Source organism: Condylura cristata, unplaced genomic scaffold (assembly GCF_000260355.1).
Source record: "Condylura cristata isolate star-nosed mole 26May11 unplaced genomic scaffold, ConCri1.0 scaffold00025, whole genome shotgun sequence".
Taxonomy (NCBI): Eukaryota; Metazoa; Chordata; class Mammalia; order Eulipotyphla; family Talpidae; genus Condylura; species Condylura cristata.
The window spans coordinates 14,179,731-14,250,755 of record NW_004567126.1 but is presented as its reverse complement, the minus strand read 5'-3'; the positions used below and the strand labels follow the sequence as shown (position 1 = coordinate 14,250,755).

Below are 71,025 nucleotides of genomic sequence, written 5' to 3'. Positions count from 1 at the left end.
AGGAACATGAGTAGACTTGATACTAATTTTGAACAGTTACCCATTTTCCTTGGTGTGACTTCAGCTCACTGAAATTAAAGGGCTTGGGAGTTACGGAGTTGATGGGGTTGTCTACGTGGAAGTCTACGAAGGGACGGAACTGGTTGCTGAAACTCAGCCCCCTTTCCGGCCCACAACAGCAATTGTGTGTGTGTGATAGCCAGAGGGAGAAGAGAGGAAAGAAGAGGCAGCTTTCGCTGGCAGGTATCTTACAAAGGGTGAGCTGCCCAAGTACAGCAAGGTCGCATGCCGGTTTTCGCGAAGAAGCTTGGGAGGAAAAGCTCTGTGCAGCAGTGGTTGTCTCTGGGTAGCAGGGCTGTTAAGGTTCTTCCATTTGATCCCAGCGATCCGGTTGGCGTAGGCATGCTCAGTGAAGAGGTCAGGGGCTCGAGACAGGGAAATCTGTAGGGTTCTCCTGTCCCTCGAAGTTTACGAGAGCATTGTCCAAAACAGCTCTTGAGCGAAATTTGTCAGACAAAATCCGGTACAGATGAGTTTGGACCAGAAGCATTACATTTTCATTGTGAATAGATACAAAAATCTGCCCTCCTGTCCTCTCTTTAACCTTATATTAGGTAGCTGTCAATTTCTATCTTCAAAAAAAAAGCCCCCAAAAATCTCAGCGGTAATTTTTTTGGGATTTCTATCTTCGGTCTAGTTCTGTGGCTAGTTTCCGCTTCCGGTCACATGGCCAGGGGAAACCTGCGCCCTCCGCATCCCGGCCCTTGGTTCCCCCTTTACCCCTGCGACTCCTTTGCTATCCTCAGACCGACACGTCACTTCTCGGCGCTCAACCAAACTGCTCGGAACACGTTCTTTCCGCGCTCTCGCTCTCGCGAGCCGACCTATCACAACTCGACGGGAGCAGGCAGTCCCGCCTCTCCGGGACTAAGTGATAGCAGTATTACCCAGTCAGGAAGTAAGAGCGCAGCTCTGTCCACGCCTCTGGATGTGATAGACATTTCTGCAGCCCTATCGCCTTCTGAAGGTGTCGTATCGGCCCTGTTCCAGCCAATAGGGAGCGTTCCGGGAGGCCGACGGCCACTACCAGGCTTGGATGCGCCGCTGAACGGATGGCAGAAGGAGCCCAGCGGATTGCCGAGGAACGCCGTCCAGGTGAGAAGGCCTTAGGCTATAACTTGAGCTTTAGTGGCAGGTGCTGTCCGGAGTGTTAGTGGGACTGAACGAAGTGCTGGAGGTGGGGTTCTCGAGGGGAAGGGGCAGAGCCTCGGGTCTCGTAAAGCAGGGGGCGTGGGGCGTGGTGTGGGGACATCCTGGAAAAGGAGGATGTGAAGGTTTGGGATGGGGCGTGCGCCTAGGCCAGAGGGCTTGGGAGAGATTGGGTCCTTCGACTGGCCTTGGAGGGGAAGGCGTTTAGGTGTGGTGAGGTGTCCTGCGGTGGGTTGTGGTGGAGGTGTTGAGTTATGGGAAGGTGGGAGACGGAGGTGGGAACGACTGGTACAGCAGAAGCGAGGGGAGGGGGTGAGTGCAGGAGAGTAAAGAATGTGAGTGGCTGTGGGAAAGTGTGTAGGTAAATTGGGGTAGGGAAGTTGCAGTCTCGGAAACTAAGACTAAGGTGGGACTAGGCACCGGTTTGCAGGCTGAGGTGAGGTGTTCAGAAGCTGAGTGCTTTCAGGAAAGTGCCTGCCTTTATGTACTCAAGTGTTGAGCGAATGGGATCGGCGAACACACCATGAAACCTGTCTTGAGGTCTTGCCTTAAGTTACTAGTTCCTTTACTCGGTTTTCAGGTAGAGGTTCTAGCACTCTAATTTTCTCTTGCTTGCTCTCCCTAGTGTGTGGCTCATGTCACCTTAGTGGTGTTGTTAAGTTTTTCTCTTTCAGACGTTCCAGAAAACAAGTAGAAACCTGAAGGATGTGGCAGGACTGTTGACTTCCTGGGCTTAGGTGTTTATTTTTGATTGTAGGATAAGATTTTCCTTTGGGATTATAATTAAAAACACGTTAAGTTGCTCTCTTGGGACAGTTAATTATGGAAAAGATGCTTGACTCAGAGTTGGAGCTAGGGAAGTATAATTCTTCATGCATTCCACTAGTCGAGCACTAACTTCTCCCCTTTTTTAACCCCTCGAGTAATAGTGGGGAAAAAATCAGGAGGAGTGAAGCTTCCTTCCCCCCTCCTGCAATCTTGAACACTGCTGCATATACCTTATTACTTGGTTCTTGACCAGGAAATGGCTTAAGAAGAAAGTACTATATTATATTGAAAAGCTAACCTCCCTAGGGGAAGAGTTAATACATCTTAGCTTAGAGCTAATAAATCTTGCCATCAAGTGATCTCCATTTTGAGTGGTCCACAGACAGCTTCCCTTAACATCATTTTAGATCTTTTTCACCCTTAAATTTTTCCCTCCCAATTGTCATCTGATTCCATGTGCTGTCTCTGGGATCCGGGACTTACACCAGCAGTGTCAATTACAGAGATTCCTTGGGATAACTGATTGGAAGTGGCTGTAGATTGAAAGTGCAATGGCATATGTTTGCTTGTGAATCTCTGTACCTGCATTAGTGATCAGTCTCACTTTTTAGGTGACCTGCAATCCTTTTAAGATCTGGAACAAGAAAAATATTGTAGGCAGTTGAAGTTGAAAATTAGGGCTGTAAATTGTGCTGATTAAGTCCTGACTTCTATTTCTCTTCTTTCTACTTTCACTTCTGTACTCAATATTCACTCCTTGCTTTCTTTCAAAATTGCTGCCCTTTCTTGAATGCTTTCTCTATTTCATTATTTTTTTCTTTCCAGCCTTTCCCATTTTCTTTGTATATTCCCAGCCAAACCTACTCCCTCCTACCCCGCCACTTTATATAGCCCTGTTTGCCCTCTATACTATCACCAGTTGTGCTTGTGTACTTGTTAGCTTGGAGAGAGTGGGAAATAGAATTATGGTGATATAGTATAATTTTAGTCTTGATACATAGACCTGACTTGTGCCTATAATTTCCTTGTCTGGAGATCATATTTAATACTTGATCCTTAACCATGACGCTCTCGGTTGTTTGCTAGCCACTCATGTTTCCTTTGTGGTTCTGTTTTATAAAATATGAATGTGAATTAGGCACACTGCAGGTGTTCAATATCCTATGGTCTTGACTTTTCCGCTTTAGCTATTTGTGTGTCATCTGTTGCCACCCATTGATGTCAAGATGACGAAGCTGGGATTTTTGCGTTTGTCCTATGAGAAGCAGGACACACTTCTGAAACTGCTCATTCTGTCAATGGCTGCTGTGTTATGTGAGTATACATGTGGACCACTCGTTCTTTGGGAATATGAAGGAGAAAATCTTGAAAATACTCAAGAATGGCTTATGTTGTCATGGTTTTTTCTCCCAAAGTGAGGTTATCAGAAGGGAAGGTCAGCCACTATAAATATGTTCTGTCTTAGTGGGGAATGCAGTTGTCATTGTCAAGGAATAGTGAATTTCTTTCGTTTCTTCTGTTTGGGAAGGATGGAGAAATACTTTTTCTTGGCATATTTTTTATTTCCTTTGACCTCTGTGCTGGATAATACTAGTATTTCTATAGTATTGCTAGCTGTCTACTGTTGGTTTTTGTGGCATATTATCACTAATAAAGCTCCTTGGTTTTTGCAGCTTTTTCTACTCGTCTGTTTGCTGTCCTGAGATTTGAAAGTGTCATCCATGAATTTGATCCGTGAGTGCTTGGTTTGGATTTCCTTTGGGAAGCCTTCTGGGTTTCAGATTTAAATTCTTACCACCTCTCAGTACTGGGAACATACATTCTGTACATTTTCGAGGAAAAACCCTCAAGTTTTCTAAAGTAGATAATTATCTCCCTTGATCTGTTGGAATTAACCAAGAGAATTTCTCAAGTTATAGAAAATATGAGAGGCACTCTTGGTGTACCTGCCTACCACTTAAGCTCTGGTCATGCTAAGAGAAGTATGGCTTCTCCCCCTGGATAAGAGTTAGGGCCACAGACTGAGGGAACCAGGCCAAGCGGTTGTTTGCGAAAACGCATACCCCAAAGAAAAGTTCAAATCCTAAGTTTGAGGTTGATGACATCTTACCCTCATTTAACACTGTATGTGATAGAAAATAGGTTTACCAGTATAGTCTGAAAACATTGAGGAAATCATAAAACTGTGATTAAGAATTTTATTTATTAGATAATAGGTATCTCAGTAAAGACATTTACTCAATATTTGTTTTGTTCCAAGAACTGTTTGGCAAATTATCTCTAAAAACTTCCAAGAACATAGTGAGATGGTGGTATTATCTTCTTTTTACAGAGGAGTATAGGTTATGCAAGATTGTACATTTAGTGAGGGAAGGAACCAAGATTTGAATCTAAGTTTGACTCAAGACACTGGAGTCATTGTTAAATTTCCTACAGTTAAGGCTTGTGAAAAATATGGAGAGCCAGAATCATGAGTTCTTGAAATATCACTGATAACTTAAAAATAGCATAGGTGGCTAACGGAGCAGTGAATCAAAAGTTTAATACCTGCGCAGGGTTGCAACTTTGTCGTTTTGTTTTGTGCAGATAGTTGTAAGCATGTTGGAAACCAACAAATACTTTCTTTGGGGTCTCCCAAATTATATTTTTTTCTCAGGAATCAGGAAATGTACATCCTTTTCTCTCTTTGATTGCTGATCACGCAGGGCATCTAGATGAGCAGTGAGGTGAGATGGTCAAGGCAAGTGAGGATATTTGCTTTGTACTCACACTACTGTGGAAAGACTGAAGAGAGTGATTTGACATTTACTTTTGCAGCTTTAGGAAACTAAGGCCCAGGTGGTCACCCCAGGCCAGACCTACTTCCACAGACTTAGACCTCTTCCATCTCTGCCTCTCCTATTAAGAACACCATTCTGACATATGTTGACTTCCTGCTACTCTCCTCCCTTCTGTCTTTGACAGTTACCAAAATAACTTCCATCAGTGACAAACAGGACAGAAATTTCTACCATCTGTTACTTCTACCTCATTAGCTGCAAAAACTTGACTGACCAAGGAAGAAGTAGGGTTAGAGGGGTGGGCAGGAAAGATGACTAGTAATGATTATCTTTGATAATTAAATAGTTGATTTTATTTGATTAACTCATTTTTTTACATATTTATGTATAATATATATGTATTTTATATAGGTATATTACTCTTTTTGCCTTCTTTTTAAACAAGAAGCTTAAAAGTTTACATAGCTTGGACCGAAAGAACTGTCTTTTCATGTATAACATATCCGTTATTTTTTATATAATCTAGTTTTGTGCTACTACATAGGTGGCATTCAGAATTATTTTAAATAATGATGTGAGCAGACCTTACTATAAATTTAAATAGTAATAAATTTGTTATAGAATGAGTTAAAATTTTCATTCATTGTATGTGCTAGAAATGCTCATCACTTGATGTTATCCATGTGTCCTTGTGTGTAGTATAGAAATACTCTACATATCTGTCACTTTGAAAAACCCAATGTTTATTTATTTATTTTTTTAAAGATTATTTATGCATATAGAACTGCGGTACAGGCCAGAGGTGCAGGGTTGGTGAGAGGATCCACCAGAGACAGAGTGGGGAGCAGAACAGGCAGATTGATGAAGTACACTGCTGAGGGGAGCAGTGGGCGAGACTGGAGAGGTCTGCTGCACCTCTGGTGCCAGGGATTGAAGAGGCTGTGGCTGGCTTGCAGTGCTGTGTTTTAAACCGCCTTGCCACCAGGGAGGGCCCAGACCCAACATTTATAACATTTCCCCTCCTGCCTTAGATACTAGAATTTTCTTACTTTTAGTAAATGACTACTGCATACCTACTTGTGTGCTTTATTATACTGTTAGGCATTTCTTTATAAAGGAAACAGTGCTTTCATTGAGACAAGCATGGAACTAGAGATGAAGAGATTTATGTTAATAAAAAATTATTTCCAAGCTTGGAATAATAATTTTTGACAGCAAACTGATATTTACTGGAACAATAAGTTCCATAGTGGTATATAACCTGAGGCACAAAGTTCATTGCAAATTGGTATAAGTATTTGAGAATACAGAGGAAGAGATACAGATATTTTTTCTGTCTTGCTATAGGTATTTTAATTATCGGACCACCCGGTTCCTGGCTGAGGAGGGTTTTTATAAATTCCATAATTGGTTTGATGACCGGGCCTGGTACCCCTTGGGGCGAATCATTGGAGGAACAATTTACCCAGGTAGGATGAATAAGATTTTTTTTTTCTGTAGAACTAAGGTGTTTCTATATTATGAAAGAGTTTTTTTTTCTAATTACCTTCATTTTGTGACATTTATAATTTCATTCTCATGACAGATTCCTAAAAGTGGGTCTCACATAGATAGGAGAACATGTGGGATTGGGTGGTATTTATAAAATCTGGACTCTGATTGAATCCTTTCAGGGAATTGATAGTCCTGCTTCAGTTGTTACAGTGTTAGTATTCAAGTTAAGATCTAGTAGCTTGTCCAAGACCACTTTTGTCACCATATTGGTATCTGGGTTACCCTTTTTCCTTCTTTCCATTTCTTTGTGCTGCTGGGAAACCTAATGGGGTTTCTTCTTCCTCTTGCAGGCTTGATGATCACCTCTGCTGCAATCTACCATGTCCTCCATTTTTTCCACATCACCATCGACATTCGGAATGTCTGTGTGTTCCTGGCCCCTCTCTTCTCTTCCTTCACCACCATCGTCACGTACCACCTTACCAAAGAGCTCAAGGTGAAGGATTTTGGGTGACAGGAAGCTTGGGAATGAATGTTGTTGAACCTCTCCACTAAATACGGGTGGGCAGATGGAGCTTTGGAAGGACAGAGGGGGAGACAGAGGCTAAAGATAGCTTTTATTGGGTGGAATTATTGGGTTCATCCAGCTTGCCCCTAGAATATGTGGTTTCTTAGAATTCACAGTATTTGTACTTTAGAGAATGTGAAGTTCAAATTTGAATTGCTATGTAAGGAAGGAAAAAAAAACATTGAAAATGTAGAATGCGAGGTTCAGATTTTGAAGTTCGAACAATTTGAGGGAGAGGAAAAGTGACTGCAGTCAGGGTTTCAAATTGGTTAGTTCTCCCTCTAGAAATGGTCACTTAGCAATTATTTATTCATTTGTTTTTTTAAATATATACTTTAAAATTCTTAAACTCTTGGCTTTTGTAGTGGTCTCCGTAATAATGACTCCCCGGGTTTCCGCATAGCTGATGCTAGCCCCCTGATGTTATTCTTAGTTTGTGGCTGTGCTATCAGGGAGACAGCTGAGAGTTGGTAAACTAGTAGGAGGGCTTGGGAAACTTGAGTTTAGTTTGGAAACCTTTTCATCCTTCTCCTTGTTGCCCTTGATCCAAATTTGACTCTCAACAACAGACAAGCCTTACTCTTTTGGAACATGGGTTATGTCTTGTTATTCCTTTCTCTTGAGCTCGCAGATTTCCTGTGTGGGTAGTCCAACTTTATTATTAAAATTTCTGGCATCTTCTATCTTTGTCAGTGTTTTAGCTTAAATAATAATTTTCCTCCATTGACTGTCCTTACATAGCTTTTGAAGGTGTGACTGGTGTTCCTGTAGTATGCAAATATAGTCAGGGATCGGGACTCATAAGCCTGGGAGTTCTCCAGGCTAACAGTCCATTTTGGAGGAGTGTCTGGTGTCTGACAGCGCACATGATTTGTCTATCCTTAGCATATATGTGCATAATCAGTTTCAGACATGGTATCATCTTGGGGAATTGGCTGTGAAGTTACTAGATTTCTTGTGCTGTGAGCAACTCTAGCCTTTCTCGCATCACATCTACCTTGGAAAGTGTTGGACTGTGCTCTTGGTGCATTATAAACAGAATGACAGAATGGACTAGTGGCTCCTGTCTTCTCCCTCATACATGTATTGCTGTTAACTTCCAATCCCCCCTCTTTGCCTACAGGATGCTGGGGCTGGGCTTCTTGCTGCTGCCATGATTGCTGTAGTTCCCGGATATATCTCCCGATCTGTGGCTGGGTCTTATGATAATGAAGGTAAGACTTATAAAATGCTGAAAAGAATCTATTTATCTTATTACCCAGCAGAGTTTCAAAAAGTGCAGCGAAATCTGCGTTCAAATCTGTTTGCAGTTGCAAAAATGGTAATGAGTAAGAAGATTAGAAAGGGGCCAGAAGGATCTCAGACAGGCTTATATTCTTTTCTGTTTATAACAGAGAAGTAATTGCTAATTTTCCTCACTTGCCTTTAGCAGATCGCTCAACCCCAAAACAGTTAATTTTTAGCGTTAAATGGTACTGCTTTAACAGTAATCACTTTCTTTATTTTCCTGGCTAGGAGGAATAGACTTAACTATAATAAAATTGTAATGATTTTTTATTTTTCAATCAGTTTATATTTGTTGAAAGTTATTGGGAATGACTGTTAGATGTTGTTAGTACTGAATAAGATTTTGGCTCATAATTTAGGAATTAGAGATAGATAATAAATAAAATTATGGAGGCCTATAATCTATTAAGAGAATCAAACCTACAAAAGTAACTAATAATAGGCAGCTAGTATTATGTACTGTGAGAGAAGTATGAACAGTGTACTTTGGGAATGTAGTAAAGAGAGTGATTGATTCAGATTTGGGGATCAAGGAAGGCTTTCTGAAAATACTTGAGTTGAACTGGGCCCTGAAGTTGGGGCAACATTAGAAGTATGGAGGAATGGAGCAATTGGGCATATGATCCAACTGTTGTAAGATGTTGTGTGGTGAGCAGAATATCTTTAGGACAATACTAGCAGGGCGTTCAATGCCTGCAGAGTAGTAATAATAATAGTCAACACTTAAGGATTGATTGCTGTTTCAGCTGCAGTAATTAAATTTTTCTTTACCACACTTGAAGTAAATGCTACTTCTTTTTACAGAAACAGGCACATTAATTTGCCTAAAAGAACACTATTCCTTAGGTAGTAAATCTGAGCCACTCACAACACTATCCTTAGGTATGCCAGCACAGCCTTTCATTGAACGCTTGTTCTTCCTGCAGGCATTGCCATCTTTTGTATGCTGCTTACCTACTACATGTGGATCAAAGCAGTAAAGACTGGCTCCATCTACTGGGCAGCCAAGTGTGCCCTTGCTTACTTCTACATGGTAACTTTGCACTCCTTTCTTCCAGGAAAACCATCTGGGGTTGATTGATATAAACTGAAAGTAATTCTTGGGCTTCGATACCATGTATGGGAGGTTAGAAATCTTTGTTGTCTCTTGGCTCCATGCAAAGCCCAATCCAAGGCAGGCATGCCCACTGTATAATAGCCACATAGAAGTAATGGCTTTGGTTTTTAAAGTTCTGCATATTCTCTGAGGATTATATTAGCTGGCTAACTCTCTTTTCCAGCCTTTTTCCCATTGTATTTTTTTCTTCTTAATTTTAGTATATACTTAGATGACTTCCCTCAACTGTTACATGAGGTACTATTTCCCATGTACCCCTAAGTTTCCCATGGAATCTTATACTTGATTGTATGTAGATTAACTCTGACGGTTGAGAGCCTCTCATTTTTGGATCTTGATGGCAGTAGTCACTGGTGAACCAGGGATTGATTGAATTACAGTAATAGTTGCACTTTTCTTCCTTAAAGAAATCAGTTGTTTAAATTTTTAAAATCATTCACCATAAAGTTTATAGTTATTACAAAGAAATACTGTCCTAGGTGTGATGTCGGTAGAAGTGCTTAGAGAAACTGGTTTGTACAATCCTCTCTTAGGTCTCTTCCTGGGGAGGTTATGTGTTCCTGATCAACTTGATTCCCCTCCACGTATTGGTGCTGATGCTCACAGGACGTTTCTCCCACCGCATCTATGTGGCCTACTGTACTGTTTATTGCCTGGGCACCATTCTTTCCATGCAGATCTCCTTTGTGGGTTTCCAGGTGAGCCCTAGTCCCATTGGGGCTTTCATTTCCTTTCACTTTTTCTGAGCACTCCAGGTAGATTCATTCATTTAACTTGGATTTTGATGCAGAGACATATTCACAGATCTGACCTTAGACTGCTTGTGTAAATGAAGCCACAGAATCCTTGTTCATTGAAGTCTGCTCCTATGAGTGTGTTAATATTTCCTCCAAGGAATTTACATTTAATGATTTACTTTGGCTTAGGCTTGTGGGAGAAGGAGAGGTAATTTGGTTGAGTTGATGTGAGTGATCACAAAGTTTTTATTTCTTGTCCTTTTTTTTCTTGTTAATGATGCCATTTCATTGCAGTGACCCCTGAACTAGGCTAGTCCTAATTCCTTGGTGACCTTGGAACTTTTTTGACCCTTCGGCCTGAATTAGGTCAGGAGAAGTCACGTCTAGGCTAGACCCATTCATTTCTCTAACATTGTTGTCATTTCCATGCTTTCACCTACAGCCCGTGCTTTCATCAGAGCACATGGCAGCTTTTGGGGTCTTTGGTCTCTGCCAGATCCATGCCTTTGTGGATTATCTGCGCAGCAAGTTGAATCCACAGCAGTTTGAAGTGTTATTCCGAAGTGTCATTTCCCTGGTAGGCTTTGTCCTTCTCACGGTGGGAGCGCTCCTCATGCTCACAGGTAGGGCGTGCAACTCTTGAGTATTAAATACAAGCGGATATGGGTAGAGAATGAGCTCTAGAAATACGGGTATTTTCTGACTCGAGAAAAACATTCTTTTCTTCTGTTTCTCTTTACTTTTCAAGCATAGAAAGTCCACTTGTCAGCCCAGTGTTTGGATACAGCATAGCAAAAAATGTCTTGTTAAAGCGGCTTTTAACACCAAAAATAATCACACCTGGTAGAAGAACTGTATCTTGCTAATTTTTCTCTTCTCCCCATCTATGTCCTGGCAGTAGGGTGGGAGAAATCCTTTCCATAACCTACAACCTGGCCTCATCTAATCCCATATACATGTAACCATAACTGGCTAGTGTGATTGGATGTCACATTTTCCTAACACCACTGTTCAGAGGCTGATGTGATTTTGCCCATGTTTCTGTATTGGCTAGTTCAAAGCAGCACTGAACATAGTTGTTTCATTTATAGAATTGAGTTTGACCAGATTTGATTTAAAACCCTTCTGGACTGCGCTGTGGACGCCCTTCTTCCTCTTCTCTGATTTTAGATAGGGCCTGATATTATTCTGCTGTCTGTGCTGACAAAAGTAGTATCAGGTTTGAAAGAAAGAAAGGAGGGAAATTTTTAAAGAAATTAATAGCATTTGAATAAAAATCTAATCTCTCTTTCTCAGCTTATTACATTGGGAGCTTACGATCTTAGGATCAGTTGTTAACTTTGTTTTAGGAATGATTGAAATGTTTGTTGCCTCTTTTCTGTCAGGAAAAATATCTCCCTGGACTGGGCGTTTCTACTCACTGCTGGACCCTTCTTATGCTAAGAACAACATCCCCATCATTGCCTCTGTGTCTGAGCATCAGCCTACTACCTGGTCCTCGTACTATTTTGACCTGCAGCTTCTTGTCTTTATGTTTCCAGGTCAGTATGCTTTGTGTTCTCAAGTGACCATACTTGTAAGAATCGTCATTTGATTCAAAGAGAATGAACTACCCTCATCAATATGTTATTGTTTGTTTGTTTTTGCTTACTCACCCTGTGTGGTACAGAAGATGGCTAAGCACATTTTTGTAATATTTGAAGCAGAGTAGAAGTCAGAAGTTAAACAGTACCACATCGAGCCTCACAGTTTTCTATTCATTTGTGTTGTAAGTTAAAATTCCATGCCAATTTGTATTCAGGATATTTTTTTTTCGAGTACTGCTAGTGTCTTTTCCCCACCTCTCCCACACCATTCTGGACTTCTTCCCACTTGGCAGCCCTGAAGTTTGAGGATAGGCATGACTGAAAAACCTCTTCATCTAACTTACCTCTAGCTAATCCAGATGTTTTAGAATGTATCAGTGGGCTTACCACAGAGGCTTTCTTCCATTTTTTTTTTCTTTTAAATTAAGGTTATTTTTCTTATGAAACATTGTCTATTATGAAAAATAGAGACAAGTAAAATTTCAGGAACTCTACTATCTCTTGCTACTGTTAACATTTTGAGGTATAGTCATCCAACTGTTTTTTAAATAAAATAAGATCAAACAGTTTATTCCCTCTATTTTTTCCATTTCATTAAGAATCATAATTTCTGTTATTTAGTACAATTTTAGAGAGAGAATACATAAAGCTGTATCATTTTAAGAACAGAGATGTGTAAGGAAAAAGACATGGTCCATTATTGCCTGCAACAGAATCTTAATGGATATACATTCTATTTTATATAATAACTATGCTGTAACTACTTCCTTAACGTAGAACGTTTAGGTGGTTTCGGTTTTTTTTTTTTTAAGATTTATTTATTTATGTATACAGAACTGGGGTGCACGCCAGAGGTGCAAGGGCAGTAAGAATTCACCAGAAACATAATGGGGAGCAGAACAGGCAGACTGATGAAGTACACTGCTGAGGGGAGCAGCAGGCAGGCCAGGAGAGGTGTGCCGCCCCATGTGGGTCACCTCCGGGGCACGGGATCAAATTCGCACAGAAACAGCTGCTGGCTGCAGCTGGCTTGCAGTGCTGTGCTTGAACCCAGTGTGCCACCAGGGAGGGTCATTTTCTGATGTTTTATCCTTTTAAAGAGTGCTAGTGTAAACACCTTTGAATATATTTATGATTATGTTTTCAAGATAAACTGGAAGTGGAATTGCTGGGTTCATGTGTGGAATCATTCAAATAATGATAGGACTTTCCCTTTTAGGGTTCTGCCTACAGTTCAGGTATTTATTTCTTTCTCCTTTTGCTTTGTAGTTGGTCTCTATTACTGCTTTAGCAACCTGTCTGATGCCCGGATTTTCATCATCATGTATGGTGTGACCAGCATGTACTTTTCAGCTGTAATGGTGAGGAATGCCCTTGGTCCTTGCAAACCTTTCCATCCCTAGTTATGAGGTGTTTTCCTGTTCCCCCTTCCTCTTCCCCTCCCTGTGTGGCAGAAATAGCACAATGATGCTGGTGCTCATGCTTCCTTCTGGCATTGAGGGGCTGGCTTAGGTAAAGTTGCTCACTGTTGATTCCTCTCAGGTGTGCTTGGAGCACTTACTTGTCCATTCTAATTGTGACCCTGGGCAGGTCTGTTCTCCTTCCTGTATGTATTAGAAAGGGTAGTGAATTTTTGTCTGAGGGATCTGGGATAAGTGCCATGTGCTGGGTTTTTAAAAGAAAGGAAAGATTTTACATATTGTAGTAATAGTGTTTCTGACACCTTCTTGATCCCAAACCACCACTAAGAAATGCATTTTAGGAGTTAAGATGGAGCAGGGTGGGAGGAAGGGCTAAAAACCGTTATATTGAAAAATGCATTTTATATTGTTACTCAAGATACACATACATAAGTACATGTATGTAACTGAAATGTTTACGAAATACCTACTTATACTGTAGATATATCAAGTTTTGAGTTTTTTGATAAGAGAAAAGGCCACAAAGTGGCTTAATAATAACATGTACTTCCTGTATGTATATATTGGAAAGACTCATCATGACTGTATAACTTCTCAAATATCTTCTGCTTAGTTTTGTTTTGTTCAGTGAAAAATTGTATTTGTTGAATACCCCTAAATTGATGTCATAATAGACTAATAGGATGACCCTGTCATTAGTAAAATGATTAGAATGTCATCATACCCTGTCTCTTTTAGGTCCGTCTAATGCTAGTATTGGCACCTGTTATGTGTATTCTTTCTGGCATTGGAGTTTCCCAGGTGCTATCCACATACATGAAGAATCTGGATATAAGTCGCCCAGACAAGAAGAGCAAGAAGCAACAGGATTCTACCTATCCTATTAAGAATGAAGTAAGAATTCAGTATCACTGAGAACAGACTTAGGAAACTGTGTGTGTGTGTGTGCACATGTGCATGCATGAGTGAATACTTGTGTGGTACTTGTGTGGTTTTTTGGAGCAAGGGAGTGAAGTTGAATGCTGGTCGGAATGGCCTCAGCCCCTGATTTAGTTGATTCTTCGGATTAATATTATTGACTAAGACACTTCTGTTGTATAAATTTAATTTGCTTTAGAATACCATTCTTCTTTTGTGTTTAGGTAGCAAGTGGGATGATATTGGTCATGGCTTTCTTTCTCATCACGTACACCTTCCATTCCACTTGGGTGACCAGCGAGGCCTACTCTTCTCCTTCCATTGTGCTGTCTGCCCGTGGTGGGGATGGCAGTAGGATCATTTTTGATGACTTCCGAGAAGCATACTATTGGCTGCGTCACAATACTCCAGAGGTGAAGATCTGGGAGAATGGCACTGGGGGAGAGAATCTGGAAGGCCAAGACATTAGAGGTTATAGCTTTTAGATGGGTGGGAAAAGTTTGGGAAATTGGGACTATACAACCTTGGTACTGAATGAACTTTAAGGACTAACCTCTCAATTTAGGATTTTTTCTGTAGTGACCCTTACTGGAGATTGTCTAGACTTTGCTTAGACACTTGTATTGACATCATGATTTTATTGTGTGGTAGACTATCCCAATTATAAGAGAAGAAAAAGTTACAAATAAATAATAAAGGTTTGTTGTAGAAAAACCAGATATTAATTACAAGTAGAAACAAGGAAAACAATGCAGCTCTTTCATACGCTAACTACCTCTTATTACATCTGAAGTAATTTCCTTTGCAATAGCTATTGGGAACATCACTTCTGAGTTACATTCTTAAGGAGTAAAGACTAAGAATTTGTTAATCTGTACCTGTCATACTATGTGATTTCTGTTTTCCCCTCATCTTTATACCAGATTTTTGTCATCATCAAGTGTTATTTACTTAATAAAATTCTATTAGATAATTATCTAACAGCACCAGGCTGTTTCTTTAGAAACAGTGTACAGTTCCCTGCACCTCACCCTGTTGTGCTTGTTCAGGTAAGACAATTTGGCATGAAAGTATGGGGAATGTCAGACTGTATACTTTGCACTGAGACATACATATAGGGCCAGATGCCACGATTTATTTTCCAGTTAGGCATGCTTTTGTGAAGAGGTTGATCAGTTCGCCACCTCATTACCTGTCAGATGCCTTTCTCCTTCTCTAGAGTTTCATTTTTGGAGGCAGTGAATAGCTTACCCATTCTTTCTCATTTCCCATTCTCTTTTCAGGATGCAAAGGTCATGTCATGGTGGGATTATGGCTACCAGATTACAGCTATGGCAAATCGGACGATTTTAGTGGACAATAACACATGGAATAATACCCATATTTCTCGAGTAGGACAGGTGAGGTGAAGGCATCATTTGAGTGTTTGGTGCAGTGTCTAATAGGAAATATTTTTTCATAAGGGATCATATGACTTAGAATTGTTCTGAGAAATGCCTATGTATGTATTTTTCTAGGCAATGGCATCCACAGAAGAAAAAGCCTATGAGATCATGAGGGAGCTTGATGTCAGTTACGTGCTGGTCATTTTTGGAGGCCTTACAGGTTATTCCTCTGATGGTAATATACTTGTTTCTGTTTTCATTTCCTTTTTTCTCTAGTATCAGCCTCTTTTCTTACTTGGTCAAATTCCTAAGTGATTTGCAATTTTAGATTTGGTTATTTTATTTTTTGGCAACAAGTAGCATTAACATGTAAATAATTTCAAACAGGTGTGGCAGTCTGTGGTTGTCTGAAGACAAAGTGTAATTCTACAACCAGTAAGATAAATAATCTAAGGCTTCTATAAATGAAATTGCGATTCAATGTTTTTCAATTTAGAATCATAGGTCAACTTAAAAGTTTTTTTAAAGTTTTACTTATTTATGCACACAAGAATTGGGATACAAGCCAGAGGTGCAGGGAGGTGAAAGGATTCACCAGAGACAGAGTGGATTAACTGAAGTACCCTGCTGAGAAAAGCAGGTGAGACAGGAGAGGTCTGCTGTGCCATGTGGGTCACCTCCCGGGCTGGGGATTGAAATCGTGCTGTAGTATCTGCACATAGCTTCATAGTGCTGCACTTTAACCCTTTGTACCACCAGGGAGGGCCAACTTAAGAGAATTTTTTGTACATTTATATGTGAATATGAGACATGTGTTTCCATGTTCTGTATGATTAGAAAAATCATGTTTTTAGAAGAATTGTATAAATTTAGTTCTTTGCCTTAAAAATCTTTTAAAAATTAAAACCTGCTTATACTTTAAAAAGTTAAATAGTTCTGCAGATTTAGAATAATAAGTGGTCGTCCCATTATAATGTCAGTTCTCAAAGGCTGTTTTTCCTTCAGTTGTTTTCTTCATACTCACATTCATATTTCTAAATAATATGATACTTGGTTGCTCATTGTAAATATACTCTATCACTTCTTATTATAGATAAGGAATTTAGTTCTTTCTGGCATATTCCCCCCTACCCACCTTCCCTTTTACATCTTCTTCCTAGCACAGTTACTTTCCAGTTTTTGGTTAAATTCAAATACCATTTTCAAATTCATGGTTATGTAAATATTATTTGCCACTGAGTCTGACAGTACACTGGGGTTAAATTCTTACCTACTATAACTTGTTTTCCTTAGTTAATATTTAACCCCATTTTTACTTAAATTTTCTTTGATATATAGCTCCTTCTTAAAGATAGTCATACATTAGATTATCTCTGGCTTCTCTCTACATATGAAGTGTAAAATAACAACACTACTTTTCATGTGTGTTGACAAAGCAGAGAAAAATGATGATGGGGTGGAGGGTGCATGTGCCACACACTTGAACTTCCACAAACAATTGTGCCAGTACTATTTGGTTGTGTATAATAATGTATAGAATTTCTCTCTCGTTAGTATATTCAAGTACTATAGAACATATTTGTGTATGTGTGCATATGTCTGTGTGTATTTTTGTATACGTGTATGTGTATGAGGGAGAGGAATAGAGCAGGATAGTTGGCTTGAGGTAGCGCAGCAGAGCTCTCCTGACTTGCCAGCTGCTCCCCTCAGCAGTGTACTTCATCTGTCTGCCTGTGCTGCTCCCCACTCCATCTCTGGTGAATCCTCTCACCGCTCCTGCACCTCTGGCCTGTATCCTACCTCTGTATGCATAAATAAATAAATCTTAAAAAAAAAAAGAGAGAGAAATATTGGCATTTACCACTGCTGGTGATCATTGAGTCAGCCTATTACTACCCGCTAGAGTCAATATGAGTGTCTTTATAAGGGAAATTAGAATGTGAGATACTTGAGAAAGTAACTGAGCCTGAAAAGAAATTGTTTTATGAGATCTTAATTATGCAGATTTTTTTTCTAGCTGAGGCACCATTGATTATCTCTTATAAATCATGTGACACAGAGGCATGGGATCACACCTCAGATGCACGTCACCACACTACCACCAAGTGCATTGTACCCCCTCTTCTGCCCCTTCCCTATTCTGGTAGCCTCAAGTCGATAGTCAGATTTCTAAGTTTATCATTGCTTGGTTTTATCCGGCCTTTGTCTATATTCTGTGTATAAGTGATTATGTAGTTTTTTTTTTTTTTTTAAGATTTATTTATTTATGCCTACAGAGGTGGGGTACAGGCCAGAGGTGTGGTGGGTAAGAAGATTCACCAGGGACAGAGTGGGGAGCAGAAATATACTAAAATACTAAGAGGAGCAGCAGGCTGGTCAGGAGAGGTCTGCCATGCCATGTGGGTCAGCTCCCTGGCAGGGGATGGAACTCGTGCTGCATCAGCTTTGGAGAGCCTCACAATGTGGTGCTTTAACCCGTTCTGCCACCAGGGGGAGAGTCCAATTATGTAGATTTTTAAAGTTAACTTTGCCTTAATGCTTAACAGAAAATGCAGATATTATACAAAATTGTTGGAGTATTTCAGGAATGACCACTATCTTAGTGTCTAATGGCATGTTTTGTTTGCTAAACAGATTTATTGATGCATAATTGACTGCCCATATTGAAAATTGATAACCTGAAAAGTTTTGATATATATATGCACATACCTGTGATATTTTACCTGTTTTTGATCTTACACAAATGGCGCAATACAGTATATGCCCTTGTTTCATGCTCTTTTGGTCAGTACTTTGTTTGAAAGAGTCATTCATGTTGTGAATAGTTGCCATTCTTCATTATCTTTTTTGTATAGTGACTCCATTGTGTGAATACTACACAGTGCATGTATTTTAGTGTTAGCTGTTTTTGTGTGCTCTGTTCAGTATATGGCTATTAGAAATATTCTTTTTTTTTTTTTTTAAAGATTTATTTATTTATGCATATTAAGAATTGGGGTGCTGGGGCATGGTGGTGAAAGGATTCACCAGAGACAGAGTGGGAAGCAGAGCAGGCAGACTGACGGAGTTAACACTGCCGAAGGGAGCAGTGGTTGAGACAGAGAGGTCTGCTGCACCATGTAGTTTGGCTCCCAGGCCAGGGATGGAACTCGTGCTGCAGTGGTTGCAGAGAACTTCATAATGCTGAGACTTAATCCCTTGTACCACCACAGTGGCCCCAGAAATATTCTTATATATGTTTCCTGGAGAATATATAGACCAAATAGTAGAGTTGCTAGTTAAGAAAGAATGTATTTACTCAGCTTTAATAGATACTGGCAGAGTCTTCAAGTGGTAGTACCAGTTTACCTTGTACCAGCAGTGCCTGCAATTCTCTACCCCCTTGTTACTTGTAAGTAAAATCTTTTCATTTATACGTGAATGCAGTGTTAATTCATTTGTTTAATGAAGATGGAGTCTGCATCTTCGTTATAAATTAGTTGTGTAGGACTGTAAAAACCTTGTGAAAACCAGAGATTTATCAGGTCAAATTAATGCATACACCCAGCTTGGTTACATATTCTGAAGTATTATGTTTAGGACTGTTTTCTTAGAGCCTTGTTTTAAAATTCTCATTAACTGACCTAGAATTTCAACATAGTCACTAGAAAAGAAGTACAAGGTCCACACACCTGTGTTTGTAGTTTGTAACCAGTATTCTTGTTGTACACAGAATTTTAGGACAGCTCTGTTCTCTTTCACACTGAGCTGAATTGGGTATTAATAAGAATATAATACATCAATGTAAATACATGATCCACAGTCCTCAAAACACTCTTTCACAGAAACTCCAGATACTGAAGGATCTAACACCTCTAGCACTGTAAAAGCAGTGTTGCAGTGACATATTACATAAGTGTCACAGATTTTCACTGTTTGGATTCTGTCATGTGGCTAGCTCTGACTTTGACATTTGTTAATAAAAAGAAAATACATGAACCACACAGTGCTTCCCAGAGACATCTCTGTGTGAAAGCAGCTCCACTCCTAGCTTGTTCAAGCATAGAGTTTAAACATGTGTCTGTGGCATGACCCAGTGATGTACAAATGAGAGCACACAGTATTGTCTTTCTCTGATTTCACTCAGCACAATACCTTAATGCCTTATTTGACTTAGCAGATGTGATGGATGGACAGACAGACTGACAGGTAGATATACCATACCACATTTTCTTTCTCCATTCATTTATTAATATTAAAGTTGTTTCCACTGGATGTTGTAAGTAATCCTGCAATGAACACAGGGATGCAGGCATGTCTTTGGGATAGTGCTTTCAAACATAGACCCAGAAGTGGAATAACTGGATTAAAAGATAGTTCTAATTTTATTTTTTCAGAGGCTGTACTATTTTCTGTCATGACGTACCAATTTGTAGTCCCACCAACAATGTTCAAGGGTTTCCTTTTCTCCATTTTCCAGACAGCGTTTGTATCTCAACTTTCTTGGTGATACGCATTAGGCAGTATCTTACTGTGGCTTTGGTTTGCATTTTTCTGAACGTCAGTGATGTTGAACAGTATGTATTTGTTGGCCATTTGCAGGTCCAATCCTTTGCCTATTTTTAGTTGTTTTTTGTTTCTTATATTTATGAGTTCCTTATATAATTTGGATGTTAACTCTTAGTCAGATGTGTGATTTGCAAATCCTTTCTTCCACTCCATTGTTGCCTTTTCATATTAGGGTTTTTCCTTTTGCTGTGCACTCTTTCATCCGTAAAGCTTGCCAGGTTTTGCTTTAGGCACATCTGACAGAAAGTTGCAATGCCAGTCCTTTTATGGGGTTTTGTGTTTGGTTCTGCTTCTGGTTATGGTATCTAAGCAAATGTCTGTGCCTCAGATTTTCCATTTGTAAGATGAAGATAATAATGTAGACAGTACTTGAGGATTATAGTATTTCATCAATGCATGCTATGTGGCAAAAGATACAGTAAATGCTTTACATTGTGTTATGCGATAGCAGCCCTATTGTAGAGATTGGCAGCTTTTTCATTTGACCGATGAGGAAACTAAAGCAGAGGTTAGTAAGCTCTAGGTCACCCACCTCAAATTGGCAGTCAAACCCAGGCAGTTTAGAGCCTGAGTCTATGTTCCTAACCACTGTGATAACCTCTGGCTGGAACCCTTCGTGGTAAGTGCAGTTGGGGTCATGGGTACTTTTTAGAGTAAACATCCATTTCCTGAAAGCCTGTGGAGGAAATACAGAAAGGAACATATTCTGAGAGATGGATAACCTAAGTGGGTGGCTGTATCAGTATTTGTAGAGAGTGGCAGGTGTGTTTGACATGGAAATGTTTACTTCTTAGATAAATGCTTTGAAGGTATATATCTTGGCCACCCAAGAGTGAATATACTTCTCTACCTTTCTGGTAAAACTGCTACTCCCTGGTACTCATTGCTGCCCAATTAAAAATATAATGGAAATCACATGTGAATTTAAATTTTCTATGAGCTACATCAAAATAAAAAGAAATGCGAAATGAATTTTAATAATTTTATTTAACAGAACCTATCTAAAATAGCATTTAATATATAACCAAGATATTTTTTTCACTTTTTGAACTGTCTTGTCAATGCAGTTCAAAACAGCACATCTTAATTTGGACCAGCCACATTTCCAGTTTCAGTAGTTACTGTGCTTAACAACACAGTGCCAGCCAGTAGCTGAGACTAATCTCAACTGTTTTAAATGTGGGGCATAGGGTTTGAGGAGTCCAGCAGCCTATAGGAAAAGCTACTTTTTTTTTGAGGAAAAAGTTTTGTTCACATATTGTTTTTCCTATTTTTATAATGGTACCACTCTCCATGAAAAATACTTTGGGGGATTTCTTTAGAAACAGTGACCTTTATTCGGCCATTTAGCTGTCGCAGCCTTTGGAATGCAGCACTCTTTCTTGTCCTTTTTCTCCCAGATATCAACAAATTTTTGTGGATGGTTCGGATTGGAGGAAGCACAGACACCGGCAAGCATATCAAGGAGCATGATTATTATACTCCAACTGGGGAATTCCGTGTGGACCGTGAGGGCTCTCCGGTGCTACTCAACTGCCTCATGTATAAGATGTGTTACTACCGCTTTGGACAGGTCTACACAGAAGCTAGTGAGTGATTCCTGATGACATTAGTGACAAAAGTAAGAACAGGGATAGCCCACATACAGTTTTACATATTTCAGGTACTAATCATAAGTGCTTATTTAATTCTCACCCCAAGAGGTAGATACTAATTAATACTAATCATATTTTACATATGAGAAAATCGAGGCACAGGTAGGTTACTTACCTGTGCAAAGTCGCATAACTAGAGGCTGAGTCAGATTAAACTCAAGCAGTCTGCTTTGAACCATTACTCTATTGCCTCTCATTAGAAGGTACGGCAGTAGAGAAGGCAGGGAGGGGAGTAGAGTGAGGTAAATGATATTCTGATTATTTGAGAATAATTTAATTAGGGTAAATCTTTCCTTCTGATTTCAGTCTTGGTTCTGTACTGAAGACCATTTCTGAAATGGATACTGGTCTTTGGCTTCTGATATGTTCTGCTTTGATTCATGGAAATGTTACCTAGCATATTGCAGAGACATCTGGGGGACTCTTTTCAGAGGAGGGGCTTGGAAGTCAGCCCCCATCTCTTAGAAAAGTAGCTCCTCTGCCAGTCATCTTACAGGGGACTTTTGGGGAACACTGGACTTGCCCTTATGTCCTTTTTTGTACTTCTTGCTGTCTAAAGAAACTCGTTAGTGGAGTAACATTCCAATTAGATGATTTACCAGATTGTCGTACTATTTCCTTAGGACATCAGCACTGTACAAAGAAACATGTTTCTCTTTTCCTCCTGTTTTAGAACGTCCACCAGGCTTTGACCGTGTTCGGAATGCTGAGATTGGGAACAAAGACTTTGAGCTTGATGTTCTAGAGGAAGCATACACCACAGAGCATTGGCTAGTGAGGATATACAAGGTGAGCAGATGCTGCACTGTCGGGAAGCAACTTTCGTGTCTGTGTTGCTGTTCTCATGGTTAAAAATAAGTTGTATATTTCTAAAATAGGGACATTTGAAAAGTAGCTTGCAGCTCACTCAGAATTTTATTCCTTTTTAGATTGTTAAGAGAGTAGATACCCCCATCTGTTGTCATGATTCGTAGTGACTCTAGTGATAGTTTCCCATTTGGGCTGGATTTGATTTCTTTTTTTTTTTTTAATTTTTTTTTTTTTTAAGATTTATTTATTTGTACATACAGAACTGGGGTACAGGCCAGAGGCTCAGGGGCGGCGAGAGGCTTCACCAGAGACAGAGTGGGGAGCAGAACAGGCAGATCTACAAAGTACACTGCTGAGGGGAGCAGCGGGTGGGCCAAGAGAGGTCTGCCACGCCATGTGGTCACCTCTGGGGCAGGCAGGAATCGAACTCATGCGGAAGTGGCTTTAGCTTCTCAGTGCAGTGCTTTAACCCGCTGCGCCACCAGGGAGGGCCAGGATTTGATTTCTTTTAATGACACTAAGCTTGAGATAGGATTGGGGGAAAGGAAAGGAGAAGAGAAATAAGTGTGTTTTCAAACATTTTCTTCTCTCCCACTGAAGAGAGAAGTCACGTAGGAGTGTGTTGTATCTCTTATGTAAGAAATGACTGAGAATCCTTGATATATTTAGAGGATAGATCATTTATACTGTTCCCTACAGAATATTTTTTAACATATATATTTTTTTATTATATTAGTTTATTTTTATATATTTTTGTGCATTTTTCCATCTCAGTTGCAACCCCCTTGGGTTTCCCATCACCAAATCACCCATGTGCCGTCACTAAAGTCCAGTGCATTTCCCTCCCCCCCTACAGAATATTTCTAAAGGCTAAACAGGTAGCTAATCTACCCAGTGCTCATTTAGTCAGAGTCAATACCAGGCATGACCTTATAGTCAAATAAAACTATATTCACAAACCAGGCAGAATCAGCATGATCTTTCTCCATATGGGGGAACTCAGCTTAGAGCAGCTCTCCAAAGTTGACCTGATTATTAACTGACATCTTTACGTTGCAGGTAAAGGACCTGGATAACCGAGGCTTGTCAAGGACATAAATATTACATCCATTTATATGCTTCGCACTGAGCGCGTCACATTTAGGACGCTGAAGACTTTTTTAAATATGCAGTTTATAAGAACAGCACGATGGGATTAGAATTGTCTGGAAGTTTTGCTCTGGGCATTATGGGCTGGGCCAAATGGAATGATTTTTATAATTCTGAGCAGGTTACCAAATGAAATGTCATGGCTTTACTTTGGTCAATTAAAGGGGGGAATTTTTTTTTTTAAATGTGCCTTATTTGTTTTATCTTGTCAGTAATTTGAGGAAGGCAAAAGTTTTGCCATGCTGTAGGGGACAGAAAGCAGACCATGTCATTCTCTTAACTTTTGAAACAAACCATGTAGGGGCATTTTTTTCTTTCTCAAATCAGGAAAATTATCAAGAACTAACTCAGCTCCTACATATCCAAACCTGTCATTTCAAAATTTGCAGCACCTAGCACAATGCCTTGCACACAGTGGGTGCTCAATAAACTTCTATTGAATGAACAAATGTGGGACCAGAAGAGTGCCATTCCTGGGCAGGAAAGGCAGCTGTGTTGCCTTCGTGTTTCTGTTCTCGACACCTCCCTTGGACACTGACTTCCTAGCCAGACCTGATGTCACTAGTGTTCTTTGGGAACACTAAACACAAAAACTGGCAAGGTTTTGTTTGTTTTCTTGGACTAGTAAGAAGTCAAATAAGACTATATTCTCAGCTTTGAAGACTCAAGGCAAACCATGCCGTTATTGTTCTCTATGGAGAGGACAAAACTCCTGTAGCATTATTGATAGAGCTTGATAGTCAGTAGGTGTTTTTTTAATCCACTTAAATGTAATCATTTAAAATCGGCTATTCAACTATTCAGCTTTTACCCATGTCAAAGAAAATGTCTATTTGTTCATTTTCTTTAGATTGCACTAAAATTCCTGTTATTTAAATATGAACTTCTTTCTACCTTAGATTCAGCAAATTGTTATACCACTAACAAGCTCAGATGATCTGGTTTTGGAACCTTGCCGTTTAGGCTGCAAGGCAGAAGTGGGAAGAATCGCTACTTGAGTCACGTAGAGAGCAGTGCTAGCTAGCCTCACTTCAGGAAAGAGGACACTTTAACAAATTTTTTTAACTCAAAAAAGACACAGCATTCCCGTGGGTATTTAATATCAAGCTATTAAAACAGCCTGTGTTAAATATGCTAGGAAATTGTATATAATTTATAACATGATCCTTATATCAGTGCTATATATGTACCCTAGGTTATTAAAAAAATACAAGGCAGCTGTTTAGTGTTATCTGATTGAGAAAGAATTACATGACTTTTAGAGAAGTCAAACTGGTGCTCCTAAAGGGTCTGCTTAGGTATGCTTGTACCCCCAGGAAACAGCCTTCCAAACCAATTTATATACCAAGTACTTTAGCTGTGGAAAAATTTACATTTGATGTAAGAATTGATTTACTATATGTAAATACATTATTTAATTTATATGTAAAATTCCTCTCTAGTAGAAACATTTTGAATTTTGGGTTGTTTGCCAATGAGTCAAATAATACCAGTTAGAGATCAGAAATAATCTTCCTCTATAGTCATTTTAACTCTTTAGTTTATCACTATTGTTGCTTTTCGGGTTTTAAATTGTTTCTTACTAGGCTATACCTTTTAAAAATGTACTTTTCATTGTTTTTGTGCACTGGGTGTAAAAAAAAAAATCGAATTCTAAAAGACAACATACTTGTTTTCCAGTCTCTAAAGGCAGCCACTTTCAACACTGCAATTACTTTGCTGTCTGTCAAGTAACTTGCTTTATTTTGCTTTCTGTACATTTTTAGGCATCATCTGTTTATTTTCTGGTGTGAAAATTGAGAATTTAGCTCTTTTTAACCATAACCATTCCAGTAACAGGAATACAACTCTATCTTAAGACTATCACAGTTAGGTCAGTATTTAGTTTTTACCTTCACAACTAGGCTGTGTGGCATACTGTTACTATTTCCCCCCTGCATAACTTGTTATTGAAGGGAGTGTGTTCTTGTCACTAATTTCTCCTCCAAACACTGCATTTTTGCCAGCTTCCTTTTGGTATGTTCAGACTTGTTAGGTGTAAGAGCGGATTGGCTTAATTTCTAGCTCTTGGATTGGTATGTCCTTGCTGTGTCATACTCCCGACTTCATGATTCATCACCTCTAATGACCTTCCTGACAAAGTATATAGGAGATAAATTGGAGCTCCTGCATGTCTCTTGGCACAATCTGTTGATAGGCTGGCTAGATAATAGTGTTTTAGGATAGAAAAAACTTTTCCTTTGGATTAGGCGTTGGCCTATTCTCAGTCTTCTGAATGTTGGTAATGCAGTTCCATTCTCATTCTTAATTTTTTTGGTATTGTCCATTCCATCACACTCACCTCAGACTTCATAAAATTTCCCATGATAAATCTTGGAGTGAGTCATCCATTTTGCTGGGTACTTGAAATTTTTAAGGAAGGAAAGTTAGGTTCTTCATTCCTGGAAATTTTCCTTAGTTATTTGTAGATTCCCACAACTCCCTTTCTCTTTCTAGAAAAAAAGTTAATTTGATAGTGAAATTCCTATACTAGTCTTATATTTGCTTTTCTATTTCCCATCTTTATTTTTCTTCCTGGGAGTCTTTAAAAATTTTTGTTTCTAACTTATTTTCCTTTTCTGTTATAGTTTTTGTGTTCCAGACTTTTGTTTGTTTAAATACTCCTTTGTTTTTAAAGTCTTCCTCAAATTCTTGGTTATTTGCTCTTTTTAAAGAGTATGACACTAAAAAGTTTTGGGAGGATTATGGGTGGGGCTTATTAAATCTGAGCTTCACTCTCCTGTGATCCATTTTTAGATCTTTTATTTAGGTAAGAGTCTCTCAAGTAGGTTTGTACAATATGTCCTCACTTAATTAGGTTGTTAGAACAGACTTTAAGTAAAAGAGTATAAAATAGAAGTAGGTCCACAAATAACATGGTTTTCTTCCACAAAAGTTGGGTTTTTTTTCTTGTTGATGTTGAATGGAGTATTTGTGGACCTGCTGCATCTCCTCTTAAGGATACAAACCAGAGTGCCAGATTTTTAAGAGTGAAGTTTCTAAGAGTGAAGTGAGTAAAGAAAGGCTTAGAAGTGCAACCTGCTGCAGTGTATAAACTTTATCAGTTTTCACTAAGGCACCCAAGCCTTTTGATGTGCCTGATGCGCTTCAGGTTACATACCATGTATTTACCTCTCCAGGCCAATTAATACTGGTTTAAGGGAGGGGCAGTACCTTGGCTACACAGAGGAGGGGGAATCCAGGTTCTGTATGCTGCTTAAGTAGCCTTTCAGCCAATCCTTTTTGTCTCATCTTCACCTCCACCAATGTAAGTCCTGTGATGTAAATCATGTTGTTTCTCCTTTCCCAAGTCTGGCTTTATGATTCATCTTCTTTCACCTAAGCTAGTTACCTTTTATTTAAACTCTACACTTTCCAAATCTTGTTGCTCATATTCTATTATTGTGGGTTATTGCTTTTAAAGAGTTTGCCATTATTTTAGAACAGTAAATTTTACAGTTTCCAATATTTAATACTAAAATGTGCTATTTTGGTAAGCTTTTAGGAGGGACAGAGGCTACTGTGCACATTCCTCTCCCAAGAACTACTGTTAACTGCTATTCTGCCTGACATCTGTATACCTTATTTTCCAGACTAAAAAGGTACCTTGATTCCATTCAGGCACATGGAACTGTGCAGGTCCTCCTCTTCCTTTTGTTCATATTCACTTTTGCAGCACAGTGCAGAAAACTGAAGAAAATATAGTAAATCTGAAAAATTTACTTTTATTACATGAAGCTTAAACTGTGATGTCATCAACTTTAAAACTTGCATAAGCACTTCTCCTGATCTTGACATTTGTCCCCGACTTTGCTTCTTTAAAACAGATATGTGCATTTTGTAACGTATTTTACTTACTTTATTACTGGTATCACAATCAAGAGCTAATTATGCTCAATAAATGACGCCTAGTTTTAAGAACTCTACACTTTCACGGACATGATTTTGCCCTATACTTGGAGTTCCTAATCGATTTACTGTGTGTTTGGTGGGGCGGAGAAGGGGGGGTCCTTAATTTTTTTCTAGGTAATTTTGTTTTCAAGCAAATTCCATTCCCCAGAATTTTCTTTTCCATTTTCAATTTGCACTGTAAAATGAGGCTTGCGGCTTCTACCCTACTTACCTATTTAGAATGAGAAAGCAGCTAGGACTTAGCTATGCAGAAGCTCTTTAAAATGCTGGGCCAGGGTATTCTTATGGAGCCAGTTCAGACAAGACGAGGAAATTGATTATCCAGACAGTACCCCCCAACTACACAAACTTGCTTCATCTGCGCGCCTTGGTACCCCATTACTGTGTGACCAGTCTTTTCTGATGATTCTCGTTCCCTGCACAAAGTACTTCCATTCTTCACGAGGTCAGTCCTTCCAGCAGTCTCTAGCTTCCGCCGGTCTGCTCAGTTACCGTCCCTGAAAATCACAGGGGCGGCACTTGGCGAATGCGACCCTCACGGTCTAGGCAGGCGGCTGGGCACGGCACTGAGGCTCCGCCGCCGGGGTCCTGATCCCAGAGGGCTTCGGCTCCGCCCAGGACCTTACGCCGGGTACCTGTTCGCGCTGTGGTCCAGGGACCTTTCGGGCCGAAGCGGAGGTTCCGAAACCTGCTTAGATGTCCTCGCGACCCCCGGGCAACGCACAGCACCGCCGGCCGGAGTCCGGCAAACAAGGGAGGCCCCTCCTGGTGCCGCCAATCCGCGGCGCCCGGGCCCGGGCGCGCGCGCGCCTGCTTTACGGCCGGAGGCGCGCCTTTGCGACGGTGTGACGCTCGCAGGTTTTGGCGGGAAAAGCTCTGCATTTGGATTCCTGTGGTGGAGGGCAAAGGACGGCCTGGTGAGGAGGGGCGGCCTCTAGGGTGGGAACGGGAGCTGGAGAAGGAGTCCGGGGTCCACGGTAGTTAGGGGCACCAAGGGAGAAGGTAACCGGTGGCGAGCGAAGGGGCTCGAAGAGGCGCCCGCGGAGAGGCGGTTCCTGAGGGAGGAATGGGGTGATGGCAGGGATCCCCGGAGTGGAAGGGCTGGAGAGACGAACCCTCGCTGGCCGGGGAGCCCCGAGCTGTGGACGCGGGCCAACGGCGTGCCTCCCAGCCCTTCCTTCAGCTGTCGGGGGCACCTTGGCCCCGCCCCAGGCTCCTCCCGACTGTCGGGACGGGGTGGGGGGTGCGAGTGGGGAGCGAGAGGGCGGGAGGAGGGGCCCCGTCGTCGTGGTGACTTCCCTTCCACGAGCCCGCGGGCGCCCCGCCGCCCGGACCCGAGCCCCACCCGGAGCCCCGGCACAGTCACTCATTCTCAAGCTCAGTCCCCCAAGCCCGCAACCAACTACTACGTTTGGCCAGACGCCCCGAAGACGGCCTTGAGGATGGCGGTTCACAGACCACCTCGCCGGGGTGTAGCTCACTCGCTTGCGGGTTAAAGACGGGCCCCACCGAGCAAGGTGTAAGGGGAAGCCAAGAGCTGTTTTTAATTTGGAGGAAGCATGGCCAGGGTAGAACTCGGTGGCTTTGCAGGTGGGTGAGGTTTACACTCGTCCCGCATCCCTTGCGGGTGCCTGCCTCTTACAGCCCGCGCATGTGGAGTCATGGCAGTGCCTTTCGTGGAAGACTGGGATTTGGTGCAGACCCTGGGAGAAGGTGCCTATGGAGAGTGAGTTTGGATTCTTTTCTCCTGTCTTCACACTGGATTTAGTTTTCCGATCCTCATCTCCCTTGCCTCCAGCATCTGTTTTGGAGTGGTTTGTGCTAGTGCAGTGGTGGCTCAGAGAGCACATCTGTGTATTTGCTACCCAAGACGTCTGGGAACTGAAGCTACACGGTTTTTTGTGAGGATGACTTTTATTCCTGTTCTTTACATTGTTTATGTACAGCCTGGGAGAGAGACATCTGAAGTCAGTTTCTTCCACTATTCCTGCATTCCTTCCTGGGACTTAAAATAGTGGTTGCATAAGCAAGTGAATAGACTGCCTGGTTTGTTTCACTTGGTCACGTGCTGTTCATTGTTTTGTGTTCCCAGGGGAGTTGCTTAAGAGCCTTGTATGCCTGTGTCCTTAGCTGCAAGATGGGGACTTGGCCTTACCCCATAGGTGCTTAAACAGTTACCACAGCCTATGTGGTTTCAGATGAGTGTTAGGTGATGGTGTTACAATTCAAGGAGTAGAGTTGGTGTACGGGTGACGTGGCTTAGAATCGCCAATGTCCCATTTTAGCTTAGTTTATCGAGTTTATTGAATGTTTGGAACACCTACGTACAGTGTACCGTCTCTGGAGCATTAGCTATCATTATTTCACACCCAGAAAGCCATAGGATCCGTAGTATCCGTTAAGAACATGGCAAAAACCATTTCCTTGGGTTCTTTGGTGAGGAAATTAATAAAAGTCAAATCGTTTTTGAATAAGTCATGTTTAATCTTTCAAAGTTTTAAATAAAAATGATATTCACATGTCTGGAACCCTGCAACTTCTCCTTTTCCATTTCAGAGTTCAACTTGCTGTGAATAGAAGAACTGAAGAAGCAGTGGCAGTGAAGATTGTAGACATGAAGCGTGCCATAGACTGTCCAGAAAATATTAAGAAAGAGATCTGTATTAATAAAATGTTAAATCATGAGAATGTAGTGAAATTCTATGGTCACAGGAGAGAAGGCAATATTCAGTATCTATTTCTGGAATACTGTAGTGGAGGAGAACTTTTTGATAGAATAGGTATGGAAAAGATTTAAGATAATTATTCAACTAAGTTTATAAAATCTTGAATCTGCTAGTTGGTAATTGTCCATTCAGATTGCAACAGTGAATTGCAGTGAATTTTCTTGTTTTTACAATTAATGTCAACACATAAAAGCATATATAGAGTCATAAAAGAGAACTTTTCCTTGAGTTGTTTAAGTGATTTTGGTTGAGATTGTTGTTTTATAAAAAATTATAACTGTACTCTGGTGAATATCCTAAGTGTGATGCTTTGTTTGCATATCCAGTTTTCTTTCATAGACTTTCTAGTACATGAGGTCATTACATATACAGTGAGAAAATAATAGCATATAACATTCCATGTTTGTCACTTACATGTTCTGTTATATTCAAAGGCTTTGTAATACTTTGAGGTACATAAAATATATTCTGTGGACCTAAGTTTATTATTTAAGGCTATGATATTAACAACTGAAAACTGATTATTAGGATCTCTACTATATCTCAAGAGTTGAGTGTAAAAGAACATGAGTTAATGAGGGAGTTAAATGTTTAAAAAGATAAGGGAAAAGAGAACATTTCTTTATAAAATTGTTACTTTGTTTATTGAAGGAACACCACAAGCATTCATGATTTTGTAGTATCATAAATCTGTTAAATATTTAGTGAAATTAGCTCTACCCAGGATTCTGTTTGGCAATTACATTTCAGGAGTAAGGAAAATACTGACATAGTATTTAATAGAAATTAGGGGAGAATTTGAATGATACCAAATAAATCATGGTTAATAGAAGATAAACAAGAATTTTCAAAGGATTTCTTTGGGTAAAAGTTTGTTACTTTTAATTTTCCTCTTAGATTATTTTTGCCATGAACAGATGGTGAAATGTTTTACTAAAGACTGTTAGTGGACTCCAAAATCTTTTAATTTTTAGCATGAGATTCTCTTTGCAATCATGCTAGACCTTAGGATCTGGAAAGTATGTGGTTGATTCCTGATTATATATTTATTTATTTATATTTACCTAGTAAACTAACTTACATGGTTCTTACAGAGCCGGACATAGGAATGCCTGAACAAGATGCTCAGAGGTTCTTCCATCAACTCATGGCAGGCGTGGTAGGTATAGTTGTCTCCTTTTCTTACTTAAAGTTAATATGAATGAAATAAGTTAATGAATTCTAGTCATTTACTTCTACTTCCCTTTCAGGTTTATCTGCATGGTATTGGAATAACCCACAGGGATATTAAACCAGAAAATCTCCTGTTGGATGAAAGGGGTAAGTTCAGCATGTTGTCACTTCTACTTGTATTTCAGTACAAGCATACAAGATCGTCCCTGGGCTTTTGCACTAGTCAAATCTCAGGGCAAAAAAAAAAAAAAACCATTTAAAGTTAAGGAAATTGTGAGACTTAATTTGAATTTCACAAGTTCATATTTGGATTTCACAAGTTTTTTATGATATAGTTGGAGATGGAGATGGAGAAACCTGACTTAGATGCAGGGGTTACTGAGTGAGAACACTGATTACTACTGTAAGAATAATCTTAAGTACTTTTTAATGGATTAATAAAGGGAAGTGTTACTGGAAAACCCTAGACTTTAGGCTTGTCCTGTTTATTCTTTTTAATCTATGACTTGGATAAATCCGTAAATTTCATTATATGAATATCATAAAATATGAGAAGGATGGATAGTGACATGTTAATTTGTAGAATCAGGATTTAAAAACTAATGAAGGGCCTGTGTGGTGGCACAGGGAGTTAAAGCATAGCACTAGTAAGTTATCTGCAGCCACTGCAGCATGAGTTTGATCCCTAGCCATATAGCACAACAGACCTCTGTCTCACCTGCTGCTCTCCTCAGCAGTGTATTTCAGTAGACTTGCCTGTTCTGCTCCCTACTCTGCCTTTGATGAATCCCCTCACACGCTGCACCTCTCGCCTGTATTCCAGTTCTTGTATGCATAAATAAAGAAACCTTAAAAAAAAAAAAAGCTGATGAAAATATCAGCTATATGAGGAGGTCATTTTTGTTTAATTCTCTGTTCAATGCATTAGAGTAGCTCCTGGCAAATAATAGGCTTTCAAAAATAGTTGTTGAATAATTGAAGTTAGCAGACCAGAGGTGAGTCAGATTGAACAAATTACAGTAGGGAAAAAGCTGAAGTCCAGTATTTAGATTGAAAAACTAACCAAACATATAAGTTCTATGGCATTAGTTTTTAAAACTAGGTTTGAAAGGACTTTTACTAGTAACTAGTAACAGACATCATTTTAGTCATCAGTGTGACCTGGTCATTAGAAAACAGGTTTTCTAAGTATTTAGAATGAGCATGGTAGTAGTCCAGCAACTACCCTGGTGAGAAATGGTGGGTTACCTGGAACAGTATTGCAAAAGGCATGTAGACCACTGAAGTTCTTTTTATAGGAGAGGGATAAGAATGATGAAAAGACCACAAACTATGTAAAATAAGAAATAATCTATTCATGCATAAAAAAAGCTTGGATACAAACCAGAGGTGCAGAGTGGTAAGAGGGCTCACCAGAGACAGAGTGGGGAACAGAATGGCAGATCTACTGAAATACACTGCTGAGGGGAGCAGTGGGTGAGACAGGAAAGGTCTGCTGCACCATGTGGGTCAGCTCCTTGGATGGGGATCTCACTCCCCATGCAGTGGCTACTCATAGCTTCATAGTGCTGAGACTTAACCACTTGTAACACCAGAGGGGCCCCATAAGTAACTTGATACTCTTAATCTTAGTCACTAAGATTGAGTCATATATTGCTATTAAAAAGATATTTTCTAGCTACCAAGTCAAATAGAAGTAAACATCAGTGGCATACATGTTATAATGTGTTAGTTGATTTTTAAACAATCAATCCCCTATTTCAGAACATTTAAATTATTTCTAGTTAAAAAAAGTATTACTATAAATTTGTGCATATGCCAAATATAAAAATTGGGTCATGTTATGAGTATTTGTTACAGCTCTTGTCTTTTTTTTTCTTCTAATAATATAATAGTTTATTTTTACATCATTTTGTGAATTTTTCCATCTTAGTTTTGTCTTCTTTTTTTTTTAACTTAACCCTAATCCATGTCAGTACCTGAAGACTTACTGTACTTTCTTTAATTCCTTACCTAATTGTATATATACATTATAAGATTTAATCATTTCTTGATTGGTAGATACTTAAGCTATTTGTAAATAAACTGCTTTCAGCCTGGGGCACCTGCTTCTGAAAAGCAGCTTCCTTTGTTGCAGTTATCTTTAACCTGATCCACACTGGTTTTTTGTATTGAAGATGCTTTTCTTAGTAGAATTGATGAGACCTTTTTCTAATTTTACCAAGATGGTGATGTCTTTTATTTCTTTTTAAAATTTCCTTTTTGACCATTTTAAGGTAGAGAAGTTCTGTAAACTAATGCTAGTTATTTTTCAATAAACCTTAATTCTTTTGATAAAACACATTTATTGGTGCTATTCTTTTTCCCCTTTGGTTTAGATAACCTCAAAATCTCTGACTTTGGTTTGGCAACGGTATTTCGGCATAATAATCGTGAGCGTTTATTGAACAAGATGTGTGGTACTTTACCTTACGTTGCTCCAGAACTTCTAAAGAGAAAAGAATTTCATGCAGAACCAGTTGATGTTTGGTCCTGCGGAATAGTACTTACTGCAATGTTGGCTGGAGGTGAGAGCTGTTTAATCATCACAAAACTCCTTTCTTATGGAAAGATAGATTTATTATAACAAAATAACTGAAATAAACAAGGGACTCCCCATTCAGATGATAATATTTTAACAGTAACTTGTTTATAACTAACTTGAAAATTTTAATTCCAGAGATTTTTTTTTTTTGAGATATGTACAACTATTAAGTGGAATATCACAGTAGGAATTTCTTTTAAGATTCATGTGCCTACATCGGGAATGAGTAGATCAGGAAGTGGTTCATCAGTTTTGAAGTATCTCTAAAGTTTCTGTGAATTGGCATTCTTAGTTTGAAAAGCATAGTGAATTAAGGTGAAGGAACTTTCAGTGGATCTGTATTGATTATTTTCCTTAAACTCTTATTTAATGTTACAAACACTGGGACCTTCTTTTTTTTCTTTTTTTTTTAATATTTTTTTATTTTTTAGAATTGCCATGGGACCAACCCAGTGACAGTTGTCAGGAATATGCTGACTGGAAAGAAAAAAAGACATACCTAAACCCTTGGAAAAAAATTGATTCTGCTCCTCTAGGTAATTAGATTATCTTGATTGAAAGTACTAATTTCTTAGGTAGTTAAGTCCAGTGCTACTTGAATTTTTTACTTTTCTTTTTTAACCTTTAAATCATTATGTAAATGATCGATGTATTGTGTAGATAAGTTATAAAACTATCAACAAAAAGTAAGGGAAAAATCTCTATAGCCCCAGTAATCAGAAATAGCTTCTTTTAATATTTTGACAACACGTTTATTTATTATAAAAATATACATGTATAAAGACATATGTTTATATTTTTTACAATACATAGCTCTTTTGCAATGTTTTGTTGTTTAATGCTTTGTAAAAACATTTTCCCTTGACTATAATTTAGATGTACATCATTGTTTTTAAAAGTTGTGATGGTATTCTATTATATGAATATGCTGATGGTATTCTACTATATGAATATGCACTACCGCACTCATTCAGCTCATTTTGTTATAGAGGATTAGTTTATTTTCCTTGTTTTTCTGTTATGAAAGCTAGGATGAGCATCCATATAACTGAATCTTTGCACATACTCTTAAATGATTTAGTTAAAGCAAAAGCTCAGTAGTGTAATCACAGGTTTAAGGATTTATGTTTTGGGTTTTTTTTTAATTATTATGGCTTACTTTGCTAGATTATTTTCTAGAAAACTTGTGCCATTTTATTATAATTTCATGACTTTGATGTTTTAAAAAATTGGACTAAGCTAACAAAGTTATAAAAATATACACTTTTTAATTTTTATTTTAAATTTAGAAGCAGTGATGTTTATTATGTTTAGTACCATTACGTTTATTAACTTTTTGTCTATTTTTGTGTATTGTGTATTTTGTACATTTTTGACACATTTTCTTAGTACTTTGAGTTTTTTTTAATGTATTACTGTCATTAGATTTTAAAGAATTATTTAATTTTGTTGATGCCATTTTGACATAGAGACAGCTTACATCTTACATTTTTGTTTATTCAAATCTATTATCTTGTCCTTTATGGTTTCTAACTATATTGTCATACTTGGAGAGGTCTTCCCTACTCCTAATATTAGGGGGAAAAATTCCCTGTTTTCATGGCTTCATTTTTACATTTAATTCTTTGGTTCAGCGCCCTCCCTGGTGGTGCAATGGATAATAGTGCAGCACTGTGAAGCTACCTATAGGCTATACGTAGGCTATCCATAGGCTATCTGTAGGCTATCTGTAGGCTATCTGTAGCCTCTGCAGTGCACGAGTTTGAGCTCGGGTCAGAGAGGTGATCCACATGGTGTGGCAGACCTTTCCAGTCTTGCCCGCTGCTCCCCTCAGCAATATTTTACAGTAGACCTGCCTGTTTTGCTCCTCATTCTCCCCAATCCTCTTGCCTATATCCCAATTCTTGTATGCACAAATAAATCTTTAAAAAGAAATAAATCTTCCGTTTATTAGAAAATAGTTAAAGCATTGGGGAGCTAGATTCTTTATGAAGGTAATTAAGATACTTTAGAATGACTGCTCGTATTACTCTCTTTTAAGAAATTACTGGATAGTAAATTTTCCTTATAAAATTGTATGAGAGGACTTACCATGACATACTAGAACCACAAAATTTAGTATTAAAAATGTATGAGGATTTTTTTTTATCTTTGATAATGACCTGTAGAAAGAAACATTTACACCAGGTTCTTGTTCTGCTTATTTGCAAACAACTGAGAATCAGATGTAGAATGAATATTCTAAGAAAGAAAATCTGCATGAAATTAAAGCAATAATTTTAGCAGCTTTATTCATTTTATTCTCTAGAAATAATATTCGGACATAATTATGGAGGACAATGGAGTATGTACCCAAGACCACAAACTTAAGATGTTTTTTTCTAATCTGCATGAGTCTTTTCAAATGTTCTCTTAATGATTGTTTTCAGCTCTGCTGCACAAAATCTTAGTTGAGAATCCATCAGTAAGGATAACGATCCCAGATATCAAAAAAGATAGATGGTACAACAAGCCCCTAAAGAAAGGTAATATCCTTAAAATACAACTTTTTTCTTTCTTTGATAGAAATAGTATCTAAAAGTCAACAGCATAAGATAGTTGTGATCTCTGTTCTTATGGAGATTATAATGTCTAGAGGAAAAAACATAAACATAACAAATGAAGTTTATAATAGTTATAAGGTGGAAGTCAAAGTACAAATATAAGTGTTGGACTAAATCTTCCTGGCATGGCCCTTGTCTGGCTTCTGTCACCAGTGGTTAGTTCCATGTTTATTGCATGAATGAGAAGGGGGAGAGGTTTGAAGTGAGGCCAGCGAAGTATATAATAGCCAAGTTGTGGAGGAAGACTTTTAAGCTACATTAAGGATGTGGGGTAAGTGAAGGCCAGTGGAGAACCCTTTGAGAAATTTTAAGCTAGGAAATGACATGATCCTAAATTGATTTTAAAGGCTCTCTGGCTACTTTTTTTTTATATTTTCAACTGAGATATGAGAAGATAGTGGCATGGACTAGGTTGATGACACTGAGGATAGAAAGAAAAACTAGAATTGGTGATTAATTTGTTTATAAATGAATAATGGCTGAGAATGAGAAATTAAGGATGACCCATTGGTTGCTGGTATGAACAACTATGTAAAACTAGCATGTACTGAAATGTAACTCAGGAGGAAAACCAGATTTGGGGGGAGATTTTATCTGGTTTTGGACATGTCGAATTTGAGAAGTTAGATAGCATTGTTAAATATGTATGTGTATACAATTCAGGGTGGGACTTGGCTTGAGATATTGATTTAGGTATTTTTTTGTTTTTTTTTTTTTTGCAAATAGGTGGGAATTTAAGTCAGGGGGATAGATGAAATTAAGTGTAAGGAATTTTAAAGAATACTGGTATCTAAATGGTAGATGGAGTCGACGTAGACAAAAACTGCCTTTGGAGGTAATAGGATGTGTGGGCTCACCTGGTAGAGGAATAAACATTTGACAGAAGAATCGAAATGAGGAAAGGGTGGGTGAAAATGCAAATAAATTACAAAATTTGGTAGTTGCAAGTTGAGGGAGTGTCTAATTACTTTATTTTCTATGTGAAATGAGATCATATTATATGCTAAGTTACAAGGTGCTGGAGGGTAGTCTTGGAAATTTGGTAGAAGTGAGAAGTTATGAAAAGATCATTGCGGAGAAAGGGAGAGGAAACTGACTAGAAAAACTGAAATTGTTGAGAATCAGTAACTGAATTTTCATTGGCATTTCTTTTGTAATTCTTAGGAAAGTTTTTTGGAGATGGGGGTCAAAGAATGTTGCATAAAGCAGATTCACAATATTTATTGCTGTTGTTATAAGTTACATTTTTAATTTTAATTATTTAGCTAAGTCTCTGTCAGTAGAAGATTACTCTGTTAACATAAAGGGAGCCATTAAAATTAGGGCATTAACATGATATCCCACTTTTGAAACTTACAGGTCAGAATCTGTGAAATGTATAATTTGATAGGTATGAATCCTAGTAAGTTCATAATGACACATTTTATGTAGGAAGAGCTGCTATTTGTCTTCTAACTATTTTTGTGTTAAATAGCTGGATTTAGATACGGTTTTTCTTTTTCAAGTTGCCAGTGGGTTGATTTTCAGCATGTATATTTGTTTTTCCTTTTCTAGGGGCAAAGAGGCCCCGAGTCACATCAAGTGGTGTATCAGAATCTCCTAGTGGATTCTCTAAGCACATTCAGTCCAATTTAGACTTCTCTCCAGTAAACAGTGCTTCTAGGTAAGATTAATTGATAAAAGTCAAAATAGTTGAAAGTAATATTCCCCATGAAAAATAATAACTAATTCTTCTGAATATTGAATAATTTTTATCATTGTGAGAATGGGAATATAAGAAAGGCCTGATGGATTTTATGTAAAAATGTATTTTTCCCTTTCTTTTAATACCTCAGTGAAGAAAATGTGAAGTACTCCAGTTCCCAGCCAGAACCACGTACAAGTCTTTCCTTATGGGACACCAGCCCCTCATACATTGATAAACTGGTACAAGGAATCAGCTTTTCCCAGCCCACGTGTCCTGATCATATGCTTCTGAATAGTCAGTTACTCGGCACCCCAGGATCCTCACAGGTAAGGGGAGATGGCTTTTCAAATAAATAATAGAAGCCTTTAAATTTTTATTTTCTGAAAGCCTTTTTTTCTCACTTTAATGTATAAATCCTAGAAATACAGTATTAATACTATATACAAATTTTTTTGACATGGAAGAGGCCTTCAGGTTTAAGAATCTTAAATCACAGAAAAGATTTTTCAACTAAGTGGCTATGATTTGACTGCTTTTGATGATACCAGGTTTATTTAGCTTTCCTCTATTTGATCTGTAGAACCCCTGGCAGCGCTTGGTCAAGAGAATGACACGGTTCTTTACCAAGTTGGATGCAGATAAATCGTACCAGTGCTTGAAAGAGACCTGTGAGAAGTTGGGCTATCAGTGGAAGAAGAGTTGTATGAATCAGGTATATTTCAGTAATTTTCATTATAGCTTCTGAATTTTAAATATTTGAATAAAAAGCTACCATTATCAATACAGTTTAAAAATATAAAATAATTAGTTTGAAAAATAAACTGTTGTAATTGAAGAATTTAAGTAAAATGTTTTTTACCTTAAGTAATTTCATAAAAGACTTCTCTAAATATTAAGACTGAAGTTACTATTTATAAAAACTATATATATAGTAAACTGTAATGGTATTGTTGACTATAAAAAGTGAATGCATTAATGATCTTACATTTCTTCTCATTTTACATACTCAACCAACTTTTGTTGTTTATGTTATAACACATGACAATCATGAAAAATAAATAGAGGGTGATATTTTATACTTAGGGGACTAATTCTTACATAATGTAATGCATAATCTTTCCATAGATCACAGACTTAAAGGGCAAAAGCCACAAAGGATGTTATTGGAACAATGGAGAAATTTCAGTATGGCTCTATATTAGGTGTTTTTTAAACCTGTCAAATTTCTTGGGGGTGGTCATAATATTGTAGTTTGTAGGAGAATGTTCATAAGAAATATTAAAATGAAATTGAAGTGAAGTATATTGTAACTTAGTTCAAATACAGTTTAGAGTCTTGGCTGTTTCTTTCCACATCACTCATCTAGCATGGGCTTCTTTATAGACTATAGGAACATTCTAAAGCACTGACAGTGAAAGTTGCAAGGCCCCTTAGGACCTTCATATCTCTGATTGCTGCTCTAGCTCTTCAACTGTAAATCTCTCTTTTTTTTTAAATCTTATGTTTTATATATTTATTTTTGGGTTTGGCCACACCTATGCTTTTCAGTGTTTTCCTGTGATTTATTAAAAACAGGTTTGGTATCTTCATGAATAGTGATTTATATTCTCTGCATTTTTTACATTTTAAATTTCAAAAATATTAGTAATTTCATATTCACTGCATATTGAACTAGTGAGGTTTATCTTAAAAGGCAAGTCACTAGCAACTATGAAAAAAAAAGGCCTGTTTTCCTAAATAGGTTTTTTAAAATAGACCCTTTTCAAGAAATCTGCTTTTATAACACATAGTTACAAGACTTTCCTAGCATCCTCTCCCTTACAAGAAAGACATACCTTTTAAAACTCTGTATACTTTGTAGTAATTTAAAATTAAATTCAGCTAACAAATCTGTAAACATGTTTGCCTTTATTAATATTAAAACAAGTTTTCATAAAGGTTCACAGTATGAACAAGAAACTTAGGGTATGTGAGTAAAAGAATTATACATCCCTTTATCCCCCCCAAATCAGTCAAGGCATTGATCCGGGTTCTCTAAAGCAGTGGCAATACTGCTTCATCCTTAGAAAATATAATTAAATCTCCTATAAATTTAAGACAGCAACAAGAGAAAGATACTTCTTCATGGACTATTCCTACAGAGCACATGGGTGCAGGATGCTGGTTGTTTTTGAGATAATTTAGTACAAAAGCTAGCTGAGTTGTTCTGCAACAACCAAATCACTGTTTATGCTATTATCAACAATCCATGACTCATCAGTAAGAACAGTCAACCCGATTAAAATAAACAACTGCTGACCTCATAAAAGGAAAAAATCACTTCTTACTTTATTAACATCTACTGTTCTCTGGTAGAAAAAACATAAAAGCCAAATCTTTAAATTAAAAAATATATTTGGAGAACTCAGTTTGCAAATTTTGCCAGTGAGAGTTTAATAGGGTTCTGAAAAAACAGTTGAAATCAATTCTTAAATACAAATTTTTTATTGCAACTAAGGAGAAAATTATTTTAAGATACATAATTTTGTAAATTCAAGATGTCATTTAAAATATTTGCTTCATTTTCTTAGCACCATAAATGGGTTAAAATAAGATACTGTTTTTGTTATAAAGTTTGCTGCTAGACTCTTCATTTTTACACAAGCTTCAAAAATAACCATGGATAAGAAGGATCTAAAAACACAGATTTGGGAAATGTTATATTTCCTTTCACACTTATAGGCATAAAATATTTCATTTTCTCAATATGGAAGTATATCCACTTCCAAATCAGCCTGTTTCCATTTTACACAATGGGCCTTTTTGATGGGCTATAATTCTAAAAGCCTGTCATTTCAAAAGAGATCATTTAATGTTGCCATTTAAAAAAAAAAAAGATTTATTTATGCATAAAAGAACTGGGGTGCAGGCCAGAGGTATGGGGGGTGAGAGGATTCACCAAAGATAATGTTGCAATAATGTTGCCGTTTTAAGTTTCCACTGGAAACAGGGAACCCATTTTTTTCAGTTTCTTTGGTTAATTCTTTAGAAACTAGGATTGATAGTAGTGAGATCTATGAACATCAACCCTTCACTGTTTTTAGACTTTCATTTGCTTTAGAATAACCTTCTATGTGTTGGTAACATTGTAATAATTCTGTCAGTTTTTGTGGCTGGGGAAGATATTACCTCTTCACCTGCATCTTGAAACTCTTGGCATGCTTAGGGAACACATCTTAAATAACAAGTGGAAAGCCATACATACTTCATGAGATTTTTTTGCCATTGGATTCTTCATGTTGCCTACTGCAATGAATCCAAATAGAGTCTTAGAAGCCACTGACCTAGAACATACCACTGCTATGTTAACCACTGTCCTACCAGGTACCAAAGGTGACTTCTAAGAGCTAATAAGTAGGCTGCATGCTACCTGGCCCCTCTTTCCATTGGTGACCTCCACTGCTCCAGCCTCGCTGACTGGTTGCCTTCACTCATAATTGTATTTTCCCTCAGTCTTATTTTACTTTTCTCAGTTGTTTATTACAGTTATGTTTTGGTAAAATACCATACTTATTTTTGTTGCTGAGAGTTTACGTAATTTCAAACCTTGGTAATGTTGTACCTATTTATAGGTTGGTCCGTGTTAGACATACACCTATTTGGAGGGGAAGACCCTGAAAAGAGATTTCCACTCCTCTGTTACAGAAGTCCCTCTCAAATTTTTATCCCAGTATAATTAACCTGAGATATTTGCTTAGAGTGTTCTCTTCCCACACATCTAGTTTAACCTTATTTTTATTGCCTTAGGTTACTGTATCAACAACAGATAGGAGAAATAATAAACTGATTTTCAAAATAAATTTGGTAGAAATGGATGAGAAGATCTTGGTTGACTTCCGTCTTTCTAAGGTAAGTAGAACAACAATGTTTTTCTTGTAAACCTTATTTTGTATTGTTAAGGGAATAGTGTGTGTTCATTATAGAAATTTTTTAAAACTGAAATAGTATTTTCTCTATTTCCTCACACATTATGCTTGTCTCTGAAGAAGATTGGAGAAGTAAGCCACTTTCTTTATACTGGAGACTTGCTGCAATACTCTTGTCCAGCTGCTTGCATTCAATTACTGTGATCCCAGTATAATGAAAGCTGCTCAATAACTGAATTACTGGCTCTGTTGCCACAGTAGTTTGGCAAGACTGGTATAGTTGTGTAGCTTATTTTAGTTTACAAACTTGCCATGCCTTTCCCAAATAACTTAGGTCCAGATATACAAACACATGAAATAGAAAGGATGCCAATGTTTCTGCTCTCTGAGCTCAGTGTGGTAGGAGTAGTAGCAGACTCGAAATCAGGTCAGAATTATTTATATATAGTTATTTCTTCTACTGGGGTATTTGGTCTTCATAAGAGAATTTGGAACTGTAGCTAGACATACCTAACAATATTGGCCTTTACTTCTTTAAGAAGTTGCTTGATTTTATAGCACGGTTTTCTTAACATGGATTGAATATTATTCCTAATACAGGGTGATGGATTGGAATTCAAGAGACACTTCTTGAAGATTAAAGGGAAGCTGACTGATGTTGTCAGCAGCCAGAAGGTTTGGCTACCTGCCACCTGATACATCCGTTGACTCCAGGGAATCCTGGTGAATATAGTGCTGCTATGTTGACATTATTCTTCCTAGAGAAGATCATCTTATTCTGCAGACTGCAAATAGTCCCTGAAGAGTTCTCTTCCCTCCTTAGCAAACATTTTCTGATTCTTTATGTATGTTCTGCTTACAGATGACATCTATGTTTTGATTGTAAGTAAGATTTTGGGAAAGGGTTGGATAGAATGCATTAGCTATTTCTTTGTGGTTAGTGTCTGAATTTGAGACCCACCTGTTGGAACCCAAGCTTTAAGGGTACATGAGTTTATTAGCTCTTAAACCAACATAATTAAAGATGTTACCCTGTCCCATTTTTACAAAACATTTTGGATTATATTAAAAATACACATTTCCTCCTGATTTAATTGTATGGATAAATTTATAAAGCCAACCCTTGTGTCTTTTGGACAGTAGATTTATCAGTCTGTGAAATGGAGTCAACTTCAAAAACTATAACCCCGAGATTTGTAGTCAGTTTTTCAAAAGAGCATGACCAAGTATATGAATCCATTTTTTAATTCTTACTTAAAACTGTAACTAGGTATGTTTTTTTCCAATGTAGTTAATAATATATAAAATTCTGATTGATCTTTGAAATAGAAGTTGAGCATATTCTCTAGTGCTTAACTACCTTTTATTCTAAAATTACTGTTGCACATTTAAAAGATTTTTTTCTATATTATTTTCTACTTTCACAGCCATATTTTAAATTTATTACAGAAATAAATTCTATTTTGAAACTAAGTAGCTTAATTCTGTGAACTTAATGGTGACTAAGCTTCTAGGTAGTAAGGAATGAAAGATGAGGGAGAAGTATAAGGAAGACATAATAGAAACAGATCTGATGCCCGTTTTTTCTACCTGTTAGTTTTGCTAAGACTTTGACTAAATTTTATGGTAACTTTTGCTGTATTAGGCTGGGGTCCCCTATACCCTTCTTTTTTGTTGTAATTTATAGAACTATGGTAGTCTAAAGGTAAGAACATGTGAAATTTTATGGTTAGAATTTACCATATATTAGGGTATGCTGGTAAATTGTGCTGCTGCAGTATATTCGTAGAAGGAATAAATTTGAACCAATAGCGGGCTCCTAAGAATTTATTCTCAAGTATGAAAGAAACTTTGGTCTTGAGAACTGTCAGCCAGCCATATAACTCTCAGAAACAGTTATCACAGGGTTTGAACTCTCCTTTTATCGCCAGTCTAGCTGACATTTCCACTTATATTCAGTTAATGACCAAAATCAACTTTTCCTTCTGTCCTCCAACCTGTTCTTCCATAATTTGCTCTAGGTCAATAAATGCTACATTCAGCACCCACCTACCCCCCGTCTTTTAAGCCCAAACCCTTGAAACTATCCTTGACATGATTTTCATATTCTATATTCAATTCAGCTAATCCTATTCAGTTCAGCAAATGTATCCAAAATGTATCCCACCGTCCACACTTAGTTGAAGGCACTGTTAACTCTTTTTTGGTGTTACTGCTTATCCCGTAGCAGCTCAAAAAAAGTCAGAACAGATCCTTCTAAAATATGAATTGGGTATCTTTCCTGGCCCTCAACTCTTGTGACTTTTCATTACTCTTCAAACAAAATTCAGACTATCTGTGACTTGCATGCTGTCTGTCCTCCAGCCTCTTCTTTGGCCTCACTTGCTACTCTTCCACTTACTCGTCCTGCTCCAGTCACATTGGCTTTGTTCTGTTCACAAGATAAACACATTCTTATCTTTTGATTTGCTGTTTCTGTACTTGGAGTATTTTACTCCCAGATATTTATGTGACTTGTGCTTCACTTTTAAGTCTTTGCTTACACACACAGTCCTTCCCTGACTTACCTAATATTAACAAGCCCCCCCCCAACGACAACGCTTTTTCCTTTATTTATCATTATAACACTTACTATAGTATCTCTATTGTCTGTTTCTCCCATTGGAATATGTAGCATATGAACTCCTTGACGTCAGGGACATGGTCTGACATGTTCTTTTTTGTACCCCCAGCACCTAGTATAGTGCCCAGTAGGTTAGAGTATGCCATAAATTGCTTAACAAAGAAATAAAGACACTCATTTGATATGATTTACTCTTATCATACCTGGAAGCCAAATGCTTCTGTCCATTTTTATTGCTGCCACCTTAATTAAAGCTCCCTCATCTCCTCTTTTTACTGGATTTCTGTTATTATGTGTCTTCCCACTTCCCACTTTTGCTGTTTTCTAATCCTTTCCTTCAGTCTTTACATAGGACCTAAGTTGTTGCTTTTTTTTTTTTTCTTTTTTTTATTCTACTCTGGCACTCCCTTGCTTAAAAACCTTCTTACTGCATCAGAACTGGGGTCTAAGTTCTTTGCTCTGACTCCTGCCCCTGTATTCTTCCCCTCTCCCCTCTACTCACTATACTGCAAAGCAGAGTAGCCTCCTTTATGTTAATGTGAACTCATTCCCCTTACAAACTTGATTGTTTATAGCTTCCTCCGCCTGAAATCTTGAAATCCTGAAATCCCTTCCAGTCAATTACTTGGCTTAGCATTCAAATCTCATCCCAAATGTTCTCCTACCAATCACTATCATTCTGCTTTCTTCATAGAACTAATCACTCTCTGAAATTATTTATTGCCCATTTCCTCCACCAAAATAGAAGCTTAGGACTTCATTTTCATCCATGTTTTTCTGCATAGAGCAATACCTAGAATATAGTGGATACTAAAAAATTTATGTCAAATAATTAATTAGATATCAGATGAGGAAAATGCCACAGAATATTACAAGGGGAAGGTGATTTGATGGATCATAAACAAGCTTTATCAACTGTTGGAATTTGTGTAGGATGGTGGGAAGTTCAATTCAGACTAGCTCTGATGTTTAATTATGTGAACATTGGCAATTGCCTCTTCAAAGAGACTGATGACAACTACCTTTCAGAGTTGTTTTTAACCTTAAATCTGTTAATGTACATGAAGAATGTAGTATACCATGTTGTACAAGAAGGCATTTAATAAACATAAGTTGCCATAATTTTTCAGCAATGTTCATTATGTGATTGGGAGAAGAAATGTATCCCATTATTAAAAGTAAGACTTGCTTATCAATGAGAATTTGTCAAGTGTGTAAATGAGAGAAGAAGGGTTTATCTGTCATCCTGTGTAAAAGCTAAAATTTTGATGGACATTTCATCCCGTGTGTATGTGTAGAGAGTGTGTGTGTGTGATTTTTGACATAGTATAGATATATAAATAATGTACTGTTTAAACAGCAGCCATAAAGTTAACATCTACTTAACCACAACTCAGTAGAAGAAAAATCATTTCCAGACCGCAGAAACCTTGGTATTTTCTCCTTCCCTGTTAACTCAGTCCCTTCCCTGAGAAGTGATCGCAAAATTTGCTTTTGCGATGACCCTCTCCCTTATTTTCTCTGTTTTTCTCAGCTGTTTGAACTGTTTCTAAATCTTAGATAAATGAAATTTGCTGTGTGGTCTTTGTATGTTGCTTCTTCTTTATATCCATTTGTCAGATTCACTGGTTTTTATTACAGTATAGGTTGCCATTTATGAACATAGTTCATAATGTTACTCATTCTACTGCTAATGCATATTCAGATTACTTATTGCTTACGACTTATTAACAGTCTTGTTAAGAACACTCTGGTACATACACATGAGTTTCTCTAGGCCCTAAAGATAAGTGTATATACTTAAGGAAGGAAATTGCTGGGCTCTAGAATATGCCTATCTTCAACTTAAGTAAAATGATGGTTTTCTAAAGTACTTGTACCCATATACACTGCTATAAAAAAAAGTTTGCAATCACTAGGAAAAATTTGAAAGGACCCAGTAAAGCATAAGAATATTTATATTAGAATAATATGTTTTTAGTATTTTAAATTTTCACCTACATTTGATGCCATTCTGATTTTTTATAAGTTGTTGGTGTGCAATATCTCATGTAGTCTTAATTTGTCCCTATGTTGAATAAGGTTGAGTGTCTTCTGAAGTGCTCATTTCAGTCTTTTACTTATTTTTCTAGCTTTCTGAGTTTCAGTTCTTAATGTGTCCAGCATTACTGTTTTATTGGCAGTGACAGAGACATATAATATCTCCCATTCTGTGGCTTATGGTCTTATTCTTAATGGACATTTGTAATTTTAACATAGCTCAAAAAGATGTTTACTCTGACTAATGCTTTTTCTCTCTTATTTAAGGACTCATTCCCTATTCAAAAGCATGAAGATTTTCTCCATGTTGCACCTTTTTTTAAAGCTTTCAAGTTTTGGCTTTCACATTTAGTTCCACAATTCACCTGAAAATGGTTTTTGTGTATAATGTGAGGCAGGGGTCAACATTCATTTCACCCTCCTCCCCCAATATGACTGTGCAGTATAACACTGGCCATTGAAAAGATTACCCTTTTCCCCCCGCTCTCCGTTGATAGCCATTGAGTGATCAGACATCCAATTCTTATTTTTTTTACATTATGTTTTGAATTAGCTTCCAAATAAAGCCCACACTACAACTGAGTGATGTCTTTTCAGTTGCTTTTGGTCTGTAAGTTCTTGCTGTATCCTTCCTCTTCTGCCTTTTTCCCTTTAATTTGACTTATTTTTTTCAGTTTGCTCTACAGTTTTTCTTCAGATTTGCTGAAACATTTGACACATTTCCCCTAGTCCCTGTTTGTCTATAAATGCATATCAGGAATACTTGCCCTCTGTCAGTTATATGTGCTACGTAAACTTTACTTTTTGAGCCGTGGGTCATTTGGAATACCTTTTTGAGTCCCCAACCTTTGAGAGTTGTTTTTATTTATAATTTTTAATTGAAACATAATTTATGTACTATAAAATTCACCTTTGGAAGTATACCCATCAGTGGTTTTTAGTGTGTTCACAAAGTTGTACAACCATTACCACTAATTTCAGAACATTTTCATCATTCCAGAAAGAAACCTCATGTTCATTAGAACAGGAATTACGGAATTCGGCAGTACTGAATTGGAAGTGGTAAGGAGTGCTCTGTCTTTGTGTGTCTGCACCTTGACATTTTTTAATTTAATGTATAACTTTGCTCAGTTTTGCTTTGATGTTTCATATGATTTAGGTTCAAGTCATATGTTTTTGAAAGAAAGGTGGATGTAGTGCTGATGTGTCTACTCAGTTACCACTGTTTGGATTTTTGTTTTCCATTTTGATTCTTTGTTCTCTCTCTTGTCTTTGGGTTCATCCAGTATTGTTTAATATTCCACTTTGATTTTTTTTTTTTTGAAGATTTGTTTATTCATATGAAACTGGGGTACAGGCCAGAGATGTGGAGGGTGAGAGGATTCACCAGAGACAGAGCGGGGAGCAGAACAGGCAGATCAACGAAGTACACTGCTGAGGGGAGCAGTGGACGGTCAGGAGAGGTCTGCCTTACCATGTGAATCTCCTCTGGGGCAGGCAGGATTCGAACTCATGCGGTAGTGGCTTTAGCTTCCCAGTGCTGTGCTTTAACCCACTGCGCCACCAGGGAGGGCCCTCCCCTTTAATTTTTATATTGACCTTTTTTAACTACACCTTAAGCTATACCTCAGTACTTTTGAAAATGATTTTTAAGGCTTACTATTTCACAATTAACATTAATATTTACTATTTCACTCAACACCTTTCAAAAGTAAAGTTCCAGTTACTTCCTCTGTCCATGGTGCTATTATTGTCATACATATGTACTTAAATTTTTTAAGCAGGCATGGTTTTTTCATTATTAAAGATTTTTTTTATTGATGCATACAAGAGCTGGGGTAGGTAGCCAAAGGTATGGGGTGGGGGTGAGAAGATTCACCAGAGACAGAGTGGGGAGCAGAACAAGTAGATTGACTGAAATACACTGCTGAGGGGAGCAGTGGATGGGACAGGAGGGGTCTGCTGCACCATGTGGGTCACTTCCCTGGTGGGGGATCCAGTTCCTGCTGCAGTGGCTGTGGAGAGCTTCATAGTGATAAAACTTAACCGCTTGTACCACCAGGGGTACAAGAGGTATGGCTTCTAAAAGTAAGATGTTCGCATCTCTTAAATTTATCCATACATTATATATTTACTATATCTAATGCTCTTTGTTTCTTGTATTTACTATTAAAGTATACACAACTTGAATTTCTCTATTAAAGTTTAAATAAATCTGAGTTTCTTTCTTGATATCATTACCTGTTACTCTGAAAAGCTGAGAAGCAATGAAAGTTTCTTTTTAGCCTTTCTTTTAGTACAGAATCTGTTGGCTGTGAATTCCCTTAGTTTTTGGCTTGATGAAAATGTTTGTTACCTTCCTTTTTAAAGGACAATTATTTCTATTTCATGGCTGGCTTTTTTTTTTTTTTTAATCTTTTATCTCTTCATTCTCTTGTTTTCTGCTCTTCACTTTCTGATGAGAAGTCAGCCAACATTTGTGTCATTGTTCTCCTGTTTACCTATTGCAATGCAGTCTCTTCTTTGGATAGTTTTGAGTTTTAATCTTTGAATTTTAGTAGTATGACAACTCCATGTGTGTATGTGTGTGTGTGTGTATGGTTTTCTTTTTATTTATCCTACCATAAGTTCTTTGAACCTCTTAGATGTGTGTATATGCTCTGTAAATGCTAGTTACTACCTCACTCCACACTGATAATCATGTTTATCATCTTCATGGCAGTAAACTTCTGAAGTCTTTGCCCATTTCATTCTTTTGGTTCTAAGCAATAGTAGATCTTAAATCCAGAGATGAAAACCAATTAACCACAGCTTGTATTTCTCTATTAAAGTTTAAAAAACTAAATGTGTTCTCAGTTTGGATATTCCACATAAGAAAGAAATACGAACATAAAGCATCTTTGAGTCTGAGACAATTAAAATACATATGCTGAGAAACCTGTCACTAATAAATGACTGCTTAAAAAATATAAATTTGAAGAGCAGTGCCCCACAAATAATTGTTACAAATTAACCTGCTACTGACTTATTTTTGGGGAAGGCCATAGTGCATACATACTTAATGCTTTTAATTTACACGAAATAAAAGTTTCGGTATGCTCCTCCTAAGACTTCTTAGGGCTTTTCTATAAAAGAAAAAATTAATATTAAAGACTTTTGCTTGGTATGAGGTTAGCTCGCTCAGCTGATTTCAGGAACGACTGAACAGAGGTCTTGGGGGAACAATGACAGAAAGGAGACGGACTTGTATAGGAGGGAGAGGGTGGTTTCGGCCTTGAACGGGCCAGTATTCATAGTGTGCTGGACACAGTTCAGATTGAGATCAGATTTGGTTTTGAAATCTGCCCTGTCTTGCTGCTCAGCGCCATAACTATGGTAAATTTGGGACATCAATATCAAGAAAACATCTCTGTCAAAAATGCACAAAATGATGTAAAAATAAACATTGATTAAAAAAATCTGTCATATTTCCTTATATTCAAAATAAGTGTGAAGCTATCTTTCCTATCTATCTTTCTGGGATCTTTTCTGAGAATCCTATGAAACCATGTATGTGAAAATATCTTGGAGACCATGACTCTAATACAAGGAGAAAGGGACTGTAATTGTATTTTCATCTGCCACTGTGGTAAGCAGATAATCCAGTGACACCGTGAGAAAAAGATTTAAGCATCCTGGCCTGCTACCTGTTTGCACAGCAACAAATTGTCATAATTACGTTACAAGTAGATGCTTAAAGACTGAAACCTCAAGCATCAGAAAAGGGGTGAATTTTGGATACCAGGCTAAGTAAAAAAGGGTTAGGTTTCTATAGGGTGAAAAAATGGAGGGAGGTTCAGAGAGAAGGATCCCCAGTGTAGTTTCATTTCTTAGAAGGTTGCCGTCTATTTTGCATTCTTTCTGGTCTCTGCCCTGGAGCACGTTGATGTATATGTGGTTTCAGAAAGCATTTGATTTAGTATGTAGAGTAGAAAGAAGTTCAGACCAACTCTGCAACTGACTGATGGGAAATTTGTTTGGAGTCTGTATTTTTTAACCATGCAGAATTTATTGAAAGACAAGAATGTTTAGAAATGGGGAAGGGAGATGGGGGAGATACTTGAGCATTCCTGTCTGACCCTCAGGCAGAGGCAGATGTGATTAAGTTGTTGGCTGGGGAAGAAACAAAATCTAAATTGAGCCCGTAGGATAATGATTTTTGCTGCCTGAGTCACAGAAGAAGCAATGGCACAGGCTTCTAGATCTTGTTGCAGAAAGACTGATTCCGACAGCATATAATTTGCATCCTGGTTCCATGGGAGAAGAGGTTCATTGATGGGCACATGTTCTCACAGCCCTGAACCATGAACTGGAGTTTTCCACCTGAAAGAGGCAGAAACAGATCTCAGTGAACAGATGATTCTTACAACACTAGCCTTTATCCAGGCCCCCAGTGTCCTCCCACAGGTACAACCAAGACTTCCGATACATATATCCTTCCTCCAGCTCACCTTCTACCTGTCTATTCCAGGCCCTTCTCCACTCTAGTCAGGGGCCAAACTGCAAAGGCAGTCTGGCTATGTGTCACAAGATGGAAGTTACCAAGATTTTAGGAGGATCAGTACAAGGGTGGAGGTGTAGGAATGTGCTCATGTCTGGCAACCTCTGAACACAGACTGGTACACTGTTGTTTATTAGTTTATTCATTTGGTATTTACTAAATGCCTACTAAACATTGTGTTAAGTTCTACTAATAGATACTCAGGAACAAGATATAGTTCTGAGCTCACAAACGGCTCAAGGGACCACACATTTATTTCATAGGAAGAGCCAGCCCATCTCCCAGCCTCCTTCTAAGACATTGAGGCCTGCTGGGTAGGGGCTCTTCCTCCCCCATCAATAGCAGGAATTCTGCTCTTAATTATTGAAAGGAAAGGTTTTCTTGAATCCCAAGTTCCTGGGGAATGACAACTCCCACCCCCAGGACCAAGCCTCCCACTCCAACTGTTCCCCTCAGTACTCTGTCAGTGAGTTCTCTATCAAAGATTGCTTTGCACAGTACCATGTACCTTCAAAGATCTTCTTTAACATGCACTGCTGGGAATTCTGAGTTGTACAGACCCCCTCTCCACGAAGACATTTTCCTTGGTCATTCATATAAGAGCATGTATGGCAATTCAACACTGGGCCTAAAAATTAAAATCAGCCTGATGAAATTCTTTTATAGACCAGTTGTGTAGCCTTGATTCATATCTCAGGAGGGATGATAGGCAGAAATACACAGCTTGGACACATGTTTTATTCTTAGTGCGTGTTGGGAATCTGAGGAACCCATGTGTGCGAGAGCATATTCTCTCTTCTGAACCTGAGGAAATTCCTTCATTCTTACTGCTTCATCTGTGACTTTGGTCACTGACAAATCCTAAGTTTTTCTCTATAATACTTCAACTTCAATTCATGTCCCCACATTAGCTTCCTGGGCATTTATAATTAGATGCTCTTCTGTCATGTCTAGGAGCAAAGTAGAACTTGCCACATGACAGACTCAATTCCATAAACCCCATCTTACTCTCCCAAGGCATGAGCACTTGGGATAAAATTGGAGTAGTAAGTGGTATTAAAATGCTCTCATGTTGCGGGCTCTATAAAGAGGCTGCATCCTTTCCCACTTTCTACTTGTCACCAAGAAAAATATTTGAACTACTTATATATTGCCTCTCTTACCATCTCCAGTGTCATTTCCTGAGTTAAGGGAGCATAAAGAAGGGGTAAGAATATGAACTTTGGAGTCAGATGACCTAAACTTGAATCAAGTTTTGCTGTTTCCAACTTCATAAATTTGGAATACTGCTACTTATGCAGTGGGCATTAAATAGGAAGTATTTATGTCGGGTAATATGAGGCACGAGACAATGGTCTTGTTTTCCTTCTCTGAACAATCACTTTGTGATAAGAGCCAGAGTCCCTGGGAACTTCCTTCTGGATCTAACAGACTTAAGTGTCTGCATCTTTAGTCTCCATGTTAAAAAAAGAAACGAGTGTCTCTGGCTCCAGGGCTCGGCCTGTCTTTCCTGGGTTTGCGAACCTTCCTCACAGTTCACCAGAAACTCATGAAAAGGCATTGTGGGCATTTTTATTCATGTTTTAATGTTAGTGTGGAGTTGGGGGCACTGCTGGTATTTAGCATTTGTACTGTATTTTCTTAAACAGGGTCCTCCAAATTGTTTAGCCGTCAGGGCACCCACAGAGCCTGGATCCTGCCTCCCAGTATTACTGTAAAGAGACAAACAGTCTTGAAGAGCTTTGAGCTGCTCTTTCTTAGTGTTCTTAAGTCAGGTTGCTGGCTGTGTGGCCTGTTTCCCAGCTGCAGTCAAAGTCAGCACATCGGCATGAAATTGAGACTCACCTGAAGGTGTGCTTGAGGATGAAACACCTGAAGTCTGCTCACCCTTATCACCTGAAGTCTGTTCAGCTGCAGCCTGTTCACTTGAAGCTTGGTCAGCGGAGGCCTTTTCAACGGAAGCCTGCTCACCAGAAGACTGCTCAGTGAGAGACTTCTCATTTGAAGGAGTTTCACTCGAAGCCTGTTCCACTGAAGCCTGTTCCACAGAAGCCTGTTCCACAGAAGCCTGTTCAGCAGACTGTTCAGCAGACTTGTCACCTGAAGGTTCACTAGAAGTGTGTTCACTTGCAGTATGCTCCCCTGAAGTGTGTTCGCCTGTCGTGTGCTCAGAGATGGTGTGCTCACTTGAAGTGTGCTCAGCTACCGTGTGCTCGCCGCTAGCATGCTCGCCTGCAGAGTGCTCCTCTGAAGCGTGCTCCCCTGAAGCGTGCTCCCCTGAAGCGTGCCCCCCTGAAGTGTGCTCCCCTGAAGCGTGTTCAGCAGCAGCATGTCCAGCTGAAGCATGTTCAGCTGAAGCGTGACCACCTGAAACATGCTCACTTAAAGCGTTCTTGCTTGAAGAAGTCTCATATAAAGCCTCAGCTTCTGAAGGCTTCCGAAGTGACATGTAGTCATCTGAAAATTGCTGAACGGAAGCATGACGGTTCACGGAGTGCGGAGGCTCATCAGAATGGCCTGCTGTTCCTGGGATGGAGGAAGAGAGAGATGGGAAAGGTGGCAGAACAGATGTGCAGGGTAGAGACTGCTGTCCTAGGGAGCAGGGCTAATGTGTGATTCTTGGGGTGCCTGGGGGCCTCGATCAGGCACCTGAAGATATTCCAGGTGTTGGAGAGAGCTAACTACCCAAGAGATCATGAAGGACAGAGCTGTTAATGAAACACAAAAAGGTCACCTCTGGAGTGGAAAGGAAGAACTTTAAGATTCGCAGCATTAAAAAATGCACAAGGGGACACATTTACCAATGCCCCTAAAACACCCAAAGGGAAATCAGTGTGCCATCATTCATGTCATCAAGGAGTCACTGACACCCTTTCCTCCTCAGCTCCTCAGGGGATGAAAGAGAATTAAAAAGGAGATACAAAACGTTGCTTTTAATAGCTAAATAATTCTAGTAGAAATTGAGGATGGAAAGTTCTAACCTCGGACAGGTCAAATTTTAAACTAGAGATGATAAATAGCTAATGATTCCACAGCAAATATCAGAAGGGATTAAAACCCCTTTATTTGGGGGGCCCTCTCTGGTGGCATAGCGGGTTAAAGCACTGCACTAAGAAACTAAAGCCACTTCCGCATGAGTTTGATCCCCGCCTGCCCGGGAGGAGATCCACATGGTGTGGCAGACCTCTCCTGACCCGCCCACTGCTCCCCTCAGCAGTGTACTTCCTCGATCTGCCTGTTCTGCTCCCCGCTCTGGCTCTGATGAATCCTCTCACCCTCCGCATCTCTGGCCTGTACCCCAATTCTGTATGAATAAATAAATCTTTAAAAAAAAAACCCTTTATTTGGCAAGTTCAAGTTCTTTCTTATATACAATACCCAATTCTGAGATCTGGGTTCTCAAAAAGAAAAGTAACCTCCAATTTCTAAGATAAAGCATTCTTTACTTATGTATATGAGTTGGGATTACATCTCACTTAACATTTGCACCCACTTGGAGTTGTCATGAACAGTCAAAAAGGTCACTTGTGAGGTGCCTTGGCCACTGCCTGAGTGCTCAGTTAACTTTCTCTCCAACTGATATTGGGAATTACAAAACTCTTGGGGCCTCCCTGGAGCACAAGGGGTTAAGTCTCACACTATGAAGCTGTCTTGGGCCAGGGAGGTGACCCACACAGTGCAGCACTGCCCCGCCCGCTGCTTACCTCAGCGGTGTATTTTAGTAGATCTGTTTCTTCTACTCCCCACTCTGTGTCTGGTGAATCCTCTTACCACCACACCCCCACCCCTGTATTTCTGGCCTACACCCCAATAAATAAATTTTTAAAAATCTTTTTTTTAAGATTATTTATGCATACAAGAACTGGGGTACAGGCCAGAGATGCAGGGGCAGTGAGGGGATTCACCAGAGACAGTGGGGAGCAGAACAGACAGATTGATGAAATACACTGCTGAGGGGAGCAGCGGGTGGGTCAGGAGAGGTCTGCCACGCCGTGTGGTCACCTCCGGGGCAGGGATCGAACTCGCACTGAAGTGGCCACCACCAGCTTCGCAGTGCACTCCAACCCGCTGTGCCACCAGAGAGGGCCCACCAAAAAAATTCTTTAAAAAATAATAAAGATATATTTCCAGTGTAGAAAGGAGGCTTGGAAAGGCATCCTAATTTCTTAGTTGATCTTGTAGTTATGTCTCAGGGGGCTGGCTGGCAGCTAGCTATCTGTGTTTCAGGGTCAACTTTTAAAAGGTCAAGAAAGCAAAAAGCAAAGGGAATCAAGAATATGGAGAACATGTCATTTGACCAACCTCTTAGAGTTTGTGGCTTTGTCTCTTGTCGGAGAAAGGAGGCAACATAGCCCACTGAGCCTGGGGGTCCTGAAAGATCTTAAAGAACCCCGACAACTGGGTGGGTAGAACTAGCCATGAAGGGAGGCTCGTTGGCCCACAGCCCTGCTGTGTTCTGATTTGGCTTTCAGGCCACATTCCCATCTCCCTTGCATGCAGTTTGTCGGGACAAACTTTCACTGGACTTCCACATAACCCCTAGGCTTACAGAGCTTCAGGTGCAAATGGTCAGTGGTTGATGTAAGTCAGAACGTGTCTAAAGTGTCAAGCTGTGGTCCCCTCCGACCGAACGGCCATCACTAGGATGAATCCGCTGACTCCCGTACTCTCCACATTAGACTTGTTTGGCTATTCCTGATTCTGAACCAAATTGGTTTGGGTAACTAAGATACTGGTCTTCTTTCCTGGAAGACTGAAACGCCTACAAGGGGCCTCTTACATATTCTGCAGAGCCAGACAAGAGGACTCACCGCTGACAGATCTGAGCTGAAGAAGACTCATAAGTAGGAGAAAAGTTTTCATCTGGATCTAAGGGAGAGGGGCCCCCGATGTGGGCACCCAAGAGCAGTGAAGCACAAATGAACAGAATCTCCCGGTGCTGGAGATTCCTGGAAATTCTAGAACCTCAGAAACCAGCCAGGCTTCCTCACAATGGGTTGTGCTCTGAGGTGCTCATGTAGCTATTTCAGAAGGGGGCGCTCTGACAACCCACGGCCAACTGGCAGCGAAGGCTACTTGGCCTGGTGCCAGCTGGCTCCTATTTTAAAAAGAAATAACATTCTTTATAATAAATTTTCGAAGACAGTTACACTCTTGTTAAAGTGTTGGCAATGAGGTGTGATTGGCTGTTTATTTTCTGTTTAGCTCTCTTCACCAGACTTTTTTGGGCCCTGACCTGTGCTTCAGAAGACTGACCTCTACTGAATGATCAGCTGAGTGAATGCAGGCTTAGGTCTGGGCTGGGTCTTCCCATGAAGATTGAAGGGGGCCAACACTGATAGGTGTGGGGGAAGTGAGAAAAAGAAGGAGAGGGGGAGAGGCAGACGGAGGGGGAGAGTGAAGTATTGGTCCCTCCTGTCCCTCCTTGCACACTTCTGGCTCTGGTCATGCCAGCATGACAAAGCTGCTCCGGGTGTCCTCTCTCGCGTGACTCCAGCTGCGGTAACGTGTTTTCCTTCCCCTGCCTCTTTAGGCCTAGAGAAGCTGGTGGTTTCTTCTTGCTGTTGCTAAAACCTGAACGTCCCACTTACTTTTTAGTGCCCACTTCTGTAAACATTTTTTCCACGAAGGCTTATCAGTCACGGTTTGGGCAGAAATCAAGTAGCAGAATGGGTCACTGAGAATGACCCGGCTTTTATACGGAGGAGGATTTACACAGATTACAGATAGTAAAAAGGGGTGACCAAGGGTTAGTTGGAAACTGCCTGGAGCCATTGCTTCAACACGGGGCAGCCACGCTGAGAAGACGAAGGTGCAATGGGGACTCCACCTGGTACAAACACAACTTATTTTCGGGGGTGGCAGACTCACCCCCACCCTAGCCTCCACCTCCTGCTTCTTCCCTGTCCATGGAAGAACCCCATGGACCACAGGCTGCTGTATCGAGAATGGGGGTACCATCACTAAAAATTACTTGCTTATGTGTTTCTTCCCCATTAGACTCCAACCCCCTTAAAAGCTGGCCCCTACTTTGATCACAGTCATGTTCTAGGACCCAAGAGCATATTTGCCACATAATAGACACTATATCAGTTTTTCCTGAATGAAGAAGTGTTGGGTTGTTAGAAGAATCATGACATATTTTTTCTATGTTTTTCAAGCAAAACTGCACCATGACTTTTCCGATAACCCAATAAATGAATTGCCTTTTCTTTCTCTTCTCTTCAGTGAAGGAAAAACTGTGAGTGTGGAATGATTCTAGGTTGGAAAAGCAGCATTGCTAGGCATCGAATTTTGCAAAGGATTACCCCACTAACCTTGAGATGGAGGACAAAACTAGGCTTCTAGGGCTGAGACTGGTCTCCTCTGGAGTCAAGAAGAACATGGAAGGCCATTCTGTCAACAGGCAAGTGAGAGGGAGAACGCTCTGGGGTCACACGGTCAGACTTCTGCTGAGAGAGGTAGTGGAAGTTGTTGGAAAGGAAGAGGGGCTCTCTGCAGCACCACCCTCCAGCTGTTAAAGTCTTAGTGCCTCTGCTCTTTGCCATCATCAGAACTTTCTGGGCTGTCCCTGCTGCACCCCTCCCCAGATGGCACAGGACTGGGAGATGGGACTTTAAACCTGAAGGTTCCCCCCTTAAGCCTTATCCTCCAAGTTTTCCTCCCTCTTTTCTTCAGCTTTGCTTTAGCAGACCATATCCAGCCTCGCCCAGGCTGGCTGCCCTGGGATCTGAGTTGGAAACCTGTTCATGTCCACTAGTTTGGCCCTCCAAAGCCAAAGCCGTGAGTGTCTGAGCACATCAGATGGGAAAATGTGTGATGGAGAATTTGCTCTGGAACTTGAAGAGTTCTGGAGCTAACACAGCCAGAGAGATTCCAGCTGCTGCCTCCTTCCGCTCACCTCTTCCACCCCAAATGAATTGATGTTCCAGGGTCTAACACCCCAAGCAGAAAACCAGACTTCTTTCAGGAAGTTGGAGTACAGAGACATGTAGCTCTGGAAAGCTGAGTTGAAAGGTCTTTGAGACTCATGTGCTGAGGGCACTACTGGGGGCCAGAGAGACTGGCAAGGCAGGGGCAGGTGAGAGGTAACAGAAAAGAAGAGGTGAGAGACATGCCGGTTTGCCTTAAATAATGGGCTCACTATAGAGAGAAACATGTAGGACTCCATACCCCTGGACTAGGCTTCTCAGAAACCTGAGCAGTTGGTGACCTGGAGGTTGCTTCTACGTGAACAGCAGTCCTGGTATGGTGACCCTGTGGGCTTAATTGCAGCACTCGCTGTCAGGAATTCCGCTGTGGTAGAAGGCAGATGAGCAATGATAACTTGCTGACTATCTTTGCCTGCTGGTGACCTCTTACAAGGACCCACGTGGCCCTGAAGCCTCAGAGCCCTGCTGCCTTGGCCAAGCTCTTCTTGCCCAGAAATGTTTTCTGAGGCAGGAACCCTCCTGCCCAGGACACTGCCTCTAGCCATTCTTCCTCTCCTTCTAGCAACTCTGCCAGGGAACCAGGCTAAATCCTGTAACTGAGGGTAGGGACAAGAATCACAAATCACAAATGACAAATGAGACAACTCACTAAATTACTGTGGTACCTACCTGTTCTTACATTTATGGCACACGGCAGAGCAGAGGATTATAAGGGGGTTTTTTGGGTCACACAGGCCCTATTGGGAGGACCCTAAGTTACGGGCACCCTGCACTCAGAAAAGAACGAAGATATGAGACAGAGATTGCAGGGGCATCCGTGAGGAATCCTGGGTAAGGATGGTGTTGCTGGCACTGCAGGCCCATGGGGCTGAGGAGACCCTGGGAGATGTTTTCTGTTGGGATGTGAGCTGAATGACCAACTTTGCCTTTTTAGCGACCTCCTGGATTTTCAGGGGGACACAAGTGTCTCAGATTAACGACATGCATGTGTTAAAGTGATGAATAATCTCTACTCAGATCCTAATGCTATCTACCCCACCCTGAATCACATGCACTGCTGGGTTCCTCAGCTCCCCACAGGCTAACAAGGATCTTGTCTATCTTTTCTACTGCAGGGAAGATATGGGCAGGCGCTGGGGACGGTCCCTGGCCTCCAGCGAGTGGAGTGAAAAGAATGCCCTAGGGCTGGACTGAACACCCTCCCTCCTCTTCCCATTCAGATGAACCTAGGATTAATGAGAACCCCAGAAGAATCACTTAGTAAAACCCTTATTCTTAGCAGATGGTGGAAAACTATAGCTGCTGTGCCGTGTCCATGTTTGTTCATGATTTAGAGCTGATATCTAGAACTCTGTGTCTAAAGGAGCCATCTCTGGCAGCGGGAGTCCTGCCCTCAGGTCCTGAAAAACTCCTGAAGGTTTCTGGAATCCATTACGTCGCGGGTTTTATAGGCAGGGTGACAGAGTGAACAGAGCTTGCAGATGGGGTTGGAATCCGCGTTATCCTGTTTGTCACTGGAGGCTGATTGCTCCCGTTGAGTTTTCTTATCCATAAGATGGGGTGTTAAGAACTACCACATGGGCCACTGTGTGAGAATCCAGTGAAACAACACTGCCCGAGTGTTTGATGCTGTGGCTGCCACACCACAAGCTCCCAACCAAACACAAGTGTTCTTTTGCGGTGGGCTAGGCGACATGTCCTGCTGAGCGGGACGGGAAGACACCCCCTATCTGGGAAGTCCCCCACTTCAGAGGCTGAGCTGTTCTTAAGCTGGGAGAGGCTAACACTGAAGGGAAGGGAAGCTGGACGCAGGTGCAGGGGCCTTGAAGCCTCTAACTACAAAGCTCTCTCTCCAGTGTTTTTAATCAGGACTACAAACAAACGTTTCTACATAGCCGGGAGTCTCCCTACCCTGGTAGACCCACGTGTGCTCTTTTGGGTTTAATACTGCGTTTTGCAAGAGGCGAGGCCGACAGCCACTTTGGGAAGTGGATTTCAACATCTGCACTCAAAGGCAGATTAGGAAGTACTGACCCCTGGAGGTTTGGAAGCCCACGGCTCCAGTTCACCTGGATCTCACAAATCCTTCCAAAAGCTTGCTTCTCCTAATCAAAAACCTTGGGAAATGAGACCAAAGGGAGCCCTGGACGCAGGTGGCTTGCTAGCCCGCCAGTGGAGCTGCGCAGAGCCCCCGAGGCCTGCAGAAACGCGAGTTCCCAGCAGGCATCTGTTCTCGCAGCGCCTCGAGCCAGCGCAGCGCCTCCACGGGCGGCCGGTGCACACCCCTCCCGGCTGGGCTATAAAGCCCCGGTCTCAGGCTGGGGCCTGCAGCTCGGTGCCACTACTCCTCGGGTCTAGGTCCCACATGGATGCATCCTGCCTCCTCGTCCTGCTGCTGTGCCTCTGCCTGCAGGCGGGCCCCCTGAACGGTGAGCCCCTGAGGGGCGTCTGGGAGGGCCCCATGGAGCGGGGGGTGGCTTGTTGGGCTTTGGGAGAGGCGAGCCGCTAGCCCTGACTTTGGATGTGCCAGGTGTCACCTCCACCCTACCTTCCCTCAGGCTCTGCCTCTTCTCTCCTCTTCTCCCTCCACTCTTGGCCCTGCTCTGTTCTTCCTCCTCTTTCCCAGCTTTTCTTCAGCCTCTGCTTCCCGCTCTCGTCCAGTTAACCCCGATACTCCCCAATGCCTCATGCTTTCCTGCTGAAAGATTTAATTCGACCCCATAAGAGTGGGTCAGGTGGAGCTGCCTGTGGGACTGGACTTGTCCTCTGGCGGCCCTGTGTCCCCCTCCCCTGGGGCTGGAGAGGAAAGTTTTCTGGGGTCAGTGCCCAGACGCTCCTCCAGCCCTTCCCCGAGCAGGCACCTGCTTTCAGCCCCACTCAGGTCGGGCAGGGGACGCGGCGTCCAGGCTGCCGGGAAGGGGAGTGGGGGTTGTGTGCCCCCCACCACCACACCACCACCACTGGGGCGGGGGGGGGGGTCTGATCCCGCTTTGCCTTCCCAGCGCTGACTTGTCACCAGTGTGGTCGCATCAATGCCAGTGGGGTCTGCGAGACTGGGGCTGGCGTCTGCGAGACCCGGGGCAGCCAGAGGTGCTATCTGAGGAAGGTCTATGAAGGTAGGTGGGCTCCGGAGGGTCCTCGGTGGCCTTCACCCCATCTTTTGCGAACGCTGTGGGGAGTAGCATGTGGGAGGCTCCCAGCCCCTCCCCCTTAAAAAGCTGGGAACGCCTGCTCCAATTTGGGCATGATGGACACTGGCCTCAATTAGCGTGATACCAAGGGGCCTAACGGGAGAAAAGCACTTATGGAGGGTACCCCAGGTCCTTGGATAGTCGGGGCACCCTCAAGGATGCCAGGAATTGGACGGTAAATATGCCAATGAGGGGGGAGGGAAATGCACTGGACTTTGGTGATGGCACAAGGGTGATTTGGTGATGGGAAGCCCAAGGGGATTACAACTGAGATGGAAAAAGGCACAAAATGATGGGAAAATAAACTATTGAAAAAAGAGGGGGGGGGGGAAATGCCACTGGAACTAGCCTGTGGCCTTGGTGTGCCAGTGACTAGAGGCTGGGGGAAGATGCTCACTGGAGTCCTACCCACCTGGCAGGGACACTCCGGACTCCTCAGGAAAATGTACAATTTTCCTTATTCATGGGATGACTCATTCATGCAGCAAATATTTATCATTTACCTTTAGTGGCAAACACTGGGAGGTCAGAATCAGAGTCCTCTCTTCTTGTTTCTCTCTCCAGGTAACAAACTCCAGTATGGCTACCAGGGTTGTGGGGACCTGTGCCTCTCCATGTCTTTCTTCATACCAAATGCTAATGTGGACTTTGTGTGCTGCGATAACAAGTCTTTTTGTAACAAGTTTTAGAGACGGGTCCTTCTTTGCCTGTTCAATTGTTGATTTAGCTCTTTAGAAGTGGGTCAGGTGTGAGTGCAGAACATATTCAGAATTAGGAAATCTTTTTAATGGGAATAATTAATGTTCCCTTTTTGTCCATGATAATAGTCCCATCCTGAAATCTACTTTCTAAGGTAATAACATAGCCATTCCAACTTTGTCGGGATTAGTGTTTGCATGATGTGTTTACTTCCATCCTTTTACTTTTAACCTACCTATGTCTTTGTGGGCTTTTTTTGGATTATAGAATAAAATGTATTTCAATTTTTAAAACAACAGCACCATCTCTTCTTTTTTACTCAAGGATGTTATAGTATTTACATTTAGTATAATGATCAATATAGTTGTATTACTATCTACTGTCAGGGTGTCATTTAATAAAATTAAAATTTAGGCTCTGGTGAATTATTTCACCCCCATGCCTCCAGCTGCAATCTGATATTCTTTCCCCACAACATTTACTATGACTCTGTTTGTTATTTTCCTGTGGAATAATACAGACATGTTTTGTATCTTATTTTGGTTTGTGTACTTTTTATGATTCCATTTTATTTCCATTATTTACTTGTTAACTATCAAAACAGTGTTTTATGTTTGTTCTAAGACTTATGGTATACATAAGTTGATCCCAGTTTACCTTAAAATTGGAAAAGTGCTTTTTCTTAATACCTTCAAGATTTTCTGTTTATCTTTGGTTTTAAGCAGTTTGATGTTATTATTGAGGTTGTTTTCCAAATCCATCCTATTTGAGATTCTCTCAGCTTTGTGGGTCTGTGTCTTGATGGCTTTTTTTTTTTTAAAGATTTATTTATTTGTGCATACAGAACTGGGGTACAGGCCAGAGGCTCAGGGGTGGCGAGAGGCTTCACCAGAGACAGAGTGGGGAGCAGAACAGGCAGATCCACGAAGTACACTGCTGAGGGGAGCAGCGGGCGGGTCAGGAGAGGTCTGCCACGCCATGTGGTCACCTCTGGGGCAGGCGGGAATCGAACTCACGCGGAAGCGGCCTTAGATTCTCAGTGCTGTGCTTTAACCCACTGCGCCACCAGGGAGGGCCACTTGATGGCTTTTTTAAATTGGACTATTATAGGACCCTTCCTGGTGTTGCAATGGGTTAAAGCGCAACACCTTAAGCTAGCAGTAGTTGTTTAGCTCCCAGCCAGGGAGCTGACTCACATGGCCACATGGCACACAGACTTCTCCTCTCCCACCCGCTGCTCCCCTCAGCAGTGTACTTCATCAATCTGCCTGTTCTGCTCCCCACTCTGTCTCTGGTGAAGCCTCTCACTGCCCCTGTACCTCTGGCCTATACCCCATTTCTATATGCATAAATAAGTAAATCATTTTTTTTTAAAGATTTTATTTTATTTGTACATACAGAACTGGGGTACAGGCCAGAGGCTCAGGGGCTTGAGAGGCTTCACCAGAGACAGAGTGGGGAGCAGAACAGGCAGATCCACGAAGTACACTGCTGAGGGGAGCAGCGGGCGGGTCAGGAAAGGCCTGCAGCACCATGTGGGTCACCTCTGGGGCAGGCGGGAATTGAACTCATGCAGAGGTGGTTTTAGCTTCTCAGTGCTGTGCTTTAACCCGCTGCACCACCAGGGAGGGCCAATAAGTAAATCTTTAAAAAAAAAAAAAAAAAAAGAAAGAAAATTGGACTAGTGTATCTTTATGTACTCTCTCCCAGTTTCTCTTTCTTCTCCTGGCAATGTAATATATGGTATTATTTCATAGTTCTTGCATGCTGTGTGCTGGCTGATAATAATAATAATAAAACTATTACTAATAGTTACGATAGTAGTAGCACCCCTTGAAAGGGTGGGAAACCTGCCTCCCCCCGTTTTCCTGGGGCTCACCCTGTCACTTAAAAGCCCATCACAGAAGTTCTTTATCTTTGATACTGCATTGTTCTATTACTGGCACCCCCATTTGTTTCTTTCTTAGAGATCCCATTTCCCTTTCAAATTCATCACCTGTCTGTGCATGTTCTCTGATTTTCCTATTCAATATTCTAAGTGATATAGCTCCTTGAGGAACTTGCTTGTAGTTCTAACACCCCCATTTTTCAGTTTATTTATGCTGATTACAAATTCTTGATATTGGGCGTGGTTTGCTTGCTTTTCTGTGATTACAGTTTTTTTTTTTTTCCTGAAATATTTGGCTTTGTGTGTAGACAAAGAGATAAACAGTACTGATGCCAGGAAACGGACTTGCCTCTCTTGGTGTCAGGCTGCTAGAGTGAGGGATTGAGTCGTGTGGCCAGGCTTGTGACAGGTTCGCTTTTTTGCTGATACCGCTACTTTCTAGGAGTCACTGGCTCTAAGTTCCTCTAGTTGGTATTTTCTTGTGCTTGGGAGTTCCCAGGAGTGTTGGTGGGGTTTTCTTTGTGTGCATTATCTGCACTCAACTTGACCCATCTCTGTTCTCCCTCAAGCAGAAACTTTGGTCCCTCTCTCAGAATCAGGGGGATAAGCTTGGAGTAGGTGGTAACACAGTTTTTCTTTGTTGCCCTGGTCCAGCTCTTACCTAGGCTACCTCTGCCAGTCCAGGGCTGAAGGCAAAGTCAGGGCTTTCCTGGTATTCCTGTCCCCTCTTTTCTGAGTTTCTCTGTCTTGTTCCTACTTAGGCTTTTGCAGTTATCCCAGCACAATAGAGCATTATGTCCTGGGGTCAGTAGCATGTTCTGCCCCACCTCCAGCAATTTAAGACTTGAATCTGAGGTCACAGAAGTAAATGAGGCTATTGCTTGACTTCTAGCAGCTGCTGTACAGTTTTCCACCCAGTAACTCAGGCTTAGTAGTGGCAGAAAGTGATTCTGAGCCAGCCCACTGAAAACATGGAAACCTACTTTAGGGAAAAGCGGTTGGAACTGGGATGGACTACTGTAATGCTCTGAAAGATATTGGGGCACACCCAGACCTACTGGGGGCTCCTCTAAATGTGCTGAAACAGAGCTACATAAAGGGAGTTTCCTAGGGGTGGAGCCCAAGTACTAGTAAAATGTGGAAGTAGGTAGAGAAATGTCCTCAACAGATAGGGAGAGAAAGGGTAAGTACATGACATGGGTCACAGCATCAGTACCTTGTATGTAAACAGCACCATGCCAAACACCGTGGGTGTCACCCGGGCGTGGAGGGGGAGAGACGCTAAAATGCATCTTCCGCTGAGCAGTGCCAGCCCGGGTGAGCCCAACAGCTGTCCTGGGACCTGACACTATCTTGTCCTGTGACACAAGCTATGCAACGGCTATTGTCTGACAGATTCTGGGTAGCTCGGGAAAAGCTCTGAAAAATCAGAATTTCCACTGTTAACTTATGTTATGACCTCCCTTTTTTGTATAATCATAATATCAAAAAATATTGTAGCAACATCAGTTTGTAACTGGATTGCCTTAGCTCTAAATTGGCTACCTGGCCTGGGCAAAGTACAAGCTGAGCTGCTCCTGGGCAGGAAATTCCTTTGACTGAAGACAAAAGGCAAGCTCCTGGAGAGATAAGACCCCAGAGCATTAAGACTCCTGGAAAGCTTTTTTGGTCTTTTGACAAAAAGCGATTCTTAGATAACTCTCAGGGCATAAGGACCCATGGACAATTTCCTAACACTATCAACACAGGTTTTGCTTAATGCATAACTATGTGACTTCTTCTTAATTTACTCTTTTCCTAAAACAATCACTAACTACTCTCTGCTAGTCTTATTTAACCTCTTCCTAAAACAAACACTAGCTACTCTCTGCCAACCTTAAGTTAGCCATTAGCTTCTCTTTAGACTATCACTGAGGACTCTGCTAACACAATTTATTCCTTCCCTAAGACTCCTAAATCCTTTGCTAACAGCTCATCCTTTCCCAGACCCTGATCCTTTGAAGTCATAGTTAAACATCCGTATACATGAAAGCCATCACACAGCTGTATAGTATAGTGTACCATAAAGTAGCAGGAAGAGGATGCATTGTTCCCCTCTTCCTTTAAAACTTTTATGCCGATTTCTTATTAATTTACCTGATGCATTATTGTAACTAAATCTTGCTACACAGTATAAATAAAGACCTGCAAAAAGATGAGCAGGAAGACTTGCACCCAACTCCGACTCGGTGTCTTCCTCGCTCCCCTTTTCCCTTTTTCTCCTTCTCCCCTTTTTTAGGAATCGCTCGCTGATGTCTGCTCGCTGATGTCTGCTCGCCAACGCCTTCCCACCTTAGGGTCCTGCCTGTGCTGCCTCCAGACATCTCAATAGTTGGAGCTGGTCTTCAACAGTCCTGCATGGCCATAGGGCCCTGCTCCTATCAGCTGCCTGTCCAGTATGTGGGCAGCCTCCTGGCTGACTTCCCTCATTTTTACATTATCTCTTGTAAACAAAGTATCTGAGAAAATCACATCTGTCTGACATTCTTTCTGCTTTACTTTTTTTTTTTGAGATTTTTTTTAAATGTATGCACGTAAGAACTGGGGTACAGGCCAGAGATGCAGCAGGGGTGAGAAGCTTCACTGGAGACAGAGTGGGGAGCAGATGTACGGAAACACACTGCTCGGGGGAGCAGCAGGTGAGACAGGGAGGTCTTCCGCACCCTGTGGGTCAGCTCCCTGGCCAGGGACTGAACTGATGCTGTGGGGGCTTCATAGGGCTGAAACTTAACTCCTTGAGCCACCAGGGAGGGCCCCATTCTGCTTTTTCTATTTTGGGTAGAATTTAGAAAATGTTGGTGCTGCCTGAGAGGCTCATGCATTTCTTATTTGGAACTGAACCCCAACTTCCTTCCTTGTTTCTTCCCGAGGTTAGTTAAGCACAACTTGGTCATTGTTAATACTTGGTCTCTATCTCTTTTCATGTGCGCATTTAGTTCATTAAAAACTACTTATTTATATGTAAATTTAATTTAAATACAAAAGACAACCAAGTTATTTGAGTATTTTCTGGTTTGTCGTCTAACTCCCCAATAAAAGGTAAGCACTTTGAGCGCAGGGCCAGGTTTATATTGTGCCTTAGGCCAGCATGGAGTCTTGAAGGCAGTAGGTGTTTCATATGTTAACTTAAAAGAATGCACAATACTTCTAGCTAAATCCTGAAGTACCTGTAGGCGAAATTATCTGTCTTTTGCGAGGTGAGGGGAGATGAAACAAGATTAACAAAATGTTGATCATCATTACAATTGTGAAACAGGGTGATGCTACTGGAATTGTGTATGTTTTCCTCTACCTTTGAGTCCTCCTGCAAAATTCCAACATGAAAACTTTATTGTATTTTTTTTACAGATTTATTTATTTATGCACACAGAACTGGGGTATGGGCCAAAGGTGCGGGGTGGGGGGAGGGCTGGAGGTGGTGAGAGGATTCACCAGAGACAGAGTGGGAAGCAGGCAGATGAATCGAAGAACACTGCTGAGGGGAGCAGTAGATGAGACAGCAGAGGTCTGCTGAGCCATATGGGTCACCTTCCTGGCCTGGAACCAAACTCATGCTGTGGGGGCTTGGGACAGCTTCATAGTGCTGTGCTTTAACCCCTAGAGCTGGCAGGGAGGGCCCCCAAAATGAAAACTTTAAAATGAGAACATGAATACACCTGGTGTATTCTTAAAGCATATTTATAATCCCTGAATGTTTAATATATGCCATCTTGTATAATCTAGACAACAACCCTATGAGATACTGGATTATCATTCTACATTTACAGATTTTGTTTTTTTCAAATCAGGTTTTCATAAAAGATTGTCCAATGGCCTTAAGTGAATTAGAGCACAGATTATGCTCTTGGAAGCATTCTGCCCTCAGGCCTAGATTTATGCGTGTGGAGACAGGCCAAAAGCTGTTACTCACGATAATTATCTTAAGGACTGCAGAAGAGGCATCATGCTTCCGAAAAGGCCGGAAGTCCTAACCAGCTGTCCTAGTAGATAGAATCTCAATGCCCCTATGTTCGCCCCGGAAAGGTCAGTGTTGTGACTTTTCAGCCTCGCCACTAGTGACCGTCTGGACCAGGTGTGGAGGGCTGTGCTGCACGTTGCGATGTGTGTAGCAGCACCCAGCCTCGGCACCCAGACACAGGCAGCGCACACTGTTCCCTGTCCCATTGTCAGAGCCAGAACAGTTCCCCATTGCCAAAGCTCCCTATAGGGCACGATGGCCCCAGGCTGAGGAGCTCTGGAACTCTCTGACATCAAGTCCTTGCTTACATCACCCCATACTTGGCTTCAAATCTGCTGCACATTCTTTGGAAGATTTTCTGAGCTAGAAACTTCTTCTCCTTTGAGGTGAATTTGATTTAAGGAAAATTGTCAAAAGAGCACACAAGAGGCCACTTGGTGAAATCAGGAGCCAAGTCTGGTAAGTAAAGTCGGTGATCAAGTTGAAGAATATCATTTCAGGGTCAAGCTGGTATGGTTAGAAAATCACGGAAGTTAATTTTCCTACGCGATTTATAAGCCAGATATATTTAAAAATCGACATACAGAATTTCAGGCATATGACCTCAAAGGTCACTATTATTTAGACTTTTGTCTCATTGCTTTTCAGTTCCAACCAGTTATAAGATAAAGACTTTAGACTGCATTTAGATCGCATCTGTACTTCACATTTTCCAAGTCAGGATGAAGAACTTCCTGCTAGGACATTACACTACTGTTTTAGTTCAAGGACACACAGACCTTATACATTTTCTGTGTCTTCCTCTCCATGCTCCCAGAATGCAGCACTGCACTGATATCTTTTATTTGTGGGGTTCTTTCTTTTTTCTTTTGTTTATTTTATTTTAAATTTTTGCACTGGTATCTTTAGAGAGCAAGGCAGTTAACATTTGCATCCTGTTATAGGCTATTTGATACCGTTCCCTAGGAATATCACTTGGGGGTGGTGCAAGGGGTAAAATCTCAGCATTATGAAGCTATCAGCAGCCATTACAGCACGAGTTTGATCCTGGGCCAAGGAGGTGACCCACATGGCATGGCAGAGCTCTCTTGTCCCGCTCACTGCTCCCCTCAGCAGTGTATTTCAGTAGATCCACCTGTTCTGTTCCCCGCTCTGTCTCTGGTGAATCTTCTCATCCCTACTGCATCTCTGTCCTGTACCCCAGTTCTTATGTCATAAATAAATAAATCTTAAAAAAAAATAAAAAAGGGCCCTCCCTGGTGGCGCAGCGGGTTAAAGCACCGCACTGAGAAGCTAAAGCCACTTCTGCATGAGTTCAATCCCCGCCTGCCCCGGAGGTGACCACATGACGTGGCATGTGGTCTCCTGACCCGCCCACTGCTCCTCTCAGCAGTGTACTTCGTCGATCTGCCTGTTCTGCTCCCCAGTCTGTCTCTGGTGAATCCTCTCACCCTCCGCATCTCTGGCCTGTACCCCAGTTCTGTATGAATAAATAAATAAATATTTATAAAAAAATAAAAATAAAAAAGAAGAACTTGGTCTTGCCCACACTTTCCTAAGCAACCTGGCTCTTTATTGCTAATCACAGTGATCACTAATGACTGGAAATTTAGCCCCCTAAGACACTTATCTTCATCTGCAATTTACAAATGAATGCAATCTACCTCCCACCCAAACTGCCAATAATTGAGCAAGCCTAGAAAGGCAGCTCCCTGAACCTGGAAAGGCAAAGGGCCCAGGGGAGCCTAGCCAGTGAGGCTGCCTGGGCCTTCCCAGAGGGGGCTTCCTGCTGGGTCAGCAGCTCAGCCTCCAGCTCTGAGGGTCAGTTTTCATCCCACCACATCCTGACCCAGCAAGTGACCTTCCTCTCCAAGCCCTCCCTCCTCAGCTTCCCACATTAACCTCCATGACCTGAGGGCCAGAGCAGGGCAGGGCAGGCTCCCCACTTCTGCAGTCAGACACTGATGAAAGACTCGCTGGTCAGCGTCTGTGGCCCAAGCACAGGCCCCCTGCTGTTCCCACCCTCTAGCTGCCGCACAAACACCGAAGAGGTGTTTCTGGTCACAGACACCGCAGAGGTGTTTCCTCCTTTCCACCATGCAGAGTGGACATGTGGTCTGGCAGGCCAGCTCTCAGGCAGCTGGACACGCCCCTCACCTCCTACCTCTGTGCTCAGGACTTGCCAGTTCTGCACCACGTCTGGAGGCACTGACCTCTCCACCATTGCCCTCGCCCCCGCCCCCACCTGGGCGCCTTCCCAGGACACCCGCTCCTGTGACACCCGGCCTCCAGTAGGCCCCCATGTCCACTGCTGTCTTTGCAGGTGGGGCCCTTGGAGCCCTGACCGGTCCCAGCACCTCTGCCCAGGCCTGTCCCCCAACCTGAAGACCTCCAGTTTACCTGGGACTCTGCCCCGGAACCGGGCTGCACACAGCATGGCATGTGCCCTCCCAAGGTCACGCGTGGCTTCGAATTCTGTCCTGCCCTGGATTCCTAACCTCGGGGCCTCTCACTGTCCTGGCTCCCGCAGGCTGTGCACCCTGGCACCCCCTCCAGGGCTTTGCCCCTTTTCTGAATCCACCCTTGGCCTCAGCAGGACAGAGGGCACCGGTGTGCTCAAAGCATTTGAGAATCAAGGGTCAGGCGAGGTTTTATGCCCCGAAGTGTGTCACCACTGTCTTAGTCCACATGGGGGTATTCCAAAACCCCTTAATCTGATGGACTTATACACAGAAATCTATGGCTGGTATTTCTGGAGGCTGGAAGTCCAAGGTCAGGGAATCAGGATGGTGGGAGCCTATGAGATCCCTGTTTAGTAAGTACCAGTGGGAGAAGAGGAGGCTGTCAGAGGGAGGGGGATGTCCTGAAAGTATCTGCTCTGTCCCCCGACTTTGGCAGGACCTCTCTTCCCAGAGTTGCTCCCCCTGTGCCGACAACTTGTGCCCAGGGTTCTTTTCTGAGGGAGCCACGAAATCTCAGGACCCAGCAAGGCAGGGTTCTGAGGTCACCGCCCCCAGAGGCGTCCCCCGCCAGGGAGGGGAGCGGAGGGATGCC

At 40.8% G+C, this 71,025-nt stretch overlaps 3 protein-coding genes across 4 annotated transcripts; 2 read left to right on the top strand and 1 right to left on the bottom strand.

The window, feature by feature from the left end:
* The first annotated feature begins 1,097 nt into the window (after positions 1-1,097).
* STT3A (STT3A, subunit of the oligosaccharyltransferase complex (catalytic)) lies at positions 1,098-23,610 on the top strand. The gene is made up of 18 exons (XM_012729883.1): positions 1,098-1,155; positions 3,165-3,291; positions 3,651-3,711; positions 6,105-6,226; positions 6,602-6,747; positions 7,943-8,033; positions 9,033-9,139; positions 9,757-9,921; positions 10,403-10,583; positions 11,346-11,501; positions 12,816-12,907; positions 13,706-13,861; positions 14,110-14,298; positions 15,169-15,285; positions 15,403-15,505; positions 21,219-21,407; positions 22,147-22,262; positions 23,343-23,610. Exons 2-18 carry the CDS (start codon positions 3,204-3,206, stop codon positions 23,379-23,381), a joined length of 2,118 nt encoding a protein of 705 aa, XP_012585337.1. The 5' UTR covers positions 1,098-1,155; positions 3,165-3,203; the 3' UTR covers positions 23,382-23,610.
* A 5,432-nt stretch (positions 23,611-29,042) lies between these two features.
* Positions 29,043-43,189, top strand: CHEK1 (checkpoint kinase 1). 2 transcript variants are annotated; one of them, XM_004689122.1, is made up of 12 exons: positions 29,043-29,109; positions 29,940-30,163; positions 31,204-31,268; positions 31,360-31,429; positions 33,661-33,849; positions 34,298-34,402; positions 36,296-36,391; positions 38,024-38,132; positions 38,305-38,482; positions 38,737-38,868; positions 41,943-42,044; positions 42,662-43,189. In XM_004689122.1, exons 1-12 carry the CDS (start codon positions 29,045-29,047, stop codon positions 42,755-42,757), a joined length of 1,431 nt encoding a protein of 476 aa, XP_004689179.1. In that variant the 5' UTR covers positions 29,043-29,044; the 3' UTR covers positions 42,758-43,189. The 2 variants fall into 2 exon arrangements, with proteins under 2 accessions (XP_004689179.1, XP_004689180.1); XM_004689123.1 differs by lacking the exon at positions 41,943-42,044 and having other exon boundaries at positions 29,045-29,109; positions 42,662-42,757.
* Positions 43,190-50,843: 7,654 nt separating this feature from the next.
* Positions 50,844-70,274, bottom strand: ACRV1 (acrosomal vesicle protein 1). The gene is made up of 4 exons (XM_004688780.1): positions 70,136-70,274; positions 53,110-53,790; positions 51,773-51,892; positions 50,844-51,086 (listed from the first exon to the last, which is right to left on the bottom strand). The coding sequence occupies exons 1-4, from the start codon at positions 70,272-70,274 to the stop codon at positions 50,962-50,964; spliced, it is 1,065 nt and encodes a 354-aa protein (XP_004688837.1). The 3' UTR covers positions 50,844-50,961.
* Between the last annotated feature and the right edge of the window lie 751 nt (positions 70,275-71,025).

Coding starts and splice junctions, on each gene's coding strand:
- STT3A (XM_012729883.1), top strand. CDS start 3,204: ATGACGAAGCTGGGATTTTTGCGTTTGTCCTATGAGAAGCAGGACACA. Junction 6,227..6,601: donor TGGAGGAACAATTTACCCAG/GTAGGATGAATA, acceptor TTCCTCTTGCAG/GCTTGATGATCACCTCTGCT. Junction 15,286..15,402: donor ATATTTCTCGAGTAGGACAG/GTGAGGTGAAGG, acceptor GTATTTTTCTAG/GCAATGGCATCCACAGAAGA.
- CHEK1 (XM_004689122.1), top strand. CDS start 29,045: ATGGCAGTGCCTTTCGTGGAAGACTGGGATTTGGTGCAGACCCTGGGA. Junction 38,133..38,304: donor CCAGTAAACAGTGCTTCTAG/GTAAGATTAATT, acceptor TTAATACCTCAG/TGAAGAAAATGTGAAGTACT. Junction 42,045..42,661: donor TTGACTTCCGTCTTTCTAAG/GTAAGTAGAACA, acceptor TTCCTAATACAG/GGTGATGGATTGGAATTCAA.
- ACRV1 (XM_004688780.1), bottom strand. CDS start 70,274: ATGGGGGCCTACTGGAGGCCGGGTGTCACAGGAGCGGGTGTCCTGGGA. Junction 53,791..70,135: donor GGCAAGTCCTGAGCACAGAG/GTAGGAGGTGAG, acceptor CCTCCATCCCAG/GAACAGCAGGCCATTCTGAT. Junction 51,893..53,109: donor ATCCTCAAGCACACCTTCAG/GTGAGTCTCAAT, acceptor TTTAATTTTTAG/GCCCAGTGTTGAATTGCCAT.